Raw genomic sequence first — 72089 nt, forward strand, 5'->3', positions numbered from 1 at the left:
GAGAGGGATCTAGTAAAACCCTAAAGAAAGACTTATAAGAGAAACCCTCCATGGGGGAAGGACTCACACACATGAATATTCTTTCTCCCAAGCCTAAAGTCGAAATCCTCAATCAATGAAAGAAGGGATGTCACCTCCACGTTTCCCTATTGGACAAAGACCAACAAAAACCAAAAGAGAAAGAAATTGAATTCTTCGACCAAACCAAAAATTCCGACACTCGACAATTTTTTTAATGAGGATAAATGATATGATCGAGGAAACGTAGAGGAGTGACGTCTATCTCCCACCCAAAAATATGTTTTCTTACCACCTCCCATCACAGAAAACAAGATGGGAAAAAGAAAGGAGATGAAAAGAAATAACTCTCCAAAGATTTTAGTGTATGCCTTTAATCCCTTTTGTCGCCCACTCAAAGTGATGGGGGACGTGCTTGCTCACAATAATCTTCCGCCACAAGGATTTAAGTTCGAGGGGAAACTGTCAGCCATTTAGCCAACAAAGCTTTGTTGTGTAACCTTGAATTTCAAATCTCTAACCCCTCCCCCCTGATTCACAGGTTTCCCCACAACGTCCCACCTAACCAAATGAGATCCTTTCCTTTCCTTTCCTCTACTCCTTCCCAGAGGAAGTCTCTCATAAGCTTCTCAATACTCTTGCAAACCAGGACGGGCGTTTTGAAAAGAGAAAAGTAATAGATAGGGATTCCACTCAACACTGATCTAATAAGCGTCAGTCTTCCAACTTTGGAGAAAACACTTTTCTTCCAAGAAGCCAATCTCTTTCTAATGTTCTCATTGGGAGGGAGTCCCAAAACAAGATAGCTCTCAGATTACTTCCAAAGGGGAAGCTAAGGTCCAACAAAGGGAAGGAGTCAACATCACAACCCACCAAACTAGCCCATCTATTAAGCTTTTCCTACTCACGGTTTATATTCAAAATATAACACTTGTTTCTATTAATTTTAAGTCCCAACATCCTCTCAAATAACCCCAAAATGTGATTGAGGATAAGGAAATATCCTTCTTTACCAAAACAGAAGAAAATCATGTCATCAGCAAACTGAAGGTGAGAAATAGCCACATCCTTAGAGCCAACCTTAAAGTACTCAAGAATGCCTCCTTCTACCCCTTGTAGATGAGACGGCTTAAAATATCCACAACCAACAAAATAAAAGGAAAGGAGATAAAGGATTCTCATGTCTCAAGCCTCTAGGGACCAAAATCGAATCCTTAGAGGAGCCTTTAATAAGGATCGAATAATTCACATTCCTAACACAATTCTATATCTACATTCTCTATTTATGCCTGAAGTCCTTCTTGTCCATCACCTTGTCCAAAAAATCTCAGTCAACATGATCGTAAGCTCTCTCTAAGTCAATTTTGAAAATCTCACCTTTCTTTTTCTTAACTATATAATTCTCAATGACCTTGTACGTAGTGAGGGCCTGATCAAGAATCTACCTCCCTGCAACAAAGGCTCATTAGGCTTCAAAATTGATCGAGGGAAGCACTCTCCTTAAATAATTAGCCAAGACCTTTCCTAGGTTCTTAAACACACTGGTTGTACACCTTCCTTTTTCTCTTCTCCAACCTGTGCATGACTTTATTCTTTTGGTTGAGAGCCTTTTTTTTTTGTTGATGATTTTCCTGGGGTGTCCTCCATTATCAAAGAGTATTTAATTTTGGTTTTGCCTGAGTTAATGCATTTTCATTGCAGATAAAAAAAAAATCCAGGTAAATGTCTTAAGAATAATATTCTCTAACCATGTTGGTAGTGAATAGTGTGATGAATTCCATGTACATGACAAGTCAAAGTCAAACTACCCTAACTACCCTGGCAGCTAAACCACCCATCAATTTATTACTTTTCCATTTAGCATTCAGAAATCTTAAGACTATGTATCTTTGAGGACTTCAAACCGACTGTTTCAAGTTTCAACCCTTAAAACCATCTAGCCCCTCTAACTGAAGAATTTTCCCTTCCATATCACAAACTACAAAGGATAGGATAATATTTCAATTTTGTCATTTTGGTTCATCAACTTCTGAAATTGTCCCTAGACATTTTCCTTCTCCTTTGCTTTTAAAGACAAATTTCTGAAGTTTGCAAAGATGATGTAATGTAACACTGAAATTTGTCCTACTACCCATATACAAATCATGTTATAGCTTAGCAGAAACTAATTTGTTTAATTTTTACTATCCACGAATTACTATCACAAAATAAAAATTCAGAATACATATTCAATATTCACTTTAAAATATTGAGTAAAGGGCGTGAGCTTGAGTGCCCTGCAAGATATCTGAAGTTGTGATCTGACATCATAAAAATATTCTCGATAATCCAACTGGTCTCTAAAGGGAAAATTTTCCCCCTACGGTAGGATAGAAAATTTTCCACACGACATTTATTATTTAACAATAGAGGGACTCCACTAAGAAAACAAATTAAGACAAATTTCCGGCGTGAACACGAAATTCATCAAGAGAAGATATGAAAAATTTTACCGCCAGAAAAATTTGGGAAGGATAACACAAATGCTAACAGTAGCTCAATGAATAAAAAGAGGAAGCAACAGTTTATCATTTTTTTGGTCCTTTTATTTTATTTTCTTTTTTTTTTTTTTTTGGGGGGGGGGGGGGGGGGGGGGGCTTGGGTAGGACACACAGGCAAAGAGAAGATAAAAATACTTTTTTTCTTCAATTTCTTTCTCAAGAAAAGCTCTATTAACGTTCATGGTAACAATAGGATAGCATCTCCACTAACCAAAAAAGCAGATACACAACTACAAATGAACCCTAGGGATCAAAATTAAAAAGGAAAAAAAAATTGAACATTAATTTTATTCTCTGACGTGAGCTATATTATATGTTCCTCCTAAAGATTACTATCTAGCCGACTAGCCCATTGACTAGTACTAACATGAGGGCAGGACATTAATACAAAGCCACCAGTTATACTAATAACAATCATGATCTTTTCATTGTCAATCCACTGGGGAGGAACCTTACACAACTACACTGTTTTAATTTGGCAACAGCTTCCTGCGACTTACCAAGAGCGAGATCAACATAAACTGCAGTCAAAGTGGCTTCTGGACTGTTCGGCATAATCGATAATGCTTCTGATACAAACTGTTGTGCCTCTTCAAAATTTCCTTGTAAAGCCGAAACAGTGGCAAAATTTGCAAGGAGGACGGCCCGTGCTTCCTCTGGTCTTAGGAACTTGATGTGATGAGCATCCTCCTGAGATGAATTATTAGCAGTCGTCGATCCTCCGTTTGCGCCTTCAAGATCAGCAGTCCCATCTATTCGCCATAGTTCACAGTCCTCCTGACTGAATGGCAATTTGAAATCAATCCCTTCGAATACATAGTATAATAAATGGTCGGCAGCTTCTTTTGTTCTATTTAGCAAGCAAAGAGCCTCTGCAGCATAAACGTGGCCTAAGAATGTATAAACTTTATTACTTTCTTGAAGCTCCACAAGAGACCTTGCAATTGTCAGAGATCTCAACGGGTTTCCAAGTTTCAACTCCACATAAGCCAGGTTTGCAAGAAGTGCTTGCTTAATCAACAGGTTTTCTCTCCGAGAAATTTCATCATAATAGGAGAGGGAGTTTTGCACAAGTTCCTGAATAGTAGCACCTTTTTGTTCCTTTGCATCACCGTTTGCAGTTACCTGACTTGAGCCTAGAGTTGAGGCGGAGGCCTTGGAATCAATACAATGTAAGTTCTTATAATTTCTCCTTGAAGTCGCTACTTCACTTGAATCTCTCTCCTCCAAGGAAGAATTGGAGGACAAGACAGAATGCAAAAAGCTTGTCTCAGAATGGTTTAACAAGTACAGGGCATTAGAGAGACATTGCCGAGCAAGAGAAATTGACAGCTTAGGTTGTCCTTCGCTGCTGAAATGCCCATCTTCTCTTCCAGAGGAATATGCACATCCGTTTTTCGAAATTCCATCTCCCAATACAAGCTGCCTCCATTTTCCTGTTCCAACAACATGAACCTTGATATCTGATCTATCGGAATCTGCAAGGTTGTCCTTTAGAAGCCCCTTCTCTGAAGCCATTAAGCAGCATTCGGCAAGACGGAGCCACAGCAGAGGACGGTTATAGAAAATCAAACTGGCTTTTTGAAAGCATCGAGCAGCAAGAAGTGGTTTTCCACAAGCCAAGTACTGAACACCACAATTATAGATGATAAGAAGAGAGTTGTCCTGTGAAACAGTAGTTGGTTTTCTATCCTTCCAGAGAGCTGTACTATTAGATACAGCTTTGGAAAAGAATACTGTTGATGAATGATACTTCCCAAGTTGGTTATATATGCAGCCAAGGTTGTTGTTTAACATGCTTGAGATCCCCATGTCTGTCCGGTTACTTGAAGCCAGTAGTAGCTTCATGGCCTTACGATGGTTGCCACGGGCATATTCAAGTTCAGCCTTCAAGAGAAGAGCCATGGATGAATCTATCCCACGAGCAATGTTCATGGCATGCTTTGCTTCACGCTTCGCTTGCTTTAAATTTCTAGTGAGAAGAAGAAAGCGAACCTTATATAGCTGCAATTTAAGCTTGAGATCAACTGTAGATAAAGATCGATCAATTGGGATCCTTAAAAGAACGTTCGAAGATGAAAAACCAGTCTGTGTTGCTGGATTCTGTCCACCAATATCCAGTGTTGATAACATAGACTCGTACTCAAATGTCTCTTCTGACAAAGTTCTCGATAGAGCATTTTCCGATGCATTGACACTTGCAGCTAAATCTGAATTGGAAGATTCAAAGGCAGAAGCATTGGTAGGAATGGATGAAGATTTTGCAACCACGTTTGTGGATTGTTGTACCCCTGTACCAACATTTTCACTTTGGCTTGTACTGGTAACCCCAAAAGCCTTTTCGAGATAAAGTAGAACATCCTGACAAAAAATACATGAGAACCCCATTTTCAATATATCATCACGCATTTGTCAACAGAACTCAGTTCCACTAAAGACAAAAGAGTCTAGAAACAACATGAGAATATATACACACCAAGAACAGATGGTACAAATTCCTAAAAATACAGATAAGAGAGAAAGCACACCGCATGATATACACAGAAATTACAGCAACCCAACTGTCCCACGGCAGAAGGATAAAACTAACTAATCTCGCAACCATATTACTTAAAACATTTCCTCCTGAATGTAGCATCTGAATCTTATGCTCATGAGATTTTGTGGAGGCAAAAATGTAAAAACAGGTGGCTGAAAGATGGGATTATGAACCCTAGTTACTTTCATTGTCTTGAGAGTGCTAAAGAAAGGAAAAACACTATTCTTGAGGTGCTGTCCGGAGACGGAAATAGCTTACTGACAGAGGGTGGAATTGAATCAGAGGTCGTATCATTTCTACCTACAATCAATCATCGGGATCCCATTTCCCCCAACAGGCATCTGATCTAGAATCCCCTTTGCTGAAACATTGATTCATATGGCTATTAAGGACCTCGGATCGAGTAAATGTCTAGGCCAAATGGTTTGACGACAGAGTTCTATAAAAAAATTGGAACATCCTCAAGGTTAAGATTGTGTCCAAAGATTTTTTTTTTAAGACCAGAATCATTGATGCATGTTTAAAAGAAAACATATATTTATCTTATTCCTAAAAGATCGATGCTCGTATGGTTGGCAATTGTAGACCCATTAGCCTCATCTCTTGTCAATACAAGATCATTGCCAAAAGTTCTCTCAGAGCGTCTGGTGCAATACCAAAAGACTAATTCTTGAATGGAATGATTCTCAAAATGGGAGAGAATGATCTTATTTATAGAGGAAATTAAATATAAGATGTTTAACTAACTATCATAACAACTAACAGTTAGCTAACAATTAGCAATTAACTCACTCCTATCTTTTTTAGCTAGTTATTTTCAAAAGGGCCCTTTAGGCCTTACACCAATCCACCCCTCCCAAATCAAACTCGTTCTCAAGTGAGCTAAGAAGCTAAATGAAAGTCATTCAAGACATAATATAGTTTCAAATCAGCAATATTGAAGACGGGGTTGACATGAAGATCTTCTAGTAGCTCAATTTATTAAGCATTGCTACCGTATTTTGCTAGTACTTTACATGGTCCAATCTGTCTATCCTTCAATTTATTATAATTTTCAGTGAGAAATTGGTTTTTGCGTAAATGAACCATCACAAGATCTCCTTCAAATGTTACTTCTCTTCTTGACTTATCCTTGGCTTCTTTGTACGACAAAGTTTGTTTTTTCTAAGTGATCGTGGACTTTCTTGTGTAGTTCTTGTATTCTTTCCACCATATTTTCAGCTTCACTACTTACATCCACAAAGGAGGGTAAGTTGGCAAGGTCAAATATGAGTTTTGGAATTTGAGTATATACTACTTATAACGGGCATCTTCCAAATGATTTGTTCTTCATATTGTTAAAGGCAAACTCGGCTTGTGCAAGGGCTAAGTCCCATTGTTTAGGTCTTGAGCCACTTAAAGTATAAGGTTTTCCAATGTTCTGTTGGTTACCTCCGTTTGACTGTCTGTTTGTAAATGAGAAGTAGTACTAAATTTCAATGTAGTTCAAACTTCTTCCATAGAACATGCCAAAAATGGCTAAGGAACTTGACATCTCTATCCGAAACGATGGATTTAGGCACTCCATGAAGTCTAACAACTTCTCTAAAGAAGAGGTTAGCAATGTAGACCGCATCATTCATTTTTTTGCAACCTAGAAAATGAGATATCTTGTTGAAACAATCAATAAGTACCAGAACTGCATCATATCCCCATTGTGTTTTAGGAAGTTCAAGTACAAAATCAACTGATAAGTCTTCCCAAATGGTTGTGGGTGTAGGTAAAGGTGTGTGTAAGCTGGCATTTGTGGAAGTCCCTTGGCTCTTTGGCATATGGCACATCTACAATATAAAAATCTTCTAAATTTATGTGATTAGTGCAACTGTACCATACCTTCCCAAAGTCTAAATCTTCTTCATATAGTTATGAAAGGTGGTTGAATGCAATCACTTTGGTTGATAGAATGGTTAGCAAAGAACTCTTTCGACTCAAATCGGCAACCTTGTTTTCTTTGTCGGCTTGATGCTTAATAACAAAATCAAACTGTTGGATGTATGAAATCCACTCGCATGCATTCGGTTTATATTTTTTTGAGCTTGCAAGTATTTTAATGAGAAGTGACCGGTCAACAAGAGAACTTCTTGGATAGTAAGTATCGCTCCCATTGTTTTAATGCTTGGACAAGAGCATATAGCTCTTGTTCATAAGTACTCCAAGTTTGCCTCGAGGTGCTGAGCTTCTCGCTAAAATATTCTATTGGATGGCCTTGCTGAGACAAGACACCACTAATCCCCATGACACATGCGTCAACTATTACTTCGAATGGAGCTGAAAAATCTGGTAACTTCAAAACAAGGTTGGTGCTCAGATTCTTTTTAATACAAACAAAGCTGGTTTGTTGCTTTTCACCCCATATAAAGATGTGACTTTCTTCAAACAATTAATTATTGGTGTTGTTAATGAAGTTTTTAATAAACTTCCTATAAAATGATGCCAAGCCAAGGAAAGCTTGGATGTCTTTCATTGTTGATGGAGTTAGCCAATGAGTGATTGCTTCAATCTTCTTTGGATTAACTTTGATTTGATTTGGCCAATAGGAAGCCAAGGAATGCAATCTCCTTCACAAGAAAAAAACACTTCTCGTTATTGTCTTTGGATTAACTTTGATTTGATTTTGGCCAATAGGAGGATCAATGTTCCTTAAAGCTATAGATTACTCAGGCAAGACTAAAGATAAATACTTCATAGCAAATTTGATGAAAGAAGTTATAAATGAGGTGGGACATGAGAATGTGATTCAAATAATCACTGACAATGCTGTAAATTGTAAGGGTGCAGGACAAATTATTGAATCACATTTCCCCAACATAGTTTGGACACCTTGTGTAGTTCATACTCTCAATCTAGCTTTGAAGAATATTTGTGCTGCAAGAAATATTGATAGTAATCAACATGTATTTGCAGAGTGTAGTTGGATTTCTGAAATTTCAGATGATGTTATGTTAGTCAAGCACTTTATCATGAACCATTCTACAAGGCTTGCTATGTTCAATGAGTTTGTGTCTTTGAAGTTACTTGCAAGTAGCAGAAACACAATTTGCATCTACCATCATCATGCTTAGAAGATTTAAACTCATTAAGGGTGGTTTGCAAACAATGGTTATCAGTGATAAATGGGGATGCTATAGAGAAGATGAATGGTGAAAGCAAGATGTGTAAAGGAGTTGGTACTTAATGATATTTGGTGGGATAAGATTGATTATATTCTTTCTTTTACTGCTCCTATTTATAATATGATCAGAGATTATGATACGGACAAACCTTGCCTCCATTTGGTATATGATACGCGGGGCACCATGATTGAAAAAGTGAAAGTGGAGTACATATATCTATAGACATGAAGGAAAGCATGCAGATGAATCCCATCTTTTTATGAAGTGGTACATCAAATTTTGATTGATCGTTGGAATAAAAATAACACTCATCTCCATTGTTTGGCATATTCTCTAAATCTAAGGTATTCTAAGACATCTTAGATCTTTATTTTATATTTTCAATTCCTAAGCACACACTAAAGTTAGGTATATTTTGTAATTTTATTTAGGTATTATAGTGCATAATGGCTTGAAGAAGACAAGACTCGATTCCCACCACATAAAGACTTTAGAAGTATCAAGAGAGAGGATGAAGTGTATCAGGAGATATTTTAGTTCAAAGGATGAGCGCACAAGAGTGAACATTGAATTTGCCAATTTCTCTACAATGTCTGCAGAGTTTGCTAAACATGATTCCATACGTGACAGATATAATATGCCTCCGAAGAGTTGGTGGGCATCCATGGTGCCTTTACTCCAACTTTACAGTCACTAGCTATGAAGTTACTTGTTCAACCTTCATCTTCCTCGTGTTCAGCGAAATTGGAGTACATATTCATTTGTGCACTCCATGAGAAGGAACAAGATGACACCACAACGTGCAAAAGACTTGGTGTACATCCATAGCAATCTACATCTTTTATCAAGAACTCCTAAATATTTCAAAGGAGAGACGAAAATGTAGGACATTGCTGGAGATTCATTTGATTCATTTGAAGATGCGAGAATGCTTGAAGTAGCTAATTTATCTTTGGACTAACCAGAATTGGAAGTTATAGTTTTACTGATGATAGTGATCAGAATGAAGCTTCGAGTAGTTAAGAGGACATTGGACAAGAATGAAGAAAATATGTAGAAGGCTTAACTTCTTTGATTCTATTTTGTGGTTTTATAACTTTTCTGGTGTTGAACTAATTACTGTTATGACTTATGACATTGGACCGTTAGTCTCTTATCTATTATCATCATTTTCATAAATTGCATGGTTGTTAATGATGTCTTTAAATGGAATATTTCACAATGTGTTTATTGCACGACATATATTTAATTTTTTTAATAAAAAAAAATGTGTCCCTAACGTGAAGTGTCCTACTTTTTTGAAAATCGACGTGCCACTGTGTCAGTGTCGCTGTGTCGCGTGTCAATGTCCATGTTTCTTAGGTTTTACCTTCTCTTTGATGTCCATTCTCAGCCCACTAATGAATCGTGCTATCAAGTGTTGTTCGTTTTTCAACCAAATTAGTTCTTGCTCCCAAACGATGGAACTCTTCCATGAAATCAGCTATTGTCCGAGGGCCTTATCTACAATTTTGGTACTAATTGTACAGTGTTTGCTCGTAACTAGGAGGAAGAAATCTTTCTTTCATCAACCGTTTCATCTTCTTCCACGTTCGGTTAGGCCTCTTGCCTTGTCTTTGCCGATTTACTTCCAATTGATCCCACCACGCAGATGCTCCTCTTTTCAACTTGAAGGCAACCAATTGAACCTTCTTGTGATTCGGTGTATTCATGTAATCAAAGAAATTCTCCGTGTTCTTGATCCAATCAAGAAATGTTTCAATGTCACACTTACCATTATAAAACGGCAAGTTTAGCTTCATTTTGAAGTAGCTAGTTTATCTTTGGACGAACCAGAATTGGAAGCTATAGTTTTTACTGATGATGGTGATCAAAATGAAGCTTCGAGTAGTTAAGAGGGCATTGGACAAGAATGAAGAAAATATGTAGAAGGCTTGACTTCTTTGATTCTATTTTGTGGTTTTGTAACTTTTGTGGTGTTGAACTAATTACTAAAACTTGTTATGACTTATGACATTGGACTGTTAGTCATCTTATCTATTATCATCATTTTCATGAATTGTATGGTTGTTAATGAAGTCTTTAAATGGAATATTTCACAATGTGTTTATTGCACGACATATATTTAATTTTTTTAATAAAAAAAAACGTGTTCCCGACGTGTCGTGTCCTACTTTTTTGAAAATCGGCGTGTCACCGTGTCGATGTCCATGCTTCTTAGGTTTTACCTTCTCTTTGATGTCCATTCTCAGCCCACTAATGAACCATGCTATCAAGTGTTGTTCGTTTTCAGCCAAATTAGTTCTTGTTCCCAAACGATGGAACTCTTCCATGAAATCAGCTACTGTTTGAGGACCTTATCTACAAGTTTGGTACTGATTGTACAGTGTTTGCTCGTAACTGGGAGGAAAAAATCTTTCTTTCATCAACCGTTTCATCTTCTTCCACGTTCGGATATGCCTCTTGCCTTGTCTTTGCCGATTTACTTCCAATTGATCCCACCACACGGATGCTCCTCTTTTCAACTTGAAGGCAACCAATCAAACCTTCTTGTGATCCGGTGTATTCATGTAACCAAAGAAATTCTCCGTGTTCTTAATCCAATCAAGAAATGTTTCAATGTCACACTTAGCATTATAAAACGGCAAGTCTATCTTCATTTTGAAGTCATATGGATCACCTCTAGCTTCATATCTTCCTTCTCGGTCCCTTCTTGCATCAAAATATTCTTCTTCTGGATCATTTTCACTCGAAGAATCCCAATCTGGTCTTCTTGGGATCTTTCTTAAACATGTGGTCGTCCTCTTGGGTTTTCTTGGAGATGCCTATGCATTCTTGAAACCCTTTCTTGATGAATTTCTTGCTGAGATTGAAAGTTTCTTGGCTGTCCAGCTCCACGTTTTCCTCTTCTTCCCCAATTTTGATTGAACATTGGAGCATCTTCTTCAATTTGGGTCAGTGCCACTAAAGCATCCATCCTTCTCACAAGTGTTGCCACCATTTCTTGACGGTAGTTCATCGAACCAAGAATTCCCTCCAATGAGTCTTCAACGGACAGCAAGCGTCTCGTTGTAGTTTTTGGAGAGAGGGTGGGGGTTTCTTCCCCCTCTTGAATCTCCACCAATCGGCTTATTGGCTTTTCTTCCGGCCATTGATCCCCAAATCTTGGATTGCTTTGATACTAAATTTGGTGCAATACTTAGATTAATTCTTGAATGAAATGATTCTCTCTCAAAATGGGAAAGAAGGATTTTATTTATAGAGAAAATTAGTTACAAGATGTTTAACTATCATAACAACTAACAATTAGCTAACAATTAGCATTAATTAACCCCTATCTTTTTTAGCTAGTTATTTACAAAAAAGCCCTTTCAGCCTTACACTAGCGCCTCAAAAAGACCCTACCCTCCACCATTACTAAATTCCAGTCAGCATTTGTGGAAGGTAGACAAATCCTTGATGCATCATTAATTGCCAATGAAGTCATTGAAGATTGTGCCAGAAAAAAGAAACACAACGTGGTGGTTAAACTAGACATTGAGAGAGCATTTGATAAAGTGGACTAGGAATTCCTCGATCTCATCCTCAAGGATAAAGGCTTTGGTACAAAATGGCAAAAAATGGATAAAGGGTTGTATGTCCTCGGCAAACTTCTCTATCACCATTAATGGCCATCCGTTAGACCACCAATATTATTACAAAATCATCGGAGGGGTAAAAAGGGACTCGAAAATGTAGTGGGTAGTGTGGCTTCATCATCCAATAGTTTTTTTTTTTAATAGAAGCTTCATCATCCAATAGTGAACGAGTGGGCCCCAAGGTTAGTTAGGGGAAGGAGAGAATATTTGTGAGAGGGGGAAACGGAAGGGAATCAGTTTTCATTTTCAGTTTAGAGTCGTCTTTCGAGGGTGGGAGAATCAAATCTTAGCTTCCAAGAGAGGCTAAGGGTTGTAACTAGCCTTAGGGCTTCTTTTCTCAGTTTGAATAATACTCCTAGAGATCGGTTCTTATCAAATTGGTACCAAAGTACAACAATCTAGGGAAATTTGGAAAGATGGCTTAGAAGAGAATGGAAGAACGTCTTGACACAATGGATCAAGAACTAACAAGACTTCGTAAAAGTTACCGAGGAATTGGTTCAAAGTCAACCGATATTTCAATATTCATAAGTTGATGGAGTTGGAGTGGTTGACATCAGTTTTGAAGGAATCGCACTATATTGGTGTCATTCTAAAGAAGAGCGAGAGTCGTTCAAAGATTGGAAGGAGTTAAAGACAAGATTGTTGGAGCGATTGTGATAGTCCAGAAAAGGGGTTGTGTATAGTCAATTTCTTGCAATTAAGTAGGAGACGATAGTAGAAGAGTATCGAGATCTTGTCGATGAGCTTGTGGCGCCAATATCACAGCTTTCTGGTCAAGTATTGGAAGAGACATTCATGAATGGGCTCGTGTCGTGGATCAAGGCAGAAGTGGAGTGTTGGGAGCCCAGTGGGCTTGCGAGTGTGATGAAGCTAGCCCTTAATAGAGAATATGGAGTTAACGAAAGCAGAAGCAGGCCTCTATGGACATACAGTAGGTAAGGCCCAATCCCAAACTACTATGGTTAAAAATATTGTTCCAATTGCAGCAAAAGAAGGTGTGAAGACGAACGAGGTAGTGACGATGAGGACGTCTACACTGCGAGGTATTTCGACGATGGGAAACAAAAGAGAAAGGCCATCGAAAATGATTGTCGGACGCAGAGTTTCAAACTAGGAAGGAGAAGAGTTTATGTTTCCGTTGCAACGAATGATACTTTGCAGGCCATAAGTGTATGGTGCGAGATCAGAAGGAGTTGCATATTTTGTTGGTGCATGAGAACAATGAAGAGTGGGAAGTATTTCAATACGAGAATGAACTAGTGGAGCCGATTGAGCTTAAGGAAGTTAAAATGGAACCAATAGTAGAGTTATCTTTGATTTTAGCCGTGGGGTTGATGAATTCAAGAACTATGAAGTTGAGAGGGTCACAGTCAAATAGTAGGGGGTGACTGTTGCTAATCAACAGTGGGGCAACACATAATTTCATATTGACTAACTAATCTTGTAATTGGGGTGAAATTGAATTAGAGTTTGCATCATTTCTACCTTCAATCAATCATTGGGAGCCCATTTCCCCCAACAAGCATCTAACCTAGAATCCCCCTTCATTGAAACAGAGATTCATATGGCTATTAAGGACCTCGGATCTAGTAAATCTCCAGGCCCAAATGGTTTGACGACAAAGTTCTATAAAAAAAATATATATTGAAACATCCTCAAGGGACATTAAGAGTGTGTTTCAAGATTTTTTTAAGAATGCATGTTCAAACATAACATATTGCCTTATTCCTAAGAAGATTGATGTCGTATGGTTGGCAATTACAAACCCATTAGCCACATCTCTTGTCAATACAATACAAGATCATTGCCAAGAGTTCTCTTAGATGGCCTTTAAAGACCCTGCCCTGCACCATTCCTAAATTCCAATCAGCATTTGTGGAAGGTAGACAAATCCTTGATGGATCATTAATTGCCAATTAAGTCATTGAAGATTGTGCTTAGTGGTTAAACTAGACACTGAGAGAGCATTTGATAAGGTGGACTAGGAATTCCTCAATCTCATCCTCAAGGATAAAGACTTTGGTGCAAAATGGCAAAAAAATGGACAAAGGGTGGTGTGTCCTCATCAAACTTCTCTATCATCATTAATGGGCATCCTAGGGGAAAGATTCGTGCCACAAAGGGCCTTAGACAAGGTGATCTATTATCTCCCTTCCTTTTCGTAGTTATGATGGATTGTTTTAGTAGAATGTTGATTTGGGTCAGTGATAAAGGGATATGTTGGAAGAAGCTCTTTTTGGGTCCACACCTCCTTTTTGCTCATGATAGTTGATACACTTTTGATGATGAATCACTTTTCAAAGTTGGATGCACTTGCTTCTAAAATATTGTTTGGCCTTGTTAACTATTTTGAGAAGACTTCAAGCTTGAATGTCACCCATGACAAATCAGAGATTGCGGGCATTAACTCTACACAAGAAGTTATTGAATTGATTTCTTGCAAATATGGTTGCAAAATGGGCCATTGCAATTATCTCGATTTGCCTCTTTTTGACAAGCCAAGGATTTTATCTTTTTGGAATCCTATCATTGAGAAAATTGAAAGAAGACTTCTATCTTGGAGCCAACACATTTTATGAAGCATAGATATGGATACAAATTCGAGTTACAGATACGATAAGATGAGGCAATACACCAATTTCTAGGGAGGGGTAGATCGGAGTGACGAAAGGCTAAAATCTCAGTGGATCGTGCCAGCAAGGCCACTCTGCCACTTAAATATTCTGTCGCGTATTTAAGTCGTCTACAAAGGATTCTACCCATCGTTCGGTGAGGAATTACGTTACAAGGCAGCCCCCACAACACATCTGCCGCGAGGGTTTAGCCAACGACACGTGCCTTTGGGGGCCAGAAGACCCCCACTGCTAGTCGGCAATACGCCAATTTCTAAAAAATTAAAATACAGATACGTTGAGGATACGTTATTTTTTTATATTTTTTTTTGTTATATGTAAATTTAGCATCGAGATACCAAGTAACTACGTGATGATAATGCATAATTAATTTGTTGTAATACTAAATTTAAGTTCAATTAAAGGAGATTTAAAAAGAGCGAAAAAAGAGAGAGGGAAAAGATTAAAAAAAAAAAAAAACTTGGTGAAGGCCAGTGTCACCCACTAGCCACTAGCGATGGCAACAAGGCTGAATTGTGGTGGATGGTCAGCAACAGGCGTAGGGATGACCCTAAAAGCAATGACAATGAGGATGAAAGGGGCTAAGGGTGAAAAGAGGATTATTTTGAAACAAGCTTTCTCTCTCCTTCGGATGGTTCACTAGTATCCCCAATGAGCTTAGCCTCACATACGCCCTCATCTAGCACTCATTCATGGATGAAAAGAGGATTATTTGGACGATTTGATTAGAGCTTTCTTATGGATTTATGGATTAAATGGTTGGAAAGGAACAACCACCTCTTCAATCAAAAGGGAAGATCTTTTGACAACCTTATGGGAAATATTATCTACCTTGCTATGTCTTGGTGCAAATGTACATCTTTCTTTAGTTCTTTTAATCTTACATCTACTTTTACCAATTGGAGAAATCTCTTGTAACTTTGTTGGCTTGGATATTGCCCTTCTCTTGTAAAGTTCATACATTATATAAATAAAAACTTTGGAACATGCTTTGTAAATTAAGATTTAATTACAAGAATTGGTAAACCTACGACCAACTGTAATTCTCCTACATTATAGGACAAGTTAGCAAGTTCTAGAAACATACTAAAATTTGACACTACAAGACTACTGAAATTTGAATTCTGCCAATAAAGTAAATCAGTTAGTCCGTTGGCTTCAGCTTGGGGTTCTCTGTAACAAGTTCAAGCAACATGCTAAAATTTGAAGTACGTAAGTGAAGTAAATGAAAATCAGTTAGTCCATTGGCTTTGGCTTAGGGTTCTCTGTTCTAGAATTTTCAGTTTCTGTTTTAACATTACTCGGTTGTTTATGTTTTTATCTTGGTTAAAGGTTTAAGTTACTGTTTCGTTTAGTTACTGTTAGTTAAGGAATAAATGCTGCTTTGTAGCCTTTAAATAGGGTCCCTAGGTTGTAAGAGGTATTATTTTCAGATTAATACAATGAATTCTCCCAGTACTGTCTCAAGAAAATTAGTTTACACTAGCAAAATATACAAAACTCTAACATGACTACTTACCGCAGACAATGCTGCATCACGGCAGGCTAATCCAACATCCAGCAGCAAAAAGCAAATATGAAGAGCTGTTGTCTGCATATCAATAGAGTAATTAAAAGAGAATTCCCATCACTAATATAATCAATAAACTCCAGTACCTCATCAATGGGTTCAATATTTTGATATAAGGGTTCAAGAACTGCTAACGCCTTTGTATATTCATGAAGATTGAACCACACGATAGCCTGTAGACAGATATTTTAAATTATCATGATCAAATCAATAATAAAATATTTTTCAACTAACTGGCCAAGACATGCATTGAACTTACAATGTTTAGGATAGCAATGGAGGCATCAAACTCTTCCATGTATACCATATTGGCATTATTTGCAGCAGTCTGGTGAGCAGACACGTTATTTCCTTTAACCAAAGTACTCTTATTTTCAGGGTTAGCATCTGTTTGTTCTCCAGACGAAACTGCAAGGTTTTCACTTCTCTTCTGAACAAGCACATCCACGCGAATTGGCAGAAAGATAAGTATGTGTACATCATCATGCAATGGCCGAAAATACCAAAAAAGTGAATATGGGAGTGTGGGGAGCAGCATTCTCTCGATTCAAAATTTCAGTCAAAGAACTATAAAATGAAGTGATTATAGTATCAAAATAAAAATAAATGTCGATTAGTTTTTTTATCTTTCCTAGGCTTAATAGGATGGCAAATTCTCAAAACCAAAGCTTTAGAAGGCTTTTTCTCTTGAAGAAGCAAGAGGTAAGTCTCAATCCGCAAATATGACTAAAAAATTTTCAGAAATCCTGAAAAATCAAATTTAATCAAATTTAATTAGTATGATTAGGTATTGCTTGATGTTAAGCATTTATCCTTTTTTTTTTTTGGGTACAATTGGGGTAGAGTGATTCGAACCACGAACCTCGTGGTTTCCAGCACACTCAAATGCCAATTGCTCGGTTTGGCTATGATTAGGTATTGATTGAGAAAATAGTTTATACAAATGTACACAAAAAAAATGTCAATTACTACTCAAACAAAAATTCTAAAAGGATATCCTTGGCATCACTACTATTATTATTAATGGAATTGACTTATACCATAAAGTTTTGTTTCAATGTTTTCAAAGTCCTAGTAGTAAAGGTAGTAATAGTTCAATTCATTACAACTCAAGTCTATAATTTTTAAGAATGAGCCAAAGAAATGTTATTCTTCTAATCACTAAATGAGATGACTTTTAGTTTCAATGTCATTTCACAGAAGCTTAAACCTCTTCTAACAAGAGGTGTAAGCCTCAATGACCATTTAAAACATTACTCAAAACCTATCAATTGTTTCCTTCATTCTACCAGACCCCAAACTGGTTTTTTTTTATGAAGCAGCAATTGAAAGCATTTGAGGGCATACTAAAAAAAGAACAAATCCCTCAAAAGGATACAAAAGGAAAGGAATCCAATTGTGCAAAATAGTATCTACAGAATAGTTACAAAAGATCTTTTAGATCTACCCACGTATAAACATGAAATCTAACAAGAGACCAAACAACACTCAACTTCCCAAACCTCAAAACATTCTATTGCTCCTCTCTCCCCAAAGATCCCACAAGATATCACACACCCCAACAAGCCATAAAAACCGATCTTATTCATAAAAAGAGGGATGGAGGAGGAACTCTCTGATCATATCACTAGTATCCCTATGACAAGTTATCAAGAAGACGTATGTCTAAAACGAAGGAATCCCAAACGGACCTTGCAAACTCACATTTCCAAAGAAAATATCCAGGTCTTCCTCTACCTAAAAGCTTTTAGTTTAGAGTTGACTTCGTAGTTCAAAAAATGTGTATGAGGAATGCGATAACCACAACCTTCTAAGTTCCATCTTCCCTCTCTTTCAGATGAATGAAGATAAACTCCATTCAGAGCTTCAGAGTTCTTCTCACTCCAAAACAACTCTTCCAAAAGGAAGGAAAATAATATAATATTACCAGGAACACAAATTTATTTTGGCAGTTAAGAGGCGTGCATGACTTTGGAACTAACGGCATACCTTGACATTGTTTAATACTTCAAGCAACTTCTTTGGATTGGAACAACCATCCCTCAAGTATTCAGCAATGGCAATATTATGAAGCACCTGAGAAAGGCATCTATAAATGAAATGCTGGCAGATATATACACACACATATATACACACATATTAATAAATTGCCAAATAAAGCATCAAAATTAAAGTACATAGACAGCCAAACTCAATGTAACTAACTTGTTTAGTAACAACAAACAAATGACACCAAGATACCATTAAGCTCCTTATAAAAGATGCAGTCCTAAAGATTGGATTGAAGTCAACATAAACATAGAAAATCACCAGTCACCAAGAATCCAAAGTAAATGTATATCAAGAGACACCCATCAGAATACGTCAAGTTAAAAACTTAAAACAAAATACTGGCAATAGTACCAATTGATTAAATATTGAAAACTAAAGATATCGTTGCCTAAAATTAATGTGGTTAAACAACTCAAAAAATAAGTATGGTAGAGGAATCGCCGCAACCCCCTCCCAAACCTTCCCCACAGCCCAACAAAAACAATAATAAAAGAGTTGTCATAACACCTATCATAATTCATTCTCGGATCCAAAGCCACTCTATAAATATGCAAACCATTGAATACCTATAATTAAGGAACAGGCCAAAGTTGTAGACTGAGCTATTACCAAAATTAATAAAAGAAAAAGGATTTAGTCTTTCTCCTAGAGAAGTAAAATGGATCCAGGTAAAGTACATAAACTGCCAAGGAGTTGAGGATAGCAGTATTGTTGGCGTATGCATGTAACACTTCCACATACTATTATGTGTCTAACGAAGCTGATTTAATTTCATGGCAATATTTTTTTTATATCGATCATCAATAACCAATCAAATTTTGCTTGAGAGCAAAGATCAGGAGTTGGTAAGATAGGTGTGGAATATAATTACCGCCAACCAGATTCCACTCAACACTCTTTTTGCCAACAATGTGAAATCTGAACACAGTTATACTTTTTTAAAAAAATGAAAACAGAACTTTTCATTGATATAATGAAAAAAGCAAAGCTCAAACTACAAAGAGGCATGAACCAAATAAACCACTAAGGATCAGGAAATGCATCCGGATATCTCAACTAAGTTGACACATCCATAGCACCCTCATCCTATCCAATACAAAATGAGATTTCAGAGATTACAATAGATCTAAAATACTTGATTATATAGGCATTCCAATTAAGGCAAGTATCCTGAATAGAATAATCTTCAAAGAGCTTGGATTGCGAACTCCAAAAAGAAGCTAAAAGACGAACTGAACCCCATCTGTTTGACCAATCCTTGTAATTATCATGAAAAATTCTCTGATTACGTTCAAACCAAGCCTCATAAACCAAAGCTTTAACTACATTTGACCATAAAATCTTAGCTCTAGAAGATAAAGAAGGACCAACCATCTAAATGGACAGACTAACAAAAACACCAAATATCTCATTGTCATCAGCACTTGGCAGGTTCATTGTTACATTATTTTTTCTCCACTTTGGATTTTTCATACTTCAAAAATGAAAAGCTCAAGAAATTGAAAGTATGGAATCAGGGGATGGGAATGAGTACAGGCTGTTTAAAAAAACGCAGTATTTTGTAAAACCCATCTTCCTTAAATGATTATGGAGCCTTTAGTGGAGTTGATCAACGATGCTTGTTAGTAAAGCAGCTGGAACCCCAAATATTTTCCAGGCCATCAGTTGCTAGGGAAATTCTATTGGCGACACCTTCACATCAGAGGTTTAGGTAACAATTCCGTGACTAGAAGGATTAACATTCAAATTAACCAGTGACAAACAAAAATGAATAATGTACGGTCAGAAACTACCACCCGAGCCTAAATTCCTGTTAATGATCATAAAACCCAAGGAAAATGATAACATTCACTGAAAATCACCACCCGTTTGCACTTCCTCTCAGAATAACCTAGGCATAATCAAATGATACAATGAAATTCCACATATTTCTAGTATATTATCCTCAAATAATTCAAATCTCGACATTCTCTAAAGCGGGGGAAAAAAGGAACGGAAAAAAAAACGCCCTAAATTATTTCTAAGCTCAACATTTCACATCACTGAATTCAAAAGACTAAACCGCATCTGCACGTATACACACAAAGAATTAACGAAATCGTAGAATAGATTAATTCATTTCTACAGTAAGCTTTAACACTCAACGAAAAAAAAAAACAAAGAAACTAAATTAGATTATGGTGGAAGAAAAATCGAACCTTAGGATCGTCTTCTTTCTTCTGCAACAGCTGGTTCAAGACCTCTACACATCCAGCATACTTGCCCGATTGGAAAAGCGATGCAGCCTCCTTAGCGAGAGCGGCGGTGATGGTAAGTGTACCGTCATCCTCAACGGCCGACGAGGACCCATCTCGATTCGGGGCGGTCGAGGAAGATGAATCTCGAGCGTCCATGAATGGATCCAAATAAAAGAAACAAAATCAAGGGCCAGGTTGCAAAAAAAGGAAATGAGTCGACGGATAAGGGGAGAAGAAAGAAGCCCTAAAATTTCGAAGTTCAAAATTCTCAGTGCGATAGAAGTAAAGCGAGGGATTTTGAACTACGAAATCAAGAAGAAGAAGAAGAAGAAGCTCGAAAGCAATGGAAGTTGAAGGTTTTTGAAACCCTAAAGTGTGGATTAATTGCAAAGGAGGACACCTGGTTTCTTGTGTTTTGCTGAAATGCGTCTATTTTTCGAAGGAGGACAGAAAGAGAATGAAGTAAAAGCTTAAATAAAAACTATACTCGAATGGTCAACTAAATTTGGGAAAGCAAGTTGACCCAATTGGAGTGGAAAATCGCACTCTCAATTTCTCTACTTCTTTTTCTTTTATTAACTTTTTCTTTTTCTCTTAATTAATAATATTTTAATGCATTCATTTAATCTAAATGTCTAATTATTACTAGATTTTGTAAATTAATAAATGGCCAATCATATTTAATTTTCATGAAGGTTCGTAAGTTCGTTGGAGTTTTTGCAATCTTGGTGTAAGAACTTGGGTTGAATCTACCAATTGATAGATTAATTTATTAAGATTCGCTACAAAACCAATTAATTAGAGAGGATAATATAAAATTAATTTATTTTCCTGTACATTATCGACCAAAAAAGTGGGTCAAATAGAAAATTACTAAAATTACTAATGATGCAGCAAATAATAACCAAGCATGCTAGAAAAAGCAAAGATAATTATGACGGCTATTTTACAAGGCGAATGGGAAGTAAATAAAAGGCAATTTATTTACAACATGGCTTTGTTGGGTGAGATTTACTATTAGATTTGGCCTTGGAGAAAGTAGTTAATCAGCTCTTGCCATCTCCCAAGATGGAATCTAGATTTTGGGTGTCTTGGCTTTCCTCAGAATCATTAACTACTTGTGAAAAATCAAGGCTTGTGTACGTCCGAATGCCTGGACCATGTCCATCACAATCCCGTGTCCGTCCTTGTTGAGCTCGTCTTACTTCCTTTTGATGTTGAGTTAATTCGATCTTCTTCCTTTTCGGATTAGACCTCGAGGCATCCTCCTTGTGCTTGTCATGATTTGTAGTTGTCATTAATTCAATTCTTTTTGAGCTCTTGATGGATGTTGCACTCACTTTGTGGCTAAAGGGAGGATCAGCATTTTCTTGTCTTGCAGGGCATTGTTCAATTACCCACAAGCATCTCTTCTGGAGTTTTATTCTTCTATTTCTTGATAGCTTGTGTAGTACAGGAAGCAAATTTTGAGGGTAACTTGCAAGTAAATGTTCACCGAATGAGAAACTCCAGAACATAATGGTCGGCTCTGAAATGGAGGGATTCGGGTGATCGAGAGTTTTTTCGAGTAGAGGTGCCATAAGCCTCAGAAAGGCAGAGTCAAAGGCTAATGAAGGGCAACCCTTTTGCAAATGACTAATGATTTTAGACCAAAGGATTTGAAGCTCACTGTTAATGTTTTCATCCAATGTCTCCATTTTGGTCAACCACAAAAGCAATGGAGAGGATATAATCTGGAAATGAAAGGAAAGTGTTAAATAATGTCAGTCGAGAGACTGACTACAACAGCTTAAAACTACAAAGGCGTAAAGAAGAGAATTTCAGGATAATGATTACCGATTGAATCACAAGAAAAAAAATGAGAAAACTGGTTATTTAAGTCCTGCATTCTTGAGCATAGTTCAGCCATATTAAATCTATGCTAACGTCAACGGTGAAGGTGATTGCAATAATGTAGTTTTGAAGTGAAAGAATGAACATTTCAAGATCATAATCACCACCACAATCAAAAGAATGCGAAAACAAACTGTCCTAATATGCCTCACATAAATGCATGATCCCAATGACCAAGGTGTGTTTTGCAATATGTTTGGATCAGATGGATGAAACCAGATTTATTTACCTCTATGAACTCATATATATCTTGTTTCAAGTGAAGGCAGCTGACAAATTGAGCCAATGCCGAAAATACTCTGCAACATTCTTACTAGGGTGAGATATTAATACAAGCAAAATGCAAAGAGGAATAACTTGCACATGCAGATTATTACAACATTTGTTACAAAATACCTGGAAAGCCAACTTGATGAACTTTTTCCTTGCTTTATCCATAATAGTTCAATAAATCTGTACCAGGAACGAGAAGAACAAGAAACTGAAGAGTTAGAGAGATGAGGATAGACAATACGCAGACAGAACAGATTAGTATCACTTGGAACATTAATTGTCATTTATATTGCATTTTTTTATAGAAATATTAATCATCATTTATATTGCATTTTCCAGAGGTGCCTCATTAACCTCTCCCGAAAAAAAAGAACACATATTCCAGAACATTAGATTTGTAAGTTTCCATAAGCAAAGATTTCAATGGAACTGGAGTTCTCTTTTTATCTTTCATTATTCTTAAAAGCACAGCCTTTCAGCTGAATAAATAACTCCAATTCAGGATCTATTTCAAAATTATAAGAGATGAGAAAGGTAAAGTTAACCATTTTATTGGTCTTTCACCAGAATCAAGAGGATAATGTTTCCATTTACCTAGCAGCCAATCTCAAGCTAGAACTACTGAAGCTGGATTTTTCACAGTTACTGTCTTCTCTCATAATTCTATCTCTATCTGATCTTCTCTTGGAAATTTGAAGCCCTTTCAAGATGTTTATGACAATGTCAACTAGTATTGAGAGGAAATCAGCACTAAAACCTTCACAACTTGAGCAAGATTCATTCCCACACCCAGGCATGCTTTGATCATTGAGGCATCCGTTTAACATAGAAGCCAAACCCTCAGTAAAACTGATACTCATGGAACTGTCAAGCTGCAATGTGTTCACAGAACTATAAAGCGACTTCCAAACTTGGACAACAGATTCAAGCTCAGGACTCTCCAGCGGAGAGCCACACAATTCTTTTGAAGAGCATACAACAAAAGGGTAGGAGAGGAGAAGGCATATGGCATTCACCCCTTTAATTTCTGACTTGGTTTTCAAAGTGAGATGATGCCTCATAGTACTGCTCTCCATCAAACCTTTTGCTATTGCTATCCATATCTTCAGGCTACTGGGCATAATGTTTTTGTGCAGAACTAAAATAGCTGCAAGTAGATTATCTGGAGGTATAAATGAAGAAAATACAAGTTCAAAATATATGTGCATTTCCTTAAGGATGCAATCCGTGAGGCACATTGTCGAAGTAGACCGAACTGCAACTAAACTGTACATTACAACTAAATAAACTATAGGTGATACCTTATCCATGTAAGATATAGAAGGGACACCAAGAACTTGTTCATAGCTGGTGTGGTTGACCGATTGGACTGCATCCATTGCCTTGAGGTCTAATTCAACCTCATAAAGAGGGGATCCTAGTATAGAAGGTTCTAACTCCTTGGTGACAGCCTCAATAAAGTGAAGGACAGCATAATGTAAATGATGGTGAATATAGATATCACCAATTATATCATCAGACAGATGTCTTAAAAACTTTAAAATTTCCCTCAAACCAAACATAACATCATCATAATTAGCAGATGGCTTTTTTAGCTCTAATTGGAGTCCACTTAGGACAGATTTAAATAACCTTTGACAAGCATCATATGCAAAAGTCCTATTTTCATCGCTGAAGGTCTCCATTGATGCTGAATTGGTGATAACACAAATCATTTTTAAATGAAAGTCCAGATGATTTAGATTCCATGGCAACCACCTTATAGGACACTGCTTCCAAGACCTTTTACCAGTTTCTGAATATTCAATCTTGGATGTCCCCGCTTCTGATTTGTCGCATAATTGGGCAGTTACATCATTATCCATGTGTGAACACTTCACCAATAGAAAATCATCCAGCAAACTTAAGCACGTAGTCCACAATCTGATATTTTCATTATCTGGATTAAGCCGGAAAATTTCCTTGAGAATAGGCTCTAACACTAATTTTATCATGGATGGACTGTTTACAAATGAGTCAAGTTTATAGAGCAGATAATGCCATGTGTTCAAACATGAAAGGCGAACAGATATGTCACATTTACTCAGCATGACACCAACCAAAGGCACCATGATCAGCTTTATACTTTTCGAAAACCCATTTGCTTGGATTTCACAATTATTCCCATTTAATGTTTGCACAGTTTGATTGCTGTCCTTATCCTTGACCAAATTAATCTCACACGGTAGAGCTGGAGTGTGAACAAGAGCATCAATTACACCTTCCCATGCAACCTGCAAGGTCAAGGTATCAAAATCTTTCCGAGAACGAGATTCATATATAAATATTAATAACAGAACTCTCATCAAGCATGAATGAAATATATGCCTTTTTATAAGAACAGCTAACATAAGTTTGATTCTCCAGTGATTTTCTGGGTCACCTAAACTTGTAGTCTCAAGTTTGCAGCCTACCTTAGTCCCATGTGCAGAAGTCTTTCATAGACACCCAATTGATACAAGGATCATTATCCTGTTAACTAAGCCCTAAACAATCTCCGGAGTTTTATTTTGAACTTGAAGGCTCGCAGATTATATTTGCATGTCATTAACCTTTTCTTTTCTTTTTACTTCCGAGAGCATGCCATAAAATATACAATTCAGACCAGGTACCTGAGAAGCAATCTGAACTTGAGGGTCATGATCTGAAAATGTCCACTCAGGAATTTTAAGCATATTATTTACCAAATTTCTGTTCTTCATGGAATGAGATCCTAGTATCCGGATGAACCATCCCCAAGCTGCAATAGTCTGAACCTTCATTCCAAGATTTAATAACTTATCCATTCCAATAAGCAATGATTCCTTCATATCTTTCACAAGCGCCTGTTGAAGTACAGAAGTTAGTATATAGACATGTTTAAGTATTAAGTGCTTCATATTCTTATGACTTTATCTTTCTAAAGCAATACCCAGGTGATAGGCCTGGCCCAACAAGACAACATATTCAGGGGGCTATCCCAGGCTTCTGAAAAAGAGAGTAAGATAAGCAAGCATCCCATGTTTCTTTCTTCCACCTTAATTTTCCCCAAGAATTGAGTGTTCTAATTTGCCCTTATTGTGTCAACCATCGACTGATAATGGTTGTTGGTTGCATCATATCAAGTTACAAGAGACGAAATTTTTATGGAAGAAATGAATTATCAAAATATCTAGTAACGATCTCTTGTAGATGCTTCACATGGTGAGCAAACATTGGTTTCCAGATTGTTTCGTATGCCGTTTTAAGACTTCTTAGACTGAGGTCAAATGTTTGATTCTATGGCACAGTAGGGCCAATTTCCAGACTTCCATCTGGACCTACTATTGAACAACCATGACAGATTGTCTTTCTAAATCCCAACAAAGATTGTTTATGATATCTTGTTTGTGAAAGTCAAATGTGAATATGTGACAACACAGATAAACTGCATCTTTCTAGTAAAAGAACTCCTCATTGAAAGAAAGGAGTCAATCCCAATTCTGACAATTAAAGTGAATTATGAATGCATTTTTAAAAAAAATTGGAGTTATGACATTTCTTCAATTTTTTATATTTGGAGAGAAGTAAAATGATAGCATTATTTTCAAATAAGAAACATTGCATCAGAGGAATTTTGAGACCTAAACCAGATATTCTCCCACTCGCTCAAGCAAAGGAGATTTAAACATTGTTCCAATTGGCATTCATCAAACAAGAAGCTAAATTTCAAAACTCTCTTGCCAAACGGCTCCAGGTGGGAACAACTTAACGGAAAAACTATTTTCACTTCTCAATTAACACCCAGAAAAAAATATACAATTTATTTCAGGCCAAAGCTTCCCAACAGCCTTATCTAGATTAGTGATATTTGTACCTTGACAACAAAAGGGAGCATGTAAATAAGTTGAGTGAGCACAAAAGTGACTAGGGAGATGGTATATAGAAACAAATGTAGACATTCTTCATTTTCTACCATATAGATAACTGAGATTACATAGTTTGTTACCTTTAGAATCACTAATACATTGCATGGTGGAGACTAGAAATGAAAATTTTTCATTTTTATCAAAAAATATATTAGTAAATGCCCGCCTTACATTACCTCCAAGTAGTGAGTTTTTGTTACTCCACTAGAGTGCAGAGGCCTTTGTCTCTTTGTTGTATAGTCTATCTCGTTAATGAAAGATTGTTTCTAACAGAAAAAATTATGACATTTAAGACAATAAAAACAGAATAATGAGTACCTTGGACAAAACTAGCGGAGGAGGTAATATTATGGACCTGATCTTCAACAAACATCTCTCCGACATATCCCTCTCTCTTTTATCGGAGCTAAGAAGTCGTCTGTATATAGAAGGAGCCCATATATTGGATGACTCTCTCATTTTATCACTTAATTTGGCTGCCAGCTTTGTAATAGCCTAATGTATAGCATTAAAAGACAAATCACAAATTAGTAAGAGAATAAGACAATTAAAGTCCATTTGCTTCATGACTACAGACAAGTTTTCTTAAACATTGAAACCAATGAAGCAACCTTGGATTAAAAATTTTATCAAATTCAAAAACATGTTAGGCCGTATCATCCTGAACTTACTTTTTACGTACATAAGTTTAAGAGTACAGATCCAAAACATCCAATTTTTCACTGATTAACTCTTAGAATAACTAGTTTAACTAGAGCTATTAATTTAATTAATATATTGAATTTCATTGATTTTTAATGTCAATTTGGAGAGGACTAACCATAATTGTGAATTTACTGGAAGTCTAGAACTATAGATGTCATCATGAAAGACTCAATTACTGCTTTATGGTTAATACAGGATATTGAACAAACCAGATACCATGCAATGTGTTCATAGTGCTTGTATGCTCATGTTTTGTCCATATATACAAGTTAAGAAGGTACCCTATAATGATAATCATAGGTGCAAGATTAAACTACCCATTCAATTCACTTATTCCATGACAGAGAAATGTTCCAGGGGAGTGCGCCTAGTGAAAGCCAGAAAGTAATGGGCCCAAAAAGAGTGTGTTAGCACATGAAGAAAACTGAATAGTAGTGCATTAAATAGTAGTAGTATAGAGCCGTTGGGGTAGTATGGTTCTCTGAGCATATGAGTTTGTCATTGGTTGTAGAGGATAGAACACTAAAAAGCAACTAGGGGAACTAAGCGAGGAGTATGAGTATATAGTAGTTGAGTAAAGAAAGGCAGATTAGTGCTGATAGGAGGGAAGGCCTCTCTTAAGAGCTTGTATGGTTTGACGGCTTTCTATGGTAATGAAATAATATTGCATTTCCTTCAAATGCCCATTGAGTATGTATCAGATTAGTGCTCAACTACCATAATGGCTACTTAGCCGAGGAAAATAGCATGGTTCACCCTAGGAAAATCCAAGAATACAGCTAGAAGTAAGTTTATCTAAGCCAATTTTTGGCAGTAACAAATGCAAATAGTAACGAAAGTAAGAGAGAGAAATTTTAATTTTCTATGTCCTAATAATTAGCATTGAAGAAGTCAATCTAAGAAAGTACCCAGGTAGCAACAGCAGTATCTTAGTTTCCAGCAAACGATACAGAGTATTCCTAACACGTCAGTATTGGAGAGACAGACTTGCAGGACACAGATAATGGGGGAGGGAAGTTTGAATTCTGGACTTGACAGAAAGTAACAGCTTGTAACCACTAACCAAGGCTACCCCATATCCCGGTAGAATAGATAACGTATAAAAGCTCCAATATAATCATCGACCTAAACTTGTACCTGCATAGCCTCAAAAGTGGTCGACAAAGACCCATTCGGATTGTCGAGGGCATAAGTAACAGCCAGCAACAAAGATTGGAAGTGCACAGCTAGAATGTCTGCATCAAGCTGTTGAATGGATATGCACCACACTCCTAAGTTACACACTGACTGCAACCAAATAGGTGGATTATAAGTTAAATTTAGAAAGAGGGTATAAACAGAGTGGTTGATGAAAATATAATTTTGGAGCCTAGAACAAACCTTTAGTTTAGTTCTATTGATTAGTTCTGCCAATGACTTAAAAATAAAGTTTGCTTCTTTCGCTGGAACATGGATAAGAAAGAAAAAGATAAGAAAACTTGTTTCTATAGTAGTCAATAGCAGAAAATATTAATTCTCAACAATATTGCCGTTAGAGGCCTCAAGAGCCAGCCAGATTGAGTAAAATATTCAAAATAATCATACCAGTACTGATGTTTGAGATCAGCATATCTGGTCGTTGCTTTTCTGCTAGTCTCTATAGCTAATTACATTTAGAAAGTGTATGGATGTATGTAATAAGTTGTTAAAACAGTTGAGTATATGAAAGGTAAAAGAAAAGCATAGCCATGGGCATTTCTCACTAATACAAGCATTCAAATATTTCTACTCAAGCACCAACACCTTTTGCTGATGAACGGTAATCAGTGCTTCCAGACTAGCTCTTTTTTAGTTAACATTGAAGAAGGTAAGCACTTGACAGTTAAAAGTGAAGAAGGTATCCACTTGACAGTTAGAATTGTAAGAAAATCCCTATTGTTACGAAAACGACAAGGAATATAAAATAGAAAATGTAAAGAAAGATCAATACACAGATATACGTGGTCACTAACAGTGTGTTAGCTATATCCATGGAGCAGAGGGAGAACAATATTATTAGATAGAATGTTTTCTGAATATACAATGGCACTATTAGAGTTAGAGAGTTTATATAACGTACTTTTCTAAACCTTAGAGCCTTAATCGTAGATAATACGAATTTTGAATAAGTTTCGAGGGCCATTATAATTGGTAGTTCAAAGCGTCAGCTAATAAATTCAAGGCATTCCAACACCTATAATGTAAGGGTATGTTTGTAATACATTTTCAAGTGTTTAAATTAAAAAAAAATAAAAATAAAATAAGCCATTTTGGAAGAAATTGGAGTATTTGGCAACCGCTCAAAATAGCTTTTCAAGTGTATTTTAATCCCTTTTTATCAAAAGTGTTTATATAAAAATGAGATTTTTGAAAAATACTTTTTTCTCAAGTCAATCCAAATGGGTCCTAAATACATACCCGGAATGGCAGCAACAATCGATGGGTGATAAATTATGAATCCTAAGCACTTCAATGCCTGTGCCGCACTGAATGAAGAAAAATATAACACTATAAATCACACAATATTACCCATTTTCAGCCCATTAAATGCCTAAATATGGAGAAAACAAATGTAAATAAATCCGAATCAGTCTTAAAATATACCTTCAATTGCATACTAATAAGAAGCCAAATAGTTCATATACCGTAACATATACTTTGTTTCTACCCTAAATTTTAGTTAAATAAATTATACGATGCTCTCAATCACAATAAACAACCAAACCTAGTTTAAATAAGAGGAAATACACGACTCGGTATCTCGAAGAAAGCAGCAACTAATGAAAAGTATGAATACAAGTAAGCCTTACACTTCTTCGTCTTCGTCGTGCATATCGGAGACGATCCAGTGTATCGAATCCCGAGAAAACTCCGCTAGGGCATCAATTGAAGTGCGGTTTGTATTAGAGGCCTGTTGGATTTGTAGAAGAGTGGAGTAGGCAAGTGATTTGTTAGCTTTGACTCCAGAAGAAATGAGGGTATTGATTTCTTTGAGACGGTTTGAGACGTCCGACATTGCTGCAGAGTGAAGAACAAGGATGCGAAAGGAGAGACTCAGAGGAGGAAGACAAATTTCGCGCCAAAATTGTCCCGTCGGAATGGCCTGATGGCGGGGATGATAATTAAATATATTTCGGCTCTCTTTAGCTACATATCTAAAATGTCATACAAATGTTCGATTAAAATATTGAAAACGTGTAATAGATATTTTTTTTAAAATTATCGAAAATATATTTAGAAAATATGTTTAAATTAGTGTACGAATATTTCATACTTTTAAATAAATTAGCATGTTTATTATTTATATTGTATTTATATTCATATCTAATATTTTGTTACTTATTTTTTTTCTATTTTATGAATTTTTTTAGGATGGAATAAAAATATCGATTCAATTTTATGTTGATGTCAAAATCTATGAAAATATGAAAAAAAAAATTGATAGAAATATCGATATATTGATGAAAATTTGACTATAGCTATAAGTAATTTACACTCTAATATTTCATACTTTATAGTTTTTAATGATTTAGACCATTTGTAAAGAATATTATTGAAATTATATAGGTTTTCTTACCTATGTAGTTTGATAAAATGACAAAAAAAAAAGTATAAATCACAAAATTAAGTTGTTACATAATTAAAATCAAGCTTTCTTTATTGGATTTTTCACAACATGAATTTATTCGCTTCAAATCTATATTTACTAAAATGAAAGTCAATTAAAGAGCCACAATTATTAGAGTTTAAAATTAACATTGCATTATCTATAAAATCTTAGAAAGTTTATTAGAGAGAATTTAAAATTAACATTGCATTACCTATAAAGTCAAAGATGCAATTTGATGACATTTTAATGTCATCAATAAAAATTGATGTACCTCGTCAATATAAATTTTATTTTTTTAAAAAATATATTTTTAAAATAGAAAATAGTGAAATCTCTACCAATTTCTTAATATTTTGGATAAGAATGGTGGAGATTTATGACATGAGATTTTTACATAAAACATCTTTTTAAGTCATATATTTCAAAAATATCTTTAAATTTAAATTTATTCAAGAAAGACTTTTAGTATTACTTTTGGACAAATTTACTCTTTTATTATTTTATTCCCAATTTTTTTATATATTTCCCTATTTTCTAAACTTTTTTAATGATAGAGAGAAACCCCATTTATCATGGGGAGAATATATATTTAATATGATTTTTTGTATTTTCAAATGAAGAGGAAAAATGCATTTATTTGTTGAGATTTTTCCCTTTATTTAATTTAATTTGAGAGAGAAAATGCATTTAATGAAATTTTATTTTTTATTTTCGTTGGTTTCATTTTTTTTTTTTTTTTTTTGCGGATTCATGGCTATTTAAAATATACCTCATAACATTTTGTTAGGTATTTGAAAATATTATAACCAATATATGAAATATACCACAGTATATAAATTATAAATTGATTCAATATTTGACATAAATCATCGTATAATCTAATATATGAAATATACCACGATATATAAATAATATTGGCTTAATGTTTGACATAAATCGTAATATATTTCATAAATTTCATTTACAATGTATATATCCATTTAAGTAATCAAAAACCCCAACACATTAAAAAGTGTATATATCACAATACACATAAAATCTAAATAAAAAAAAAATATCTCGATTAATTTTTATATTCTAACAAATACCTCGAAACATTGTCAATATACCTTGTAACGTATACAAAATTAAAATCAGTAGATATTATAATATACAAAATTAAGAGTATATATTGTTTAATCGAATTTCTTTATCAGTTATCGCACAGTATATAAATTACATATTAACTTAATATTCAACATAAAACATATATCAAATAAACAACGGTATATACAACAGTATATAATTCACATATATCAAGTAAAAGAATTGATATTCTTTTGGGGGTTTATAATATATATCTAGGGTTAAAAAAATTCTTCTTGGTCTTGGTGCGGCACATCTATATAGGCGACACGAACAAAGTCCATCATCATCTCTCCATCTCCATATGGGGGTTTATAACACATAACCCCTCATCTTCATCTCTTGTTCTTCTTCAACCATGGGCACCACAAATCTGTATAAGCGGCTGGATCTTGGTGCACACAAGCGAAGGGAGCAAACTATGAATGGGAGAGAAAATCAACGAGAAGATGACTAGTAGCTTAGGATCGAAAGTCGATGATTATGGAAACGATTGATGAACGAGAACGAACGGTCGATTCTGACAAGCAAATGACTGGTGAATGAGGACGAATGGCGCACGACGGATTGGCGAACAGTGGTCGACGGCGGCAGTCGAATCCGACGGGTGAACGACAACGGTGAAAGGGTGTGAAATCGCTAGAAGGAGAAAAGAGATGGAGGAAGAATGAGAAAAGAGAGGGACGAGGAAGAAATGGGAAATTAACGAGTCAATGATTTTTCTTTTTTAAAAATAAACATTAATGGGCTTGAAGCCCTAAGCCTGTGCATGGAGGAGAGAATCACAGTTATATATATATATATATATATATATATATATATATATATATTCGTGTGTGGGACTAAGGGCTAAATTGTAAATAGCCACTAACATTAGTGGAAAAACAAAATCCAATAGGCATTTTTTTAGCCCATTTTTTAAGGCTTTTTATGTCGAAATCTCTTTAAATATTTATGTTAAGGGCCGTTTTGGCCCACCAACTTTTTAGGTTGGTGTAAATAACTCAACTTTATTTTAAAAAATTTCACAATCATCCGGTAACTTCATATTCCTATCTTTTTATACTTTTCACGTTTATCAATAAAATTTAAATCTCATTCTCTTTTTACTTTTCACATTTATTAACTTTATTCTCTCCTCTTGATCTACTTTTTGCTATTATGGAGAAACTTCATCTTACTCATACCCAAACACAAACTTATCATCTCCAACATATCAACTCAAGACTTATTAATTCAGTGGCCAAACACTCCATAAAGTTAAACCATTTGCATTGCACACATTTTTTTCAATTGAAATATATAATTTTTGTACTATTTAAATAAAATATTATTTAATTGATTTATTTTATAATTAGTAAAGATTAATTTCATGTATTCTTAAAATATATTACCATTTGTTTAGTAACACAATGTAATTAAATGTGAATATAATTTCAATGTAGCTAATTTACAATTATTTTTATTAAATTAGTAATTAATATTTTTTATTAAATTATTAACTTAAAATTGTAATTTTTTTTTAAAAAATAAATATTAGATTTAAATGATACTTTTAATCCGTAATCTTTTTATAATAATATGTTTTTGTTTAACTACTCTATGTGATACATGTTATATATATTTTTTTACTTTATTTTATATTATAATAATAAACTGAGTTTTATTTTAGGTAAGTCCTTACATATTATAAAATTGAAAATTTTATTTTATTATTGATAAACAATGTAATTATAAAAAAAATATAATATTATAACACATCATCACTATTAATAAAAAAAAAAAATCAAATTTTAAAATATACAAAGTATCGAAAATTCATTTTGGTTTATATATAAATGAGGATTTTTTTTTTGTAACGATAGAAGGGATATCTAGACCATGTTTTTAATCTGTCTAATTTCATCATTTATTCTATCATTAGAGTCTTAAGTATTTTTTTTTTAATTATTATTATCATATGTTTTCATTTTTAAAATAGAACTTTCAAGTTTTTAAAATTTATATAATAGCCAAATTTAGAGTTAATGAAATTTAAACGACTATACCTTTATTCTAAAATGTTCATACGCTAAAATATAAATATATAAAAATGTTTGGTTGATAACTAATTATTATAGTTTTTCACATTATATTAATTCAATCTCTATGGATTTATAAAATCACATTATTTATATCATACTTACTTTACTTTTTTTAATTACGACACTTTAAAAATATATAGATATTATCATTTTTTATCTTAGAAAAATGTATTTTTTAAAGGATTTATTACGTTATCTTGGTCATTTTGAAACTGTTAACTTCTTTTGACTACCTTATTTGTTTATTAAAAATTCTAAAGATTTTTAACCAGACTTTTCTTTGTTGGGTTATGTAATGAAATTTTCAAACTCATTAAAATTAGTTTACTAATTTGACTTTCATATTGTATTTAAAGTTATTTTTAACGTTTAATTCCAATATTTTATTTTTAATAAGTTATTGACGATTGGTTCATCAATTAACTCAGTATTGAAAATCGATCAACAATTTTTAAACATGAAATTACGTGATTTTCCATTTCAACAAAAAGAACACAAGCATATAATTAATTAATCAATAATTGTTTTTTTTAACAAACGTTGTAAACGAAATAATAATGTATTGATTATATAAAGAAAAATTCTTATAAATAGAAAAAGTTTAAAAATATTTATACTTTATAGCAAAAAATTTCAAAAGTGTTTCATACTTTTGGAACTTTTTGCTATAAAGTGTAAATATTTTTAATTTTTTTAATATTTAAAAAGGTCCAATTATAAAAGAATAATAAAAAATAGTAATGAAAATGTCCATTTGCATCTTTGCAACTTTAGCATAAAACCAAATATCTTGTGATGCTATGGATATTGAAAAGACCTTGATAGCAATTGTTTTCTATTTCAACAAAATGAACATAAGCATGTAATTGGTTAATCAATAATTGTGTTTCTAATAGACATTATTGATGAAATAACAATGTACTAATGATAAAAAAAAACAATAAAAAATAATAACAAAAAGTCTACGTGCATCTTTGTAACTTTGAACATAAAATCAAATATATTGAAATGTTATGGATACTAAAAAGACCTTGAGAGCAATAAATCGAGAGAACAAAATGAAGAAAGAAGATCAAATATATTGAGATGCTATAGATATTAAAAAGACTTTGGGAGCAATGAATCGAGAACAAAAGGAGGAAAGAAGGAAGGTTATGTGTGATGAAAAAAATGTTGAAGAAACCCCCTTCATGATAGTACAAGGTTATAGTAACAAAATTATTTGAATTCTAAAATGTTGAAAATTCAATTATGAATTAATTAAAGGGCAACTTTTAAGTTGGAAAAGTTAGAAAGACTTTTTACACTCCAATATTTTAAGTTTTTACAACTCAACATCGATAATTTAAGTTTTATGAATTTGTTATTATATTGGTATTGGCTATATTTTTTTACTGACAATTCTACGTCTTGTTTTATGTTTTGTCAAGCATGATGTTCCAATTTGTGCAATTTCTATCTGAAAATATTTTTCTTATCTAAATTGACGGCGTCGTTTTGTCTGGTTCGTTTCCTTTTATAATGGCTTGAAAGATATCGATCCTTATTTGATTATTTTTTAAAGAAGTTGATATTTAGTTGGGTGTTCTTGAGAAGTCAGGATTTCCACTTTTGAACTGATTATTAGTTGAGTTGTGTTGAAATTCTTGTAAAAGAGGTATGTATATTTCATTGCATGAGAGTTTGCTTTGGTCATTTAAACTAAGCTAAAAATTGAATATCCTGCAAATAAATGAAAGGTTGCGACTATAATTGAGAGGAGTTTCACACTTAAGGGAGCCTAAATTATTGTTTACAAAAAGATGGGTTATTCGGTATCCATTCTTTTCAACAAATAAGTACGACGTTGTAATAGTTTAACTTTTTATTTAGTGAAGTATCTTCTCTTTTGTCACACTGCCCCCCAAACTAAGTGATATTGCACCGAATTGGGTTATCAATCTATTTTTCTTTTCATTATTGTTTAATTGTTTGTTCTGACATTGTTATTTATCTTGTTACAATATTGTGTGTGACGTGTGATGATCTATGATAGATATGAAGCAATCGAATCCTATAGCGAAACCATGTGAATGCGTGTGCTTTTAATTTATGTTACGAACTTACAAAAAAATATAGAGAAGTATGAACACATTCTAATTAAGCATGCTTTTAAAGAGGAAAAAAATCTTACCTTTGAAGGCCGTCTTTAACGAAAATCCTTCCCGTACGACCTCTAACGAACTCCAAACCCTCTTCCTTGATCAAGAACCAACTAAAGGGACACTACCACTAGTGTTACCTTACTATTATTTGGCAAGAACCATATGGCTGGATCCAAATTTTGGAGAAGGGAAGATGTATTTTACATAAGAATTTTTATATAAATTTCTTTTAAGAGTGAGAGAGATTTCTTGTGAGTATTATGAGAGCTCTTGAAATGATCAATCTTCCTTATATCACATCTATTCAAAATTCACAATGAAATATGAAAATAAGGTAATTGGAGGAGGTGTTATAACTCCCTTCCACTAATTCATTAGATACTCCCTTATTTAATTTATATTAAATATAATTTGATAAATAACTAAATAATAATAATAATAATAATTAACATTTAATTAATAATTAAAATATCACATATTTAACTAGAATTATATTTGAATCATATTTAAATATAATTCTCTCTCAAAACTTATGGTTTTAATACGAATCTCATTCATATTAATTTTATTCTATAGTTTTATATGAATCTCATTTATATAACTAATATTTGAATCATATTCAAGTATATATCTCTCTTATAGTATAATGTTTAATTTTAAATCTTATTCAAAATTAACTTTATATTATAATGTTTCTATATACATTATATTAATTGGATCTCGTACAATTATTTATATTCTCCTGTTTAATTTGTACAATTTAAATTAATTAAGTTTAAATGGTTATCCTTAGTGAGCTAGCAAAGGGATCTAAGGAACCTACAAATGTCACACCCTCTTCCGTTCTTACTCCTTAAGTCCGAAAGGAGGCATGAAGACGATAGACACCACCTCTTTGTGATATCTACTATCCCTTTACTCTTGTATACTAAATAATTCTTATAACACAGATATGTCTAATTTCAAAGTTAAACCGATTAATTACATCTATTTATACTAAGTAGGTTTACAACCACATTTATGGTTCTTTCTGAAACCTAATAACTCTCTATTGTTGTAGGATCCAGGGTTTCACTCTGCTAGAGTGGCAAATCCTAACCTCGAGTGGCACTTCCAGAACGTCCCCTTTCGCTACTTGGGGGAAAAAACAAAATATTGGAAAACGTGAGCCAGAAGCTCAGTTAGTGGTAAGGCTTTTAAGAAACTAGGTTTTTCTTTTAAGAATTCGTTTGAACTAATTTCGCAGGCAACAAATACGAACATTGTCATGAAATAAGATATAACCACCTCAGCCTAATGGTTGAGATAATCGAGCACACACACTCAATATTATATAATGAAAATGAACATAATCAAGAGTTGCATACAAACATATGTTTCAATTAATTTTAAATAGTTTAAAAATTAATTCACCTAGACCTATGTTAAAATATTTTTAATGTGATTAGAAATAAATTAATCTTTTATTTTCTTTTTAATAAGACTAAATTGAAAATAATAAAAAATTAAAATTTTAAAATAATAGTCTATAAGGGACCTTTGACTAAACAAGGTTTTGTCTAAGGCTAGGGTATTTAAGCTGAAGGAGACGGAAGACCCCTACCTAGGAACCGACTTGGAAAGTGAACTCGACAAGTATTTTATAAGCATGCAATAAATGATTTAGTTTATTGAAGTGTTTAATGAACAAAATCATATATTGTTAAGCTATCCAATATAAGAGTTATATTGGACCAATTTAACAATATACTTAGATAAATTGTTAGCCGGATTTAACTAAATAATGAACCCTAGGTTTAAAACACTTTTTACCTTTTATAGCCATGAGTAAAGCTATAACAAAATTTATATAGTGAAAAAGAAGTGTTATCAAAAGATTATTATAGTAATTATAGCTATTAGAAAAGACTAAATAACCTTACTAGGGCAAAAGATTAAAGTTATAAATACAAACGTTATTAAATGATTTTATACCAAAATAAATAAGTTATACCTTCATATTTTATTATAGCATCCAATATAGCTCTACAAAAACGCTATAAAAAATCCAAGACTTTTAATAACATGGGCGGTCAGGACCTTCGAAAAAGGCTATAAAAGGTTTTTTTTTATAGCCTTTTTCGTTAACTATTCTATCTATGCTTTCTTATATTGGCAACACAAGTTGGAAGCTCTTGAAAAGTTCAAAGAGTATAAGGCTAAAGTTGAAAATTCATTAGATAAAAACATTAAAGCACTTCAATCAGATCGAGGTGGAGAGTATATGGATTTAAGATTTCAGGCCTATACAATAGAATATGGAATTGCATCACAACTCTCGACATCTGGTACACCTCAGTAGAATGACGTATGAGAAAAGAGAAATAGAACCTTGTTGAACCTGGTTTGGTCTATGATGAGTTATGCTCATTTACCTGATTCGTTTGGGAGTTATGCAATAATGACAATAATTTATATATTTAATTGTGTTCTGTCCAAAAGTGTTTCTGAAACATTCTTAGAATTATGAAATGGTCGTAAAGGTAGTTTAGGCCACTTCAGAATTTGGGGTTATCTAGCACATGTGTTTAAGGCAAGTCCTAAAAAATTAGAATCTTGTTCAAAATTGGACCTATTTTTAGGCTAACCCAAGGGAACAAGAGGTGACTACTTCTATGATTCTAAAGAGAATAAAGTATTTGTGTCGATAAATGTTACTTTTTTAGAAGTGGACTACATCAGGGAGCATAAATCCCACAGTAATATTGTGTTGAATGAACTTTCCAATGAAACCACTGACACTTCAACAAGAGTTGTTGAAAAGGCTAGTACATCAACAAGAGTTGTTGATGTTGGTTCATCTAGTTAGGCACATCCACCTCAACAGTTGAGGGAGCCTCGATGTAGTGGGATGGTTCCAAACCCACCTACTCAATATATGAGTTTAATAGAAATCTTAACCATCATATCAAATGGTGAGGTTGAGGATCCTTTGTCTTATAAACATGCAATAGTGATATGGACAAAGATGAATGGGTTAAGGCTATGAATCTATGAATCTCGAAATGGAGTTGATGTACTTCAATTCAGTCTGCGAACTTGTAGATCAACCTAATGGGGTCAAATCTATAGGTTGCAAATGGATCTACAAAAGGAAAAGAGGTGTAGATGGGAAGATATAAACCTTTAAGGCTAGACTGGTGACAAAGGGTTATACCCAAGTTGAGGGAGTGGACTATGGAGAAACTTTCTCATCTGTTGCTATGGTTAAGCCTATCCAAATTCTCCTGTTCATTGCCACATATTATGGCTATGAGATACGGAAAACGGACGTCAATACTGTCTTTCTGAATGGTAATCTTGAGGAAACTATCTATATGCAGCAACCAGAGAGGTTCAAATAAGGTCAAGAGTAAATGGTTTGCAAGCTTAATCGATCCATTTATGGATTGAAATAAGTGTCTCAATCTTGGAATATAAGATTTTATTCTAAGATCAAATCTTATGCCTTTGACCAAAATATTAATGAGCCTTGTGTCTACAAGAAAATCATCAACAGTTCAATGGATTTTCTAGTGTTGTATGTGGATGATATCTTACTTATTGGGAATGAGTAAGTTTACTGACAGATGTTAAATAATGGTTAGTTGCCCAATTCCAAGTGAAAGATTTGGGAGATGCATAGTTTTTTTATCGATCCAAATCATCAGGGATCATAAAAACAAAAAACTAGCCTTGTCTCAGACATCGTATATTGACAAGATGCTTGTCACATATTTGATGCACAATTCCAATAGGGGTTTATTACCTTTTAGGCATGGAACTGTATTGTCCAAGGAACAATGTCCTAAGATTCCTCAAAAGGTTGAGGAAATGAGACAGATTCCTTATGCATCGACTGTTGGCAACCTTATATATACAATGTTATGTACTAGATCTGACATTTCCTATGCAGTAGGGATTGTCAGTAAATATCAGTCCAATCCAGGACTAAATCGCTGAGTAGCAGTTAAAATCATCTTTAAGTATCTTCAGAGTGTTAAAGATGATGCCCTAAATTCACGCTGGGTCCTGTAGTTTGTAAACACAGTTTTGAACAAACGCTTGTGATGTATAATATATGATATTTTCTTCACTTTTGTCTATGGAACATTGGATGTTTTAATTGTTTTACCACAAACTAATAAACTAAGATCCATGGATGTCGTTTGTAAATTAAGCATGTATGTGGAGACATACAAGTGGATCAGCCTTAAGTGATAACCAAAATGGTCTGTAGTATATGGATATAGGAGGGAAACCTTATCCTGATATCGCTATAGATGCGGCCCGCTTTGTAGAATAGTTACAATTGTTGTGATTTGTTATAGATGGTCTGATCCTGATCATTCATATAGAGACATGCGAGCGGGGGCGTCCTATACAAAGGAGTTTGTATAAGACCAGACCACAAGGTGTTATAGTCTCGTTATATAACGTCGTTCATGACAAAGACTTCACTTAACTAAAATGGCTATAGGTAACATGACCTCAATCCTGAGTGAGTTGGGAACTCCTACCTTTGAGGGCAGTCCTTTGATTTCCATGGGTACAAGTGACCAATCGCCGACCTAAACCTACCATTTTGGGGACTCGTCTGATTTAGGAGTTGGGAACTCAGCTACACAAGATGGAATTCACTCCTTCTCCGAAGCAGGGGTAAGTAGATAGATTGCTCCCTTAAGGGCTGATTTCGGGGCTTGAACAATGTACACATCTTCTCATGGCCCCCGAGGTGTCCACACATAGTAGGACTATGTTATATTGTTCATTAGAGAGATCAGTGGTACTTAAGAAGTTAGATGAAATTACAGGGGCAAAATGGTAAATTGGCCCAGTTGTACTTATAAGCATTGGTGAAAGGTTATCGTACTGTTGATTGGTTATATCTGATGGACACACAAATATATCTGTGGTAAGAATAGTGTAGCTATCGATCTTTAGTAGAATGTCTGGCAGTTAAAGGATAGTGGATCTCGTGACTAAAGAGTTTAGTCAGCTATTCATGTATCATTGGAGCTTCGAGCCATATGTCCATAAGGTCCCCTTGGTAGCTCAATAGATTCAAATTGGGAATCAGTTTTTGGGTCAGCTTGAAGTGTTCAAATTGACAAGAGAGAGTTCGATTATATATGATATGATTAAACTGGTCAATTATATAGATATAGTTGACATGATGTATGAGATACATTAATTAGAGAAAAATGATATAAATATGATTTATATCTAGTGGAGGTGAAAAAGACTATGGTTCATATGTTGCATTTGATGTGATATTAAACCATAGGTTATAAATATAATATGATTATATTTATTTTTTTAATTTAAATGATTATGGGATAATTGTTGCCCGACTTTTCTCCGTAACCGAATGAGTTAGTGAGAGGCTGCTTTCAATTTTCGTAACTGAAGGATAGAATGAAAATTGTTTTCATTTTGAAAAGAACCATACATTCGCTCACGATTGGTGTATACTGCCTATCGCATAGCTGATTGTCTATATGATAGACACCCGACTTCTCCCACTTGCTTGGTTGTGGTAAACGATTGTACTTTCCTCCATCCCTCTACCAAATCCAATAGAGCCCACACCTCTTGGATTCTCACATCGAGAATACCGAGAGTTCCAAGTGGTGGTGTCTTCCTTGTTGTCGAGTTCGTGAGGAGTCCATTTGTGGGTAGACAATTTAGTGGACAATTTCTTGGACGATCTAAGCGAGAGCAAGAGGAGCAGTCTTTGGATGAAAACGAGATTTGAGGCAAATAAGGGTTCTTCAACTGGTATCTATTTCGTTCTCTTATTGTTTAAAGTTTCAAAGCATGCATGTAATATATTGTTAATGTATATAACTTGTCTGTTTGATTGTGTATACGGTAATTCTGTCACAATGAGTTTAGAACGACCTTTTTTCCACTCAGAGGTACTATTTGATAAGAGTTCCTTCACGGAGAACGAGAAACTACATGCTTGTGTATGAAGCTAAGGATTTAATCCTTACAGGATACACTGACTCTAATTTTCAGACTGACGGGGAATCCATGAAATCTACATCAAGATCAGTGTTCACTCTTAACGGAGGAGCTGTGGTCTGAATAAACACTAAGCAAGGTTGCGTTGCTGACTCTACCATGGAGGCAGAGTATGTAGCAACTTGTGAAGCTGCCAATGAGGCTGTATGACTCAAGAATTTTTTTTATAGATCTGAAAGTTGTTCCTGACATGTAAAAACTTATTACCCTTTATTGTGATAATAGTGGTACTGTGGCTAATTTTAGAGAGCCTAGAACCCACAAAAGAGTAAAGCACATTGAGTGCAAATATCATATTAACTGAGAAATTGTACATCAAGAGGACGTGATCATCACGAAGATCGCTTCAAAACACAATGTTGATGATCCATTTATAAAAGTCTTTCATGGCTAAAGTGTTTGAGGATCACCTGGAGAGTCTAGGTCTATGAGACATGCATCATTTAATCTAGAGAAAGTGGAAGATGTTATTGGACGCATAGTGTATGCCCTAGTTTGTTGTTTTGTGTACTGTACTTTGTTTTTATTTTGTATTTGTACATTCTACTAGCTTTAGGACAAGCGGGAGATTTTTGGGGTTGATGTCCTAAATCTCGTGGGTCTTGTAGTTTGTAAATTATTGTACACGGTTTTATGATTTAATAAATTAAAGTGTTATGTTATTTGACATTTAGTTTGAATTAACTCAAATCCAATAAACTAAGATCCTAGGTAATTTAATGTAGTGTAAACATGTATGTGGTGACATACAAGTGGATCATGTTTAAGCAATAACCTGAATGGTCTATGGTAGATAGATAAGGCTGGGTACATTGTCTTAATGATACTACAGATGCGACCCACTTTATAGTTGTTATGATTGTTGTAAAGTATTACAAATAGTTTGATTCTGATCATTCATGTGGAGACATGTGAGTGGAGGTATCCTATATAAAGAGTTTCTATAAGTCCGGACCATGAAATGATTAGTTTCTCTTTATAACACTGTTACTTGAAGAGACTTACATTTCACTAGGATGATCATAGGTAACTTGACCTCAATACTTAGTGAGTTGTGAACTCCTGCATGTGAGGGCGGTCCTTTGATGTGTATGGGTGAGAGTGGCTAGTTTTGCCGACTCAATATGCCTACCATTTTGGGGATTCGTACGAGTGGGGAGCTGGGAACCCAGCTACACAAGATGGAATTCACTCTTTCTCGTTGTTGGGTAATTAGATGAATTGCTCCTTTAAGGCCTGATTCTATGTTTTGAATAATGAGGCGCCTCACCCTTTCACTGGCCAGTGAGGAGTCTAGTTATAGTTGGACTATGAATAATTGTTCATTAGAGGAATCAATGGTACTTAAGAAGTTAGATGTAACCACAGGGGTAAAATGATAATTTTGACTCAACTGTAGTTATGAGCAATTTGTGAAGGGTCAACTTACTATTGATTGGCTATATCTAATGGACAAAGAAATATATCTACAGTACAAAAACTGCAGTTGTCGATCTTTAGTGGAGAGACCGACAGTTAATGATGTTGATTAATTTAATTAAAGAGTTTAATGAACTAATCACGTATCACTGGAGCTTGTAATCTGTAGGTCAAGTCCCCTTGCTAGCTCAATAAGGGTTAAATGAAAATCAACTAATTTTGGATTAATTTGAATTTTTCAAATTAATTAAAAGAAATCAATTGTATGTGATGCAATCAATATAATGTATATGCATATATTATAATATAAAGTTTAATGAGAGAGATAAATATTTGAAAATGATTCAAATATTAATTATATGAATGAAATCCATATAAAAATTTTAGGTTAAAATTATTATGAATGATATTAAAACCATAAGTTATATGAGAGAATATAAAGTTAGTATATATTATATATGATATAATATATACTATAAGTTATATCTTATGGTATATAATATAAGGTTTAATTTTATTATATTATTTTAATATAATTGGAGTTATTTTATGTGATGAAGGGAGTTCTATGAAAATAACTTCCCTCATCTCTCTCATATACAAGTTCACAAATACAGTTGGAAGTGGTGTATGTGAAACACAGTGAAACCTTTTGCATTCTTCCTCTCTGTTAGAAAACTCTCTCAAAGAAATTTTCTTCTCCCTCACCAAAATTAATAGGCAAGCCCACAACTTTGTCTTGATTCTCACATTGAAAATAGTGAGAAAGTCATTTGTGGTAGCGTCGAAGAGTCTTGAGTTTTTGCTGCGTTCATGAAAAGCATAGGAATTTGTATTCCGGGAGAGGAAAATGTGAAGACAAATTTTCTTCAAGGGTAAGTTTTTTTTATTTTTCCTTTCTCTTTATTAATTTATATAGCATGCTTAGATAGAATATTCTTTATCCTGCTTCTGTATTATTTTTCTGGTTTTATGTTTTGTTCTAAAAAGATCATTGACACAAGATGATCAATGACTTCTACATCGGGAATTTGATTCCTTCATGTCCAAGACCCAAAGTCAACATTTAAGGTAGCATTCAACTACTTATCCTAAAGATGAGAAGGAGTGAGTTCCATCTTGTGTAAGCTCCCTACTCGAACAAATCCAAAAAAATGGTAAGTTTATTGAGTCGATCGGGCCACTCTTATCCATACAAATCAAATGATTGCCCACGTAGATAAAAGTTCACAACTCATTCAGGATTGATGCCGAGTTACCTATGGTTATCCTATAAAATGTTAATCTCTCCCATCAATAGTGTTATAAAGAGAGATTGATCATTTCGTCTGGTCTTATACAAACTCTATGTATAGGATACCCTTTACTCGCATGTTTCCACATGAACGATTTGGATTAAATCGCTTGTAATACTTACAATTCTTGTAACATTTACAAAGTGGACCGTATTCATAGTATCACCAAGATAAAGCACCCTGTTGGGAATGCGACCAAAGTCTCACATTGGTTAGATAAAGGGAGGAACATGACTATATAAGGAAGGACAAATCTTCATTGGTATGAGACTTTTTGGGGTGAAACAAAAAACAAAGCCATGAGGATTTATGCCCAAAATGGACAATGTCATACCATTGTGGAGATAGTTTGAGGGTCGTTGTCCCTATCAAGTGCTGAACAAAAATGTATAGTGGAGCCTTGGACGTAGTCATGGTGTGATTCGTGGCTGAACGCTATTGAACGTGCGGTGTGCTCAGGTGAAGAGGAGCTAGCCTAGATAGAGTTAAAAGAATGGATGACTATTTGAGGGGAGGCTTGATGGTACTTTGTTCGAGGGGAGGATTGTTGGAAATGCAACCAAAGTCCCACATTGATTAGATAAGGGGAGGATCATGGGTATACGAGGGAGGACAACTATCTCCATTGGTATGAGGTCTTTTTAGGGTGAAACAAAAAACAAAGCCATGCAGGTTTATGCTTAAAGTAGACAATATCATACCATTGTCCCGTCCTTATCCTTATATTACAGACCATTTAGTTCTTAATGGATAAGGTATACATCCCAACAAGATACACCTACTTTTATAATTAATTTACTAAGTATAATTAATTGTTAATAACATTTGTGTAAATAAGTAAAATATAGAAGGGACCAAAAAGTGCCCAAAAAAATATTATATAAATCGTAGATTTCGGGCAAGTTTATTATCTATCGATTTTAATATTGGAAAGAGATTAAATTGAAAATGGTTAAAATAAAATTATTGGTCTTTTTCCTTTTAACCGTGGAGGTTAAAAAAATAATATAAATAGAACAAATTTCCCCCTTACTCTCACTTGTGCTATAAAACGAAAAACGAACATGGGCCTTTGTCCATTTACCTCCATCCGGCCCACCAGCTTCCGGCCTTTCTTGATGCCTGAGGGAGAGCCTTTTTGCATAGACTGCATAGTCACTGTCCATTTTATAATCATTTCATTTTAGGCAAAGCATTTATATGCAATTTTGATGTCTCTAACTTTCGTATTTATTTTATTTCGAGTTTTAGTGTTTTTTTAAAAAAAAATTAATTTTGTCATTAAATTTTATAAAATAATTTTAAATTTAACTATTGTTGGTAGAAGATAATAACTATTTTGATATTTGAACTCCCTAATACCTATTAAGTGTGTAACAAAAAAAAAAAAAATTCAAACCAATCCAAGTCAATTCATTAGTTTGGTTTAGATTTTTAGTGTCAAAATGGACATATTAATTTGTATTTAAAGAAAACTGGTTTTTATTAAGAAACCAATCAAAATTTAACCAACCGAATCGATAGTATATATATACACTTAAATGTAGATGAACAATGTATTATTTGAATCTTTTTTTTTTTAAATGAAACTTTTAATATTTTATTATGTTGAAATAAAGATAAATTGTATTATTACTCAGAGATGAAATGTCAAATTTTAATCTAAAAAAAGTAGACTAAATTTTAATTTGAGAAGAGCAAAAATTTCCAATTCAAGACAAGGATCAAAATAAAACTAAAAGAAAAAGGAAAAATCTAATAGGACCCAAAAATTTAAAATAAACCAACATGAAACCAAATCAATACAAAACCAAAGAGTCGGTTTTGTCTTTATTGAATATCAATTTAGTTTTTTATTTTATAAAATTGATCTATTTGATTTGGTTCTCGATTGATCCCAAATCAAGAAAATCAAATTAATTATCACTCATATTTCACATACACTTATTTATGTGACTACTTTTTAAAAATTTATGTAAATATTTGGGAGAAAAAACTCATTATAAATATTTATTACAATTTCATATTAAAAAAAATTAATGTGAATATAACTCAACTAATTTTGACATATACCATTAACTAAGAGATCAGAAATTTGAATAACTAACAAAGAATATTGAAAATGGAAGATCGAACATTCACCATCGAAAATACTATTTTCAACCACCAATGAACTAATCTAGACTATAAAAAACAAAAAAGGTTAACTTTTTATTTTCTTGTCATTATTTTTCTTCTTTTGTCAAACAAGATAATCATTGATCGAGACAATTGGGTATTACTTTAAAATGTTTCCATAGCTTTACAAGGACAGCACCCACTAAGTTTAAAGAAAAAAAAACAATTAAAAAGAATTGAAAATACCATAGTGTTGCAAAACACTTTTCAAAATCAACATCTGAAAAAAAAATAAAGTCGATGACAAAGATCAATCCACCATACATTTATCTTTTTTTTTTTAAGGGGGGAAAAAAAAAGAAGAATAGAAAATAGAAAAGTAGAAGCAAGTGGAATTTGATTTGGGACCCCAGCGGCACAATCGAAAGCAGTAGTGAAAGAGATCATTTGTCTCTCTCTGTTTAACAATGTAAGGATCAATATTAGAACACCTAGCTTTTAAGATATATTATATTTTTATTTTTTTATTATTATTTTCTTAAACTGATTAAATCATGCGTAGCTTCTCAATGAGGGTCAATTTTGTAATTTTATATTGACTTTTTTTTTTTGTATAAACAGAATGAAAAATGAAAAATAAGAGTGCAAAAAAAAAAAAAAAAAAAAAAAAAAAAAAAAAAAAAAAAAAAAAAAAAAAAACAGTTGCTCAACATGGGAAGATACATTTGAGTGTATAAAATTTAAATAAAGAAGAGTGTAATAAATTGTTAAAAGAAAATCAATAATATATATATGTGTATGTGCTGTAGGGATCAAGTTTCGAGTGGAAGTGTGCAAACGCCTTGCATCTCGAAAATTGATTTTTTAATAAACAAAAACAGTGTTCTAAAACAAAATATATGAAGAATAAACATGTGAAATAGCATGCTTTAGAGAAAGGAAAAAAACTATTCGTACCTTTGTAGATTCCCGAGTTCCACGAAAAATCCTCTCAATCTTAGCACGATCTTCTTCTCAATTGAACTTGAATATAACCACGAGAGTAACCTTGTTATTCTCAAAGATTCCAATAGAATGATAGATGGTATCTAACTAATTGGAAGAGGAAGAGAAAGGGGTTGAGAGATTTCTTAGAGAGAATGAAGAGAGGGTTTGTATTTGGTGGTTAGGGTAAATCTCACCAAATGAATTCTTACCCTAAAAGGGCCATAAGGGATATTTATATGGAGAAGGGCTAACTCTTCTCCAAGCCTTTCCCAATTTACTCTTGTGTTCAATTAATTAAATAATGTTTATTTAATTAATTAGCACATTAATTAAATAACCATCGATATATATTAAATCCAATTTAATGTATATATTTAATTAACAAAAATAACCATCGTATGTTTATTTGCACCACCTCTTTATTAATTCAACTAATTAACTCTTTATCAATCTAATTCATTTGAATTAAATATTTGAATCTCATTCAAATATTTCTCTCTAACTTAATTTAAATTATAGATCACATCTATAATCAATTTCATATTAATCACATTAATATACTATTTCCTCAAATTGATTTGAACAATTCAAATAATTCCTCTTTAATATCTTTTAATGAGCTGACAAGGGGACCTGGTGGACCTGCAGATCAGAAGCTCAAACGATATGAGATTAATTGGTTAGACTTATTAATTAAGTTAATTAATATTCGTTAACTATGAGTACACTCCACTAAAGACCCACAATTATACTCTTCTTATTGTAGATATATTTCTTGTCCACAGATATAGACAAATAACAACAAGTTAGTCCTTCACGAGTGTTCATAATGCCAACTGGGTCAAATTATCATTTTACCCTTGGGTTACCTTTGACTCCTTAAGTACTAGTGTTCCTCTAATAAACATCATATTTATGGTCCAACCAATAAATAGAAACCCCTCTCGGGCCAATGAGAGGGTAAGACCTTTTGTTCAAGTCCCAGAGACACCACTTAAGGGAACATTCATCTACTTACCCTGAAGTCGGGAAGAAGTGAATTCCATCTTGTATTATTATGTTTCCAACTCTCCACTTGGTCTTGTCCCCAAAATGGTAGGCATATTGAATAAAAAAACTGGTTACTCTCATCCATACAAATCAAAGGACAATCCCTCGTGAGCAGGAGTTCATAATACATTCAGGATTAAGACTAAGTTGCCTAGGTCATCCAATTGAAATAGAAACCTAACTAGTCGACGGTGTTACATCTAATAGTTACATTTATTGAATTAACATCGATAACTCTTTACTGATGATGGTCAATTGATAACATTTACTATCTACGAGTTTTAGAGCATAAAACCCAACAAACTCCCACTTGAATTGAAACTCTAGTTAGTGGGTTGAACATGATATCAGAATCCAAAACAGTGGGAATATGATAAATAAATACAAGAAACTAGGACATCCATATACCCATTACACATCTCCCACTTGCCTTAGATTACCCCGTGCCTAAAAGGTAATAAACCTTTATAAGAGTTCTGCATCGAATACCGAGTCAACATTTTGTCAATATAAGTTTCTTGAGACAGAGCTAGCGTAGTTCTGTTATTGCGATCACCAATGATTTGGATCCCAAGTACATACTTCACCTCTCCCAAATATTTCATTTGGAATTGGGCTGCCAGTCATTCCTTAATGTCAGTAAAATACCCTACATCATTCCCAATGAGTAGAATATTGTCCACATAAAGTATTAAGAAAGCTATTTTATTGTTAATGATTTTCTTGTAGATACAAGGTTCATCAATGTTTTGATCAAAACCAAAAAAATTGATCGTTGTGTCAAATCTAATGTTCCAAGATCTGGACGCTTGCTTCAACCCATAAATGGATCGATTCAGCTTGCAAACTTTTTATCTCCTGACCTTGGGCTGAACCCCTCAGGTTCAAACATAAAAATGTTCTCTTCAAGATTTTATTCAGGAAAGCAGTCTTGACATCCATTTTCCATATCTCATAGTCATAATATGTGGCTATGGGCAAGATAATGTTTATAGATTTAAGCATAGCAACATGGAAAAAAGTTTCCTCATAGTCAAACCCTTCCCTCTTGGTATAACCTTTTACTACAAGTTTAGCTTTGAAAGTCTGTACCTTTCCAGCTACATCTTTCTTTCTTTTATTGATCCATTTACACCCTATGGGTTTATCCTCTTCAGATAGATCTACAAGCTCCCATACTGAATTGAAGTACATAGACTTCATTTTAAGGTCCATGGATTTGACCCATTGGTCATTGTCTATGTCATTCATTGCCTGTTTATAGGAAAATGGATCATCAACACCATCATTTGTTATGACAACCTGAGTTTCGGTTAAACCCAAGTAATGGTCAGGTTGTATCATAATCCTCCCACTGCGTCGAGGCACTCTCAACGATTGAGAAGGATGAGACTAACCTGAAGTGTTGGCTTCTTCATTAACTCTTGATGAAAGACCAGCTGCATCAACAACCCTTTGTTGATTCTTTAGTAGCTTCACTTAATACTATTTTGCTATGTGGTTTACGAACTCTCATGTGGTCTTCCTCTAAAAATGTAGCATTTGTTGATATAAACACCTTATTTTCTTGAGGATCATAGAACATGCCACCTCTCCTTTCCTTAGGGTAACTAACAAATTGGTATAACTTTGAACGAGGTTCCAACTTTTTAGGATTTGTCAGTAACACATGTGCAGGACAACCCCAGATTCTGAAGTAACATAAACTTGGTTTACGCCCTCTTCCTAACTCAAAAGGTGTTTCAAAAATACTTTTAGAGGGAACATTATTCAAGATGTGAATTGCAGTCTCTACTACATATCCCCAAAACGAGTTACGCAATTGAGCATAGCTCATCATAAAATGAACCATATCTAATAAGGTTCTATTTCTTTTCTCTGATACACCATTATGCTGAGGTGTACCAGGTGCTGAAAGTTGAGATTGAATTCCATGTTCTATCATATAGTCCTGGAATTCTAAATCTATGTACTCTCTACCCCGATCAGATCAAAGTTTTTTGATCATTTTACTTAATAAGTTTTCTACTTTAGCCCTATACTATTTGAACTTTTCAAAGGTTGTAGACTTATGTTCCATTAGATATAAGTAACCACACTTCGAATAATCATCTATAAAAGAGATGAAGTATTCGTACCCTCCTTTGACTTTTACATTCATTAGACCACAAAGATCCAAATGTATAAGCTTTAAAGGCTCTTTGGCTCTATTACATTTTCCATTGAAAGATCTTTTAATCATCTTTCCTTCAAGACATGATTCACATGGAAGTAAAGAATCATTTTCTAACTTGCTTAGAAGTCCATTCTTTACCAATCTCTTCTCTTGATCCTATCAAGAATTATCTGACCTAATTTCAAATACCAAAGATATGTATCATTGTTACTTGGAGAAGTTCTTTGTTTTTTTGTTTGAGTATTCGCAAATTTAAACATTTCATGATTTAAAAATGCTTTTGATTCAAATGGATTTAACATATATAAGTTGTCTTCTAATTTAGCTGAACGAATAGTATCACACCCCGTCCCAAACTACTCTCAGAGCCTAGGAAAGGACATGACTGTAGCAGTTATCAACCCTTTTGTTCACACTTACTGCCTAATAACTCTAGCGGAAATAATTCTGATGCCAACATGCAACTCATACACAGCGGATGCCTCTTAGGCCAAATTCATTAAGTTTAAACACACAACATATTTAGAGAGATTACATTACTAGTTTCACAAGTCCCGATGCCCAAAACCTTAGTCCTTATATGAACAACTGTAACATGTGTACAATATTTACAGTAACTACCTAACAGACGGGTTACAATCCTTTAGTGGCAGAATAGATGCAGAGTTACCTCCTGAGGATTCGACCGTTACCTGGGGAAAGGAAAACATTTGAAAACGGGGTGAGCTTGTAGCCCAGTGAGTGACTTAATAAAGAAAACTGATTCTCATGCAATAGTCTCAATAAAGAGATTAAACTGAAATATAAATTTCTATAGTAACCTTGTACTATAGTATAAAAATTTTCCAAGCATAAAGCATATAAAGCTGTTTTTATCAAAAAACATTAAAATTGTTCCTTAGTTGAGAATAACCTTGCTGTAGTTAAATCCCAATGTCAACTGCTAGTCAAGAGAGAACCCTTTTGCTCAATCTCTGACTTTAACTACCTACGTGCACGTGGCCATACTACCGTCATACCTTAGGTACTTTTGCTCAGACACCTTCTCAAAACTTGTCCTTCAGTATCAAGCTACTCGGATATCTTCTCAAATGTCCTTCGGTATCGAGTTGGTCGGATACCTTTTAAAATGTCCTTAGTATCGAGTTTCAAGTAAAACTAGTCATAAAATGACTTTCTCTTTAAAGCATGTAAAGCTTAATGCATAGAAAACATGTCTTTAAAGATACTAAAGCATGCTTGGTGTGTTTAAACACACATAAATAGTTTTTCAATAAACTTTCATACATGGCATGCGTTTAAAACGTAACTTATGGTTTGCTTGGAAATCACTTTGTAAAACTAGTTAGCATGAGAATAATCTTTATTTAAAACGTGGTTTCTTTAAAACATTGTAAATATTTAGTCACTCACCTTGGTCGTTTAGGAACCTTTATCTTTAGAAGTTCCTTGGTTACCTCGGGCTCCCTTTTGAACCCTAAGATCCATATTTAATTTAAAGCTCAGATTACTCATAGTTCAAGCCTTATCTTGAGATACTCCCTTATACAAAATGGTCTAAAATGTCTTAGAAAGTTTACCTTAAAACCTTAGCTCAGAACTCCTCGTGGTTTGGTCAGAATCATCAAAACATCAAGACTGGCCCAAGCTTACCCGACAGCTTGACCCTTTTGACTTTTCTTCACTCTCTAGCCTGATTCCTTGGAGCTTTTTCTCCGGCAGACCTATCCTGAAAACTAGACTCTCATAGCTTTCAGGTGGCTTTAAAATCACTACAAACGCACAAGTATTCTGAGAGATATCCTCGTCCCAAGTTGATGTTATTTCTAGACTTCACTGTCCGACAACATCTCCTTCTCTTGGAACTTTATGACCGACGCATGGTTTTGCTACCAATACATGCGTTATTTCATCAACGCATAGTTTCCTCACAGTTAGCCTTCATACACTATTCTTAATGTCCTTTGAAGAGAATTTGAGTTATGATCTGAAGAGAAGTCATTGGCCCTATTTATAGGCGTCCAAAATCTCTCCAAGGCCGACACCTCCTACTTGGTCGCATGTCCAACTGTCTTTTCCCCACACTATCAACGCAACCTTCATACCATCGCAATCTAAGGTGTCTTCCTCTTCCTTAGCCAACACATAATGCTTAGATTGCATGTGTTCTTATGCATCTACCTCACTTGCTTAAAGCCCAAGATTTCTTCCTAACAAGCCACATGTCCAGATGATCACCATTGGCGCATTCCACACCTTTATGGTAGCAAGCCATCTTAGCCGATCGCTCCCTTGCATGGCCTATGCGCCCATATGACCTCAAATGCGTCCATCCAACCTCAAAATGTGTTCATCCAACCTCAAATGCGTTCATCCAACCTCAAATTGTTTGGCCGTGAATGCTCTTTTTCTCTCGCATGGCTTTACCTTTGGCCTATGCGCTCAAACTAGGATTATGACTGACACTCTTTCAACGCATACTATTAGCCTTGTCCTATGCGCCCACATGCCCTCGGATTTCCTTGGCACATAGCACATCATCAATGCATAAAACCTTTTGGGTCAAGCTAGTTCTCAACTCAACACCTCATGGTATAGCTTATCATCGCCTAGGCTCTTGCTAATGCATCCCTTATGACCAACGCATGTATGTCCTTGTTGCTTGTCAACATCCTTAGTCTTTTGCTCAAGATCAACGTAAACTTACCTCATAAGCATTATGTACCACCGGCCTTAGCAATGCAAAGACATTTCACCATATGTCTACCATGACTTGTGTCATCACCTAGCTCATCGTCTAGAATTGCTGTTGCATAGCACCATCGCATAGTGCCTGTGCCTATCGCATAGCACACAGCCTACCGCACAGTTCTTGCTCATCATGTAGCGCTGACGCCCATCATCTAGCGTAGCACGACTATCGTCTAGCGGACACACCCATCGCATAGTGCCATCACCCAGCGTCATCGTCTAACACTGATGCCGATCGTACAGTGCCAACGCCTCATCGTCTAACACTATCGCCCATCGCATAGCATTATCGTTTAGCGATATTCTTCGCATCGTCTAGTGTCGCATTTTACCGCACGATAGCATACCGTATCACTTAGCTCTCCACATTGCTACACGATCGTCCAACACCCGCTTACATGATTGCCTACCTCGTCATGTAGCGCTGTCCACTTACTATACGATTGTCAACCTCATCATGTAGTGCCACTCCCTTGCTACACGATCTCCAGCGCCTATGCCCGCGCAAACTTGAGGCTGCCGCATGCTTTGCTAACCTCTTAAGACATTAGCTGCCGCATGTTTGTCTCTTGGCCACACTTTGGCTTCCTTCAATGCCCAAATAACCTCTAAAATGAGCATGGCCAATGCATGACACAACATTTAGCCAATTTTCTAGCCTCCAACGCATGAGTTATACTTAGCCAAATTTTCAAGCTTTACCAAAGATTCAAGCTTTCAATTCAAACTTTCTAAACTTTTCACTCTTTTCTCTACAATTACACATTAATTTCCACATCAACCTACTCACCATACTGGTCTCGGTAGAGAACATACTCAAGTAGAGAAATTAGGGCTCAGGTTCACAAATAGTCACACCATTTTTCATTATGAACGCTTCATTAGAGGAAAAAGAATAGAGTACGAGTGTTCAATTAAACAGACAATAGAAACAAGGTTCCTTCTCATCTTGGGAACAATGTATAAGTTTTCTAAAACAAGAGTCTATTTTCAAAAAACAATTTAGCAGCTCCCACTGCATGAGCGAAAATGGCGTCTCCCGTTCCAACCTTGAGCGTCATTTCACCCTCCTTAAGCTACTGGAAGGAACTAATTCTCTTCCTTCTCTTTCTTCTTCTCGACGAGATACTTAGGGCAATTGTATTTTCAGTGACCATCGACATTGCAGTGGAAGCATTTGTCCTTGTCGATGCCACCTTGGCCTTACCCTTGCTTTTCCCAGCAGTAGGAGTCTTCTTTTTCCTTCCTTTCTTTTTCCAGATCTTCTTAGAACCAGAAGATGAGTGAGTAGACTTAGTTCCCGAGGATGAACCCTTGTAGAACTTTTTGGAATTGGCAACATGTGCCTATTTTTTTACTGGTCCCTTACCTTTCATAAGGGACTGATAAGTTTGTAACTCATTCAGGAGGGTAGTTATGATGTACTGTATTTTGTCATAACCAATAAGATTACATCGTTCATTTCAATGACATTGAAATGGACCATCAAGTTAAGAACATGTTCTCTCACTGATTGCCCTTCCTTCATGAGCGAATTATAAACGCATTTGATGGCCTCGTGTCAGATCTGAATGGACGATTGTCCAAATATCTCTTGGAAGGACTCCATGATCTAATGCGCAGACATCATGACCTCATGCTTCTTGATAAGAACGTCAGACAGACTTGCCAAGATGTAGACTTGGGCCTTGTCATTGACCATCGTTCAATGGTCATAAGCATTCTTCAATGCTTAGGATGCACTGCGTGCGGGGACTAGAGGACATTCCTCCATCAAGACAAATTGTTGATCATCAATAACTAGAATCATATTTAGGTTAGATTTTCACATCGCATAGTTTTCACCGGTTAATTTTTTGTTTTTAAGCAAGAAAATGATTGTGGAAGACATGTTCAAACGAAGAACAAACAATTATTTAATTATCCAATCAATTTAGCAAAAACACATGCAATCATAGAACCCTTATTAAACTATTGATTTAGATTTTGCAACGATACTTCAAAGGTTTAGAGAAACAGCCACCAAAGGGTGATCAACTACTCCTCCCTCGAATTGAAACAATCTAAGCCAATCACTAATACCAGAATAACTCTTATTCCTATAGTTTTTAGCTATCGTTGTTTCGGTCAAGGATTCATTAACTAGCTTAATTCATCTCGTAAGTGTGACCCTCCCATTTTCGGATCCCGGAGGTACAGTTCAACAAGCTACCAAAAGGAAAGACAACTATTAAAAATTAACCTAAGAAACCCTATCCATTACCGAAGTGTGTGTTATTCCGATTCCTATGATCAGAACCTCCGAAGGAATGGTCACACGCGGACAGACCATAAAAATATCACGGTGCAACTTATGAAACAAACACATGCACACCAGAAGAAATAAAAGATCTAAACTAAATCATGTTAATTTAATAAGAATAAGCATACAATTTAATTGAAAAATAAATGATAGAGAGTACAACCTTTATAATCTAAATTCTTTTCCCAATCTGCTCCTATCTCCTCATCTACGATTTGTAGACTACCATGAGTATCTTCCCGACTATTCTTCAGCCTTAGAACAGGATGGTGGGATCTGATGAATGACTAATTTGAAGAAAAAATGGTTAAGGATTTTGAGAGAGAATTAGGTTTAGATTTTTCTCAAAAATCTCATAAAAAACCACTTTGCCAAGAGAAATAAAATTCATATAACTCTTCTATTTATAGAAAAAAAACATGCAAATCATGCAATTTTGAGTTGATGAGATTTTGACACTAAAAAATCCTTTAACTCAATGGGAGATTAGTGTCAAGTGGGATGAACACCTAGCAACATTAGTTTATCTAAAAATATAAAAGATAGATTTTCCTACCAAAAGAATGTTGGTTTTTTTCACTAACTTGGTCAAATGTCAATATTTGACTCTCCAAGTCTATAGTCAACTATTTGACTTTATCCCAATTTTGACCTAGTCAACAAATTTGACTTTTGTTGCAACTTTGTCATATTCCATTTAACTTCAAAATTAATTCTAATAATCAATTTAAAATTAAATTAACATTAATAATTCATTAAATAATTTAATTAATTTAATTTAATATTAAATTCAACGCTAATCCCAATCAATATGAATCCCTATTTATAGTCTTGATATTTAAATATTATTTAAATATCTCATATTCTCTCTTTTTATGTTTAATTCACGATTAAACATGAGGTAAAATATATCAGATATATTTAACACTTTACTCCAAAAATCAAATTCGAACACTTCAAATTCGTTTGTCACGCTGTTCTAAGGTTTAGTCCGATATATGCTGATAGGGGGACCTCACAGACCTACAAATCATGGGCTCCAACGATCCGAGATTAATCGGCTAAACTCTTTAACCCAATTAACCAACATTCGTTAACTACTGAGTCACTCCACTAAAGCCCAATAGTTACATTTTCCTCAATGTAGATTTCTTTTTGTCCACTCGATATTACCATAATCAGTAAGTCAACCCTTCACAGGTTGTTCGTTATAACGGTTAGGTCAAAAGCTATTTTACCCTCGAGATTACATTTTGCTCCTTAAGTCCCACTAATCCTCTAATGAACAATTGGTTTGTGATCCAAACACCAAATCGAGTCTCTCTCGGGCCATTGAGAGGGTGGGACTCTTTGTTCAAGACTCTGAGTTAACACTTAAGCAAACAACATCTTTACTATCCTTAAAAGCGGGTAGGAGTGACTTCCGTCTTACACCCTATGTCGTCAGCTATCTACCCGATCTTACCCCTGAAATGAGGCGTTTGTTGAACCGGTGCTGTTGAGCCAACCCTCACCCATGCAAATCTAAGGATAATCTCGAATAAATAGGAGTTCATAGTTAGCTTAGGATTAAGGTCAAGTTACCTAGGTCATCACTTTAAAATAGTCAGTCTTAAATAGTAAACAACGTTATAAAGTAAAAGTGACTCTTTGAACAGGATGACTCCACTCGCATGTCTCCACATGAACAATTCAGAATCACACTGTTTGTACTAAATACAAAGTGGACCGCATCTGATTGTGTTTCCAAGATAAGATACCCAACCTTATTTGTATACTATAGACCGTTTAGACTATTTACTCGAACTTGATTCACTTTTATGTCTCCACATAAAGTACAAATACTCATGTGATAGCCATTGATTTTAGTTTATTGGATTTAGGTTCTTTCTAATACAAAATGAGCAATTCATACATTCAATAACAACTTTATTAAATAAACCTCAATAACATATTTATTGATAATAGAATAAGTTTATTGTTTATAAACCAAGAGTTTTTAGGACATAAAACCCAATATCAACCTAATGGAGGAGATCGTAGGATATGTTGACACGCGTCCTTCTTCCATCTACTTTGAACATGTTCCCCATTCACCTTGTTATTGATTCATGCAAATACTTTTCGATGGGAGGCCATGCCAGGGTGACACGAAGCCGAGCATGGATCTCACAATATGAACTCTTAAGGACGTGAGAGCTGAAATTTGATATATCACATATACCAATTTTCTCCCATTAAAGTATTATAATATTTTTAGGATTTTATTATATTTAGTTAAAAACTGACTAATGAATTTATCTAAGTCTTTTTAATTTGTTCAATATAACTGATGGGTGGAAAATGGAGAATAAATATGCGTGCATCTTATGATATACGTTGATCTCCATGCGTCGATGATCATGTGTTGGACTAAGAAATATGCAAGATGCGTTTAAGAATATATGCGATGACCATGCGTTCCTGCCACAAGTTTTCTTGCTTTCTCGCCAAGTATAACGAGATCGCAAGTTTCTCGGGGTGATCCAAGGTCGAACTCAGGGACTTGTAACTAAATGTTGCGAAGTAAAAAACTTGATGGGGGAAAAATGGAGAATAAATATGCGTGCATCTTATGATATGCGTTGATCTCCATACGTCGATGAACATGCATTGGACTAAGAAATATGCAAGATGCATTTAAGAATATATGCGACGACCATGCATTCTTGCCACAAGTTTTCTTGCTTTCTCGCCAAGTATAACGAGATCAAGTTTCTCGGGGTGATCTGAGGTCAAACTCAAGGACTTGTAACTAAATGTTGTGAAGTAACGTTTTTGCGGCGATGAATAAAAGAATAAGGGAGTTAAAAGACTATGCACTACTCCTACTCCTAACTAAGCAAATTAAGCAATGAAGTATGACTATGAGAGTTGGTAGAGACGTGACAAATGTTAATGCGTAATAAGATGCATGAAAAAAATAGATAAAATGGTGGAGGGGTTGAATTCACTGCATCACTAAGCTTGATCGTAAAGGTAATCCCAGCCAGCACAAGTTATGCGATCATGCTATACACAAATATACACATGCGATGCATATGCGAAAATGTCGTTAGAACTTATATCTAAGTTTCTATTCTTGCTTATGCGATCTAATACACATAAGAAAAGGTGACCGCATACCACTATATCCTATTTCTAGGGCGCATGCGATGTGTAAATAGCAGATAGAACTTATTCCTAAGTTTCTACTCTTGCTTATGCGATCCAATCTGACTCTCCCAAGCCTAGATTTTATTTTTAAACTACTCTCCCAAGTATGTCCAAATAATGAATGATGCATTCATAAGACAAGATGATCACATAAAGCATGGTTGAACATAAGATTATTCCTATCCCTAGGAACACTACTTACTTTGCTTAGTGAGTTCCACTACTTACCCTCTCGGGCAGTTAGTCGCTGCTGATCAGCTCATAGACAAGTGTTGCTACAGCCTCACACTAAGTAAAGAGGATTTACTTACTATACTCGTGCAACGCACACCTCTCGGTGGTTTGCTACATGCATCATATGTCTATACCGTATGATTGAGTATGCGATACTCTTGCAATCTTACTTAGTTCGTTGCAATGAAAGTAAGAGATGATAAAGAAGAAGTTAATGAAGATGAAGCCGAAGGAAATAAAGAGATGCATTGATTACAAAATGTATTAATGTATTAAGCCAAAATGTAATACAATACAGAGATAGAAGAGAGATGGAGAGCTAGATGTAGGTAATCTCTTGCTTCCATCAAATGTGTGTCAAGGTTGCCGATGGTGCCATGGAAGCGGTGGATTAGTCTCTCTTGAGATCTATCTCCGGTAAAGCTCTGGTCGTCACTCGGAATGGGTGAAGGAATTAAGAACTCTCAAAGAATGTCTTAGAATGTCTTCTTGAAGAATCTCTTACCGAAGAGTTCCATGAGCGCGTTCGGATCGCTCCGATCTCATAGTGACCGAAATACAACAATATACATTCAAAACGTACAGTTATGCAAATAAATCTTAATTAACGACATGCTAAGAACAAGATAAATAATAAGGGAAAGAGTACCTACCAGTTGAAGACAATCTTCAATCTTCGGCATTCACAGCAGCGAAAAACCTCCACACGGTCCACCAATGCCCAACGGAAGTGTCGACTGCAGCAACACGAACAACCGCGAACATGAACATCATGGGGACGATACCATTAAAGAGTTCCGGGTATTCTCGGAGTGAGAACCCAAAACGTGGTCTTTGGTGAATTTGATAGAGGAAGGAGGAATACCAGATCGTGTAGGCGATAAGCAAGTGAAGGGAAAAAGACGCAATCGCATAGCAGAAATGCTTATCGTTTATGAGGAGCTACACGATCGTGTAGGATTTACTGAACCCAAAATGTGGTCTTTGGTGAATTTGATAAAGGAAAGGGGAATACCAGATCGTGTAGGTGGTAAGCAAGTGGAGGGAAAAAGACGCTATCGCATAGTAGAAATGCTTATCGTTTAGGAGGAGCTACACGATCGTGTAGGATTTATTGAACGATCGTTTAGGAAAAGGTACACGATTGTTTAGTAAAATTGGCACACTATACCATCATTTAGAGAAGATATCCGATCATGTAGAAAATAGCGTGCGATTATTTAAGCGCGAGGTAGACGATCGTTTAGGCGGAGAGGACTATCGTATAGGCTCTCGTTTTACGTAAGTGATCATTTACAATTCTCCAATGTGCGCTTGCGAATTCTCTTGGGCGATTGATAAAAAATGAAAACTATTTTCATTTTAACTCATCGGTTACAATAACCAACGTTGCCCCACTAACCCACGTCCGAACGTGAATTTTGGATTAATTATCATATAATTAACCAACTAATTAATTAATAAATATAATCATATTATATTTTTATCCTGTAGTTTGATATCACATATCTACTATAGTATTTTCTCCTCTACTTAACATAAATCATATTTATATCTAATTTTCTCCAAAATAATGTATCTCATACATTTAGCCAATTATATCATATATAATTAACTAGTCCAATTATACCATATATAATTGAACTTCCTCTTGTCAATTTGAACATTTCAAATTAACCCAAATACTGGTTCTCGACTTTATCCAAGCTATCCAGGGGACCTAATGGACCTATAGCTCGAAGCTCCAACGGTCCGTGAATAGCTGACTAAACTCTTTAGCCATGAGATCTACCATCCGTTAACTGTCAGGAATTCTACTAAAGACCAACAACTGAATTCTTCTTATCACAAATATATTTCTGTGTCCATTGGATATAACCAATCATGAGTACGATGACCCTTCACAGATGCTCGTAAGTACAGTTGGGCCAAATTACTGTTTTGCCCCTGTAGTTACATCTCACTTCTTAAGTACCACTGATTCCTCTCATGAACAATACAACATAGTCCAACTATGTGAGAACACCTCTTGGGCCAAGAGAAAGTGTGTGGTGCCACATCGTTCAAGCCCCGAAATCAGCCATTAAGGGAGCTATCTATCTACTTACTCTTGCCTCGAGGAATGAGTGAATTCCGTCTGGTGTGGCTGAGTTCCCAGCTCCCAAATCAAACGAATCCCCAAAATGGAGGTTTGAATCGGTGACCTGGCCACTCGCACCCATACAAATCAAAGGACCGCCCTCAATGGCAGAAGTTCCCAACTCACTCAGGATTGAGGTCATGTTACCTATGGCCATTATAGTGAAGTGAAGTCTCTGTCATGAATGGTGTTATATAACGAGACGTTAACACTACATGGTCAGGTCTTATAAAAACTTTTTTTATAAAACGCCCCCACTCGCATGTCCCCAACACGAATGATCAGGATCATACTATCAATGACAAGTCACAACACTTGTGACCATTCCACAAAGCGGGCCGCATCCATATTGTTACCAGGATAAGGTTTCCCTCTCCATATACTACAAGCCATTTTGGTTATCACTCAAGACATGATTCACTTGTATGTCACCACATACATGCTTGAGTCACATACAGATAACTAGGGATTTTATGTTTATTGGTTTGTGGTAAAACAAATAAAACAAGTGACTGAGCAAAAATACAAGATGTGAAGTAAATATCATATATTAAACAACACAAGTGTTCGTACAAACTGTTTACAAACTACAGGACACGAGAATTTAGAGCATCAATCCTAACACTTTTCACACTCTCATATGTGATCACAAGGATCTGCCCTAAGGTAGAAGCTCGGATACCTTGAATTTGGGCTCTAAAGCTCTATTTATAGAGCTCGATCGCTGACAACATTAATGGTCTTGCTATGAATCTCTGCCACTAACGGCGTGATGGTCCTGCTCTGAACCTCTGCCACTAACAGCACGGTAGTTGAAATGTCAACATCATCTTTTCGGTACTCCTAAGGTATGCGTTCATGCTCATTTTTGCCGAAGTACTGTCGCATTCCACCAAGCTTTAGATCACCCTTCTATCATGGTTATTACTTTGTAGCCGCAACATCCATGCGATGAACGCATGTGATCACTCTTGCGACGCTCTGGGATTCACCACATGCGATCGATTCCTGCAATAGCTACAAAAATAGACATTTTGACGCAGAATAATGCATAATATTGGGTTAGCCAAGATTTTCAATGCTGATCGACGCAAGCTTGTTTTTCACATAAATTCTTAGTATAATCACCGCATATTCTACTTGTTAGCCCTCATAATTCTAAATAAAAAGCTACAATAACTTGTATTTCTACCAGCTATCAATAACATTTATATTGAATAATTTAACAATACTTGATTTAATTTATTAAACTCTTTAATAAAATCAATCATTTTTCTCATGCTTATAAAATATTTGCCCAATTTACCTTCCAGGTCAATTCTTAGGTAGAGGTGTTACATTTCGTCAGCTTAAATACCCCCTCTTAGACAGAACATTCCTAAGACAAAGGTTATTTATGGGCAATTATTTTATAAATTTAATCTTTTAACGAAATTCATTTTAATTCCATTAAAACAAATTTAAAAATTAACCTATTTCTAATCCCATTAGAAAAACTTCCGACATAAGTCTAGGTAAATTAATTTAGACCTATGTTTGCTTGCAACTTTTGATTATAGATTTGGATATATCTCATTAAAAATATAACACTTATATTTTGATGCTTTATTAAAACCTATAAATTTGCATCTAATGATATTGAATAAATAGAACATTTATATTTATCGAAGTAATGTCATGCTCAATGCAAATTCCATTTTCATTTGATAAATATAACACTTATATTAATCATACATGTATATCAAACATCCATATTCATCAATCCATCAAATACTATAACAATTATAACATTGTATGATGCATGAACATGCTTAATATGATCATACATCCTTATAATATAACTCTTATACTTAATTATGATGCATGAACATGTTTATCCTAAGGTGGGAATTTTGAATCTATATGACATACAATATGTAATATGAATTCAAACATCAATCTAAAACATACATCTAATGCATAATTAAATTAATTTAAACATAAAAAATTGGACCAAGTTTTGACACCTTAAAACAAAATTAATTAATTAAATAGATATAGTTTTTATATAAATTTAATTAATTAATACTAAAATTAATGAAATAAAAAGCTAGGTAAAAAAAAAACTTCAGCGCTTCTTAAGCTCACGCGCGCTGCCAGCTTCCATCAAACTTCGTATTTTGTTCATTAGTGCTCCTTTAATGAACAATCTGTTTATGTTACAACCAATAAATAGAAACCCCTCTCGGGCCAATGAGAAGGTAGGGCCCTTTATTCAAGTCTTGGATACACCACTTAAGGGAACACTCATCTACTTACCTTGAAATCGGGAATAAGTGAATTCCATCTTGTATTATTATTTTCTCAGCTCTCCACTTGGTCTTGTCCCCAAAATGGTAGGTATATTGAGTCGGAAAATGGCTACTCTCACCCATACAGATCAAAGTACAATCACTACTTTGTGGAAAATCGTTAGGTATGAATATGTTAGATACCTGTGACTCGATTGATGAAATAGTATCTCTCTCCAAAAAAGCATGTTTTTTTTTACCGCCGCACAAAAAAAATATTTTGTTGCGAATGAACAAGATATTGAGGAATTGTCCATACGTAAAATCATAATTATTGATACGGGCCTTTTCCATATAATCCACATAAAAAGGGAATCTTTTGTTACAATAGAAGCAGAAGTGATGTGGATTATTCAAGAATCGAAGTCGAGTTGCTTTATAAAAAGAAGATATCAATGAACTTCTATGAAATGGTTTCACAGGATTTAGCCAATTGTCTTGATCGTGCGATATCATTGAGAAATAGGAATTTGTGTTATTCCCTCGTGAGCAAGAGTTCATAATACACTCAGGATTAATATAAGTTGCCTAGTTCATCTAATTAAAGTAAACTAGTCAGTGGTGTTACATCTAGTGGTTGCTATTTCGCGGTTTGGTCTTACAAACTCATCGCATAGGATACCCCGAATCACGTGTCACCTATACAAATGTGTTGGATCATTGCGCTCGTATCAAATAGAAAGTGGGCCGTATCCATAGTGTCATCAAGATAAGGTACCCAACCTTATCCCTATACTATAGACCATTTGAGCTATTTCTTGAACATTAATCCTTTTATGTCTCCACATACAGTTCAAAACTCATAAAGCAACCTTAAATGTTAGTTTATTGGATTTAGGGTTATTAAGAAAAAAAAAAATAGAATACAACACAAACCATAAAATTTATAGAATTAACATCGATGACTCTTTATTGATAACAGTCAATTGATAACATTTACTATCTACGAGTTTTAGGGCATAAAACCCAACATGTGCATATATGTATCTGTGTATATATGTATATATTTTTAAAAGAAGCTATAATTCATTTTTCTTTTAACCCCCAGTCTATTAATAAATGTCTATTTTTCCATTTGTTAATAAAATGTCTTTTTCCTTTTTATCCTTTCGTTGATGAATGCAACGTTTGAGGTTAAGTGTCAAAAGTTCAATAGGTTTGATTGATGACGGAACATGTTTGTTTGGATGGAGGTAGTCTCACACACACACACGAAAGTTCAAAAGGTACAATTGATCATGAGACTTGTTTGTTTGAATAGAGATATTCACACACACATGCACACGCGTCATTATTCTATCTAAAAAAATTGTACAATACACATCATTACATACATGATTCCATCTGTACAACACACATCATTACATACACGATTCCATTTAAAAAAATTGTCAAAGTTATATGAAAATTTAAAATGTCCTAAAATTTGGAAAATTCATCAAAAGTGTCCATCTCTACTGATCACCACATTGTCGAGCTTCGACCTCATCCCACCCCTACTAACATTGATCTAGACAACAGTTGCTCATAGTATTTTAAATAGAAAATTGAATTTTAATATTCATAGTGTTTCATTCTTGTTGATTCAAAATATGAACAAGAGAAATTACACATGATCCTCACATGACATCAAACCTACAATAAAATTATTTTAAGGAGAGAATAATGTGACTTGCAAAATAGAATACCTACACACTAGAGTAGTGGTTGTAACACACACTCTCATGTTTAAGTTAACCAGTGAAATTGTATGAAAGCTTAGAGTTTGAGAGTAAAATTCAAATTTACCTCTTAGGAAATTATAACAGTATATTTATAATAGAGTTTAACCTAGGTTGCTTCATGTTCCTTTAAATATCAAGTTAATAGGTAAGTCAAACTAGATATCTCATTGGCCTATCAGACTAGGGTTGTGTGAGGATACCCATAAACATATTGGGCTCCTCGATCGAGGCCAAGTCGTGGGTCATCCCAAATCGAGGTTGAACCCAATTTTTCTTTTCTCAGGGCTTAGTTACTTCTTTGGTCATCCGAGGCCACTTCTTCTTGGCCTCGATCATGTTTCCTGATGCCTTATTTGGATTTATCTCTTTTTAGTTAAAAGAAATATCCATAATATTAATAGTTACCTTTAGCCGTTTGATTTTTGGAAATCTAGATAACTGGAATCTTTAGATGTCCAGAATTATGAATATATAGAAGTATAGATGTTCGAAATTTTTAGATAATCATGTTTGTTTTGTAGGAATATTTTTGTAGATATCGGGGAATATTTTGATAACTGTCTTTGTATTGTAAGATTTTTCTCAGGAATGTCTTAAATTTACACAATGTTCCAAGAATGCCCTTACGACTATTTATTAATTTATAATTAATTTAATAAAGTTTGAACTTGTATAACATATTTGTTTTTATTAATTTGAATTTCTTTTTAAATTAATACCATTTATATTATGTTTGAAGGAACCATGAGGTTCGAATGCAGAAGTGGGATCGTCTCAATTTTAATTTTTATACAGAATTACAAATTTACAGAATAAAAAAAATATGCAAAACCATAATCTTACATGTTGTAAAGTTTAGAATAAGAGGAAAGGGAGAAGGGTTAGAAAATGACTTACCCTTGTATAACAACTTTTTCACGTATTTCCTTCCAATTGATCACGAACACTTCAAACCAAGAACCAAAACCAAGGAACAGTAGAGAAGACACCACCACAAGTTGAGCCTTCTATATTCTCTTTTGGGTAGGGTGAGAATTCAAGAGTTCTGAGCTAATCTCTTGGGAGAGGGAGAAGTTTTTTTTTTTCAGTGTAAGAGGATTTTTTACGAGAGTATCATTCTATGTTCCTTATCCTGAGTAAAAACTCACAGTTCCCTTTTTCTATAATTTTCTGTCGAGAAGAAGAAAACGTGGAAACTTGAACAAAAATCACCCCTTGCATGTCTGATGAGAGAAAATTAAGGGGAGGGAGTTGTAACTCCGTCCCTTTAATTTTGAAATTAAATTTAAATTTAGATAATAGTTATATATATATATAATAACGAACTTATTATATGTATATAGAACTATATGTTATATCAAATATAACACATAACCTATAGTTTTCATATTCTATCAAATACGATATGTCCTATAGTTTTATTCCTCTCAATAATGCATGGTATTCAATATATAAAACACATTTGTACTAAATTTAATTATATGAATCTCATCCATATAATCAGTATTTCAATCATATTCAAATATTTAATTCATCTCAAAATAAACTTTATATTATAATGTATCAAATACAGTATATTAATTATATCATATATAATTAAATTAAATTAATTATATCACATGTAATTAATTCTCTCAATTAATTTGAACAATTCAAATTAATTCAAAATTAATTCTCAATAATCCATGTAAAGCTAAAAGGGGACTTTATGAACCTGTAGATTAAAATTCCAATGGTACTTGAATAATTAATTAAACTCTTTTAATTAAAATATTCAACATCCATTAACTGTCGGCCATTCTACTAAAGACCGACAGTTACACTCTTTGCACTACAAATATATTTCATTGTTCATTGAATATAACCAGTCAATAGTGTGATGACTCTTCACAAATTGCTCGTAAATACAGTTGGGCCAAAATTACCGCTTTGCCCCTATAGTTGCATATGACTCCTCAAGTACCATGATCCTTCTAATGAATAATAAGTCATAGTCTAACTATGACCAAACCCCTCTTGGGCCAAGAGAGGGTGTGGCGCCACATTGTTCAAGCCTTGGAATCAGCCCTTAAGAGAGAAATTTATCTATTTACACTGGCAATAGGGAAAGAGTGAATTCCTTCTTGTGTAGCTGTGTTCCCAGCTCTCTATCAGATGAACCCCTAAAATGGTAGACTTATTAAGTTGGCAATCTGGCCACTCTTACCCATACAAATCAAAGAACAGCCTTCATAGGTAGAAGTTCACAACTCACTCAGGATTCAAGTTATGTCACCTATGGTCATCCTGGTGAAATGTACATCTCTACTATTCACGACGTTATATAAAAAGACTATACATTTCGTGGTCCGGTCTTATACAAACATGTTTGTATAGAACACCCCCACTCACATGTCTCTACATGAATGATCAGAATCATATCATTTGCAGCATTTTACAACAATTGTAATATCTACAAAGCGGGTTGTATTCGTAGTGTTACTAGGATAAGGTATCTAGCCTTATCCATCTACTACAGACCATTTAGGTTCTCACGTAAACATGATCTACCTGTATGTTTCTACATACATGTTTAAGCTATAAAAGATAAGCTTGGATGTTATTTTATTGGTTTTGTGGGTTAATGCTACTAAATGTCGAATAAAATATCTCATATTTTATTAAATGAATAAAATTGTTTGTACATGACAATTACAAACTACAGAACCCACGAGATTTAGTGCATCAACCCCAACAATGTTTATATGTTATTTTTCAACAAAATAATATATATAATAATGTAATTTTTTTAATAAAATGGATATTAATGTAAATTTATTAATAAGAACTATGATATAACCCAAAAAAAGGTGATATATATGGTTGACAATCTTTATTTTAGTTATATAATGCAAATGAAGAATATATAGAGAGAGAAGAAAAAGAAAGGCAAAAGAAGTAAAATGAGGATGTCCTCAACTTGGGAATCTGAAAAACTCATGTTTAAGGACGACATCCAAAACTTTTGAGATACTGTAATGACCCGACCCCCTAGGACTTAAGTTAGACCGTTACTAAATACATGCATGCATGGAACTCAAAACGACACTCGGTTATGGCGAAATAAATGCTAATTAAATAAAGTACGTTCAAAAGACTTTCATTAAATTCAAATACTAAATCAATAGTAGGGTACCTATAAATCATAAAGGATAATAAATAAATCTGAAAAATCATTTTTAAAAGTAAGTTTTTCATTTTTCAAAGTAAGTTTTAAACATCAAAACTAAAAATTAAAAGAAACATGAAAAGAACTTTAAATCTCATGAGCGGAAGCGTAAAAACTAGTCCTAGTGGCTCGATCACGAATTCCGCTTGTCGATCGCCGATGCATCTCTACCCTTACCTAAAACAACAACATGAGAAATAATGAGTATAAAATACTTAGTAAGTAACCCCACTACTGGGGTCAGGCTGGGCATCTATGTCCTCTAGATACTCACCTATGGTGAAACATATAAACTGCTCTAGTCCTCATGGGACACATATGCACATGAAACAAGAAAGAGACTGAGTCCTATCCTACTGTAGTTAAGTATGCCCACTACCTCTGGTGAATCTTGAAGGAGATACAAACTGGTGAATCCCGAAGGAAACACAAAATCTAATAGGCATCTAACTAATCAGTAAGGACATTTGCACAGTCTCAACATCATGATCATCACTGTACGAATCTATGAAATACATATAAACCTCAACATCATGGCTTTACATACACATATACCTCAACATCATGGTTCTACAACATACATGTATACCTCAACATCATCAGATCAAATACAACCATGGAAGCACATACCATCTCATACTAGCATTCAAGTGTCTATGCATAAATAAATCATTCGGATCTCGTAACAGAACATACTTTAATCATGTTATATTATCAATCTTTCATGCTGTCATTCTGCCATAACCTTCATTTAACATGCTAGCATACATCTAATGCCTGGCCCGTGGGCAGTTTCAGTAGTAAGATTACTTACCTTGATATTAGGTCGAACCAAAAAGCAATTGAATCTTTGTGAAATTCTTGAATCCTTAATCAAGCTTAAACATAAACCAAGCTTTAAAATTAATAGTTAAGGCCAAATTCCAAACACCCAAATATTACAAAATATTTCCAGATAACCTTACCTAAGGTGTGGTCCAATTCGAATTCACATTCCAAACTTCCAATTTTAAGTCCAAATAATTAGCAAACCAAATTCTTCTTCATCTTGAATGAAATTCTCGAATCAACTCCCTAATCATAATTTGAAATTAGGTTTTCATGATTTATGCTTGAATCAAATACATACTTCACTACCAATGTCTCAAATAAATTATCCATATGTAGCTTCGTAAAAAAAATCACTTCTAAATGACTTTACCAAAATTTCTCAACAATCAAAATTAATCCACAAGAGGGTAATCAAAGCATAAAATTTACCAAAACTCGCTAAAACAAGCTCCAACTTTACTGAATAACACCTCAATATCTTCACAAACTTGAATCCAAAGTTGAAATACAGTGGGTATCAACCAATTAATGCCAAAAGTAAATGAGTATTCAAGAATCAACCGAAAACAAAACCAAACGACAAAAATCTTACCCAAATCGATAGATCTAGTGACGGCAAAAGTGAACGACGCTTGGGCAGTGGTGGACGAAGGTCATGAAGAAGAAACTGACGCGGCGGCTTTGGGCGGCGTCGGACGGGCTTTGACTTTTTATAAAAAAACAACAACAACAATAATAATAATAAAACAAAAAAGGAAGTAAATATAATTACATTTAATTTCTTTCCGTTTTATACTATTAAATTCCTTTCCGTTTCAAAAGAAAATTAATTCCTACCATTAATTTTCAATTTGAATTTCAAATTGAATAATTTCACGCTAACAATTAAATTCCCGCACTTATACTTGAAGTCCAAAATTCCAAAAATGCCCTCCAACTAATAACAATTACTGAAATTCCAAATAATAAAGTTATTGAAATTACATTATTACTAAAAAAAATGTGCGGGGTGTTACAGATACTCTCCGTGCGGGTATCATAGAATGCTATGAAATCTCCAAGTGCTAAAACATTTTACAATAACGCTAAACAAACGCAATTATCTAGATGCCTACTCCATTGGCATCTATAATGTCCGTGAAATAAACGGCTCTTATAGTAATTTCACTTAGTCAAAGCATTTTGAGTATGGAGAAAACTAAAAACAATTGTGTATACAAATACTTCGGAGAAAATGTAACCATCTATATGAGTGTTTTGTTTATTTATTTATTTTTTTAAATGTTGAAAAGAAAATACATTTTTGGAAAACATTTTTTAGTTTTACTTATTTTTGGACAAATTGCAAAAACCACTCCTGAAAGTATGGTGGTAGTTACAATAATACTATCAAACTTTCAATTGTAAAATTTGAACCCTCAAACTTGTACAAATGTAAAATTGGATCCCTAAACTTACAATTTTAACACTTGTTTAAATTTGATGGCTCAATTGTTCAATTAAAGATTATGGGTATAATTGCAACAATTACTATACTTTATAGGTAGTTTTTGCAATTTGTCCTAACTTTTTTTAAATCATTTATTAAAAATACATGAAATAAATTTAAGATTTCTTGAAATGACTCTCATTCAAATACTTAAAAGTATAAAGACAAAATTGATATTTTTCTATATAGTTTTTTTCATTGTGTAGAAATTCATTTAATGCTAAATAATTATAACTAGTATCTTTAAACTTCACCCATGTTAAAAAAATATCCATATTTTTTTTCCAAAAGTTGCAATGTTATCCTATAACTTTTATAAACGTCTCAAAACTATCATGGGAATAAAAGTCTTTAGAATCTCAATCAAGAAAATTAAGACTTAAAACGTTGTGGCAATGATCTAAGATGATCATGTTATGATCTAAATTTTCTTTATACGTTATTGTCACACCACTTCATATTGTAATTGTCTTCTAAAATTATAAAGAATTTATATTCTAGAGATGCTGTCTTCTAAAATTATAAAGAATTTATATTCTAGAGATGCTTTTGAAATTCTTGTAAAAGTTCTAGGAATGTTATTACTATTTTTGAAAACATAGGAGTACTATCACAAATGACAAAGTTCGAGG

The 72089-nt window shown here is 34.4% G+C and overlaps 2 protein-coding genes across 4 annotated transcripts; both read right to left on the reverse strand.

The window, feature by feature from the left end:
• Positions 1-2679: 2679 nt before the first annotated feature.
• LOC120070940 (Tetratricopeptide repeat (TPR)-like superfamily protein) lies at positions 2680-20919 on the reverse strand. Its single transcript, XM_039022862.2, has 6 exons — positions 20344-20919; positions 18083-18169; positions 16353-16523; positions 16180-16266; positions 16043-16114; positions 2680-4919 (listed from the first exon to the last, which is right to left on the reverse strand). The coding sequence occupies exons 1-6, from the start codon at positions 20536-20538 to the stop codon at positions 2973-2975; spliced, it is 2559 nt and encodes an 852-aa protein (XP_038878790.1). The 5' UTR covers positions 20539-20919; the 3' UTR covers positions 2680-2972.
• Positions 20920-21180: 261 nt separating this feature from the next.
• LOC120072323 (uncharacterized) lies at positions 21181-30340 on the reverse strand. 3 transcript variants are annotated; one of them, XM_039024792.2, is made up of 10 exons: positions 30008-30340; positions 29616-29683; positions 28560-28621; positions 28317-28466; positions 26793-26969; positions 25272-25412; positions 23143-24821; positions 22672-22728; positions 22505-22574; positions 21181-22115 (listed from the first exon to the last, which is right to left on the reverse strand). In XM_039024792.2, the coding sequence occupies exons 1-10, from the start codon at positions 30211-30213 to the stop codon at positions 21429-21431; spliced, it is 3297 nt and encodes a 1098-aa protein (XP_038880720.2). In that variant the 5' UTR covers positions 30214-30340; the 3' UTR covers positions 21181-21428. The 3 variants fall into 3 exon arrangements, with proteins under 3 accessions (XP_038880720.2, XP_038880717.2, XP_038880721.2); XM_039024789.2 differs by having other exon boundaries at positions 25200-25412; XM_039024793.2 differs by lacking the exons at positions 29616-29683; positions 30008-30340 and adding an exon at positions 28764-29578 and having other exon boundaries at positions 25200-25412.
• Positions 30341-72089: the final 41749 nt, after the last annotated feature.

Source organism: Benincasa hispida, chromosome 2 (genome assembly GCF_027475165.1).
Source record: "Benincasa hispida cultivar pf3 chromosome 2, pf3_genome.v1.1, whole genome shotgun sequence".
Taxonomy (NCBI): Eukaryota; Viridiplantae; Streptophyta; class Magnoliopsida; order Cucurbitales; family Cucurbitaceae; genus Benincasa; species Benincasa hispida.

Bases quoted from the DNA above. Each gene is read 5' to 3' on its own strand.
- LOC120070940 (XM_039022862.2), bottom strand. From the start codon at position 20,538: ATGGACGCTCGAGATTCATCTTCCTCGACCGCCCCGAATCGAGATGGG. The intron at 16,267-16,352 runs GTAAGTTCAATG...ATCTGTCTACAG, and splicing joins CCATTGCTATCCTAAACATT to GCTATCGTGTGGTTCAATCT. The intron at 4,920-16,042 runs GTAAGTAGTCAT...ATTTTTTGTCAG, and splicing joins GTGATGCAGCATTGTCTGCG to GATGTTCTACTTTATCTCGA.
- LOC120072323 (XM_039024789.2), bottom strand. From the start codon at position 30,213: ATGTCGGACGTCTCAAACCGTCTCAAAGAAATCAATACCCTCATTTCT. The intron at 25,413-26,792 runs GTACTCATTATT...GTACTTCAACAG, and splicing joins CTCCGCTAGTTTTGTCCAAG to GCGCTTGTGAAAGATATGAA. The intron at 22,729-23,142 runs GTAAATGGAAAC...TTCCTGGTACAG, and splicing joins AGCTTGAGATTGGCTGCTAG to ATTTATTGAACTATTATGGA.